The sequence below is a fragment of the Macrosteles quadrilineatus genome, unplaced genomic scaffold, assembly GCF_028750875.1.
Source record: "Macrosteles quadrilineatus isolate MER2022 unplaced genomic scaffold, UCM_ALF_1.0 Scaffold_8__2_contigs__length_117827958, whole genome shotgun sequence".
NCBI classification, from domain to species: domain Eukaryota; kingdom Metazoa; phylum Arthropoda; class Insecta; order Hemiptera; family Cicadellidae; genus Macrosteles; species Macrosteles quadrilineatus.
In genome coordinates, this window is record NW_026542601.1 from 8,139,544 (window position 1) to 8,203,209 (window position 63,666).

General features: G+C 34.3%; 2 protein-coding genes across 7 annotated transcripts; both read right to left on the bottom strand.

Moving 5' to 3' along the window:
* Nucleotides 1-2,056: 2,056 nt before the first annotated feature.
* Nucleotides 2,057-48,421, bottom strand: LOC128999640 (epsin-1-like). Of its 6 annotated transcripts, XM_054426245.1 has the most exons (14): nt 48,272-48,421; nt 28,943-29,032; nt 24,105-24,194; nt 22,898-23,107; nt 21,990-22,214; nt 18,870-18,905; nt 17,066-17,114; nt 16,445-16,625; nt 15,693-15,840; nt 14,167-14,199; nt 9,134-9,230; nt 8,378-8,614; nt 5,261-5,449; nt 2,057-4,854 (listed from the first exon to the last, which is right to left on the bottom strand). In XM_054426245.1, exons 2-14 carry the CDS (start codon nt 29,000-29,002, stop codon nt 4,736-4,738), a joined length of 1,674 nt encoding a protein of 557 aa, XP_054282220.1. In that variant the 5' UTR covers nt 29,003-29,032; nt 48,272-48,421; the 3' UTR covers nt 2,057-4,735. The 6 variants fall into 6 exon arrangements, with proteins under 6 accessions (XP_054282220.1, XP_054282225.1, XP_054282223.1 ...); XM_054426250.1 differs by lacking the exon at nt 28,943-29,032; XM_054426248.1 differs by lacking the exon at nt 18,870-18,905.
* Nucleotides 46,706-48,139, bottom strand: LOC128999641 (GPN-loop GTPase 3-like). The gene has a single exon (XM_054426252.1). It carries the CDS (start codon nt 47,693-47,695, stop codon nt 46,856-46,858), a length of 840 nt encoding a protein of 279 aa, XP_054282227.1. The 5' UTR covers nt 47,696-48,139; the 3' UTR covers nt 46,706-46,855.
* Nucleotides 48,422-63,666: the final 15,245 nt, after the last annotated feature.

The window sequence follows — 63,666 nt, forward strand, 5'->3', positions numbered from 1 at the left end:
ATAAAACTAATTTTCCTTATTTTTGTTTTGTTATACAAGTATACATAAAATAAACACAATGGAACACTTCATACTGTCAAAATAATTTTTTACTCGTTTTTAACTATATGCATCCGCTACCCGTCCGTGGATGAGCAGAAAAGCAGCGGATATATCCGCCACCCGTCTTTGAAGATATTACCATGACGTTAGGCAATAAATAAAGAACAATATGTTAACAATAAATAAAGATAACGTAGTGTTGAGCGCGAAACATCGAGAGGGGAGCGTAGGAGAGGTGGGGGGTGCGCGGGAGAAGGGGAGGCGGGGGAGAGAGAAGGGAGTGCGCAGCCATGGAGAGAGCAGGAAAGTGGCTCCTTGGTACCGCGAAACATCTGGTTACTGCTCAAGCACCTGCGAGTCTGTCTGAAGAGAAGGCAATTATATCCGCTATCCTACATATCCGCTTCCCGTCCGGAACATCAAAAACCATAAGCGGATATATCCATAACCCGTCCGGGAAGGGTTGAAAGGCAAAGGGATATTTGGAAAATGTAAGAACTTACAAGTGAATAATCTCAAATATCAACACAGGTTTTTGTAGTACACCATTGAAAATGTCTTTGAAAAACAAACATGTATACAATGAAAGTTTGGTGGAAAACTTTCGGTGAGAAAAATATAAATTAGTTGTTAGTTTTTCTTTTCATTCCAAAGATTTTTACTAGGATCATCAGTTCTTTCACCATTAAAATAAATGTATAACAAGGCAGAAGACAGTGAGTAGTTTTGAGTTCGCAAAGCTCCTTCAATATTTATGTGGCAGGAGAACGAGTGGACTATTTGCGTCAGCGATACCTGTTTTGCATATTATGGGACTTGGCTACAATGAAATTCTCTAATATTATTATACGTTATTTCTTCTTGGACACTTTGGAGTTGTTGATGGCCATTACAACACTCCTTGATTTAATTTGAACACCAGGATATTAGAAAATCAACCGCCTGGTTGTGAGTCGGTAGCGCCATATACTCTGGGCCCATGGCAGCGATGTCGTGGTTCAGGTCCTGGTCAATGCCGCTACATTTTATCAGTACAAATTACCCTTGTACTGTACCAGTTTACCCCTTGCTTTACTGGATTCATTCCACACATAGCCTCCAGGAACCATAGCCTATGTGGACGGGCAAATGCAAAGGAAAAGGAAAAAGGAAAGAAAGGAAGGAAAGGAAGGGGTGGAATGCAAATGGAAGGTTAAAATAGGACGTCAACCTCTTTTTAATAATACAAAAAAATTAGAATGCACTTATTACAGATACTATCATTTTGTTTTAGGGCTTAGAGAGTTGCGGAGCTAATGTGGTGTCCCATACTACTTTGAAGCTTAGATACATCGTTCACCAATTTGAAAAACAATCTTTTCATTGTTAGAATTTGTTATCTAAAAAAATGATATTGTTATTAAACAGGCATCAGTTTTTTGTTGATGCAGGGTAGTTTTAAGAAGTAAAACATTTTTTTATTCTTTATAGTTTAAATTACTTTCCTTATCTTTAAATATAATGGAATTCAACCAAGGAATTCAGGCTAGTCTAGTGATTAAATTACAGGACTCTGTTTCATATTCAAATCTCAATCATAAAGGCTTTAAGCTACGAGTTAATGTCAAGACTCAGAGGAGAATATGCCTCAAGCTGTAATTTTCCCGATGTAGAAGACTTGAAGACACAAGAATAGGTGAGTCTGATGAAGAGAAACTTTTCTGTATTGGACAATTCCATGATGTAAAGCCATAGGAGGAATTCAATTCTCTTAAGGTTTCAGTGGACATGGAGGTAAGGTAAAATTTTTACAAAGATGTGAAAACAAGCTGGAAAGTTTCAATTAGTTGGGAGTCACACAATATTTGTAGTTCACTCGTAGCCAAAAATTAAAGAGAGCGCCCGAGTGTTGCAATAGACGGAATTGTTTGATATAGAAGTCTGCACCAATAACATTAAATACTGCCTCCATTTAACCCTCACTAAAAACATATAATTTACCATACTTTTAAAAGGAGTAAGGAAGAATCATATCTAGAATAAACCACAGAGTTTAATAACACACAAAGACTTTTCACAGATAAAAATCAGTATCGGTCCTCAAAATAGTAAAATAAACAATATGTTCTGTGTTAACAATGAGTGTGCTATCTTACAAAATGTAAAATAAGATTAGTATTCTCGCCTTTATATGCATCCCCACCATCTTTAAGCGGTGGAAAACAAACTTTAACAGGACCAGCCAAGTAACATAGAACTATTAATAGGAAATCAGACTAAAATAATAACACTAAACATAATATAGATAATGACTGATTTTATCATTGAGGAAAAGTACTTAATACTGGTTGAAATTGATCAAAGAATAAACTATTACTTGTTACTTGTTAGTACTCAGTAATAAAGCTGCCCAAGACATCTCACTTTATTCCTTAACTTATATTTGATTTAAAATACACACCTATAAGTGGTGTCCTAATCTCAATTGATAATATAAACCAGTACCAATATTTTATTAATTTATTCAAGTAGTTTAGTTGATTTAGGAAAGAAAATTTCATTTTACAGATTACCATTATTAAGTACTTTGACTCAATGGGTTTTTACATTAAATAACGAATTACAATTTGTTAGCATAATCGACTAATTTATTAATAAATACGGAATGAGTCGGTTTTAAGTTAACATAAAAAAATACAATTTTTATCAGGAACTTTATCTACAAACCTCTTTCATATGTTTCACAACCATTCTCTAAACTCAATAGCTTTTTAACAATAAATCTTTTGGATTTTTAATCCATTCAGAATTTTGAAGGTTATTTGTATTGTCTATCACTTTACAAATAATTCTGAGTTACAAAGTTAAAAACCGATTACATTTCTTCAAGATCAAATTCAAAGGAACGATCCTTCTGTTAAAAAATTAATGATATAAAATGTGTGAACTCATACTGTACTTTATTTTTAGGAAGTACTTAAACACACATAGAAATAATTTAAATCTTTAACCATAGCAAGGACATTCATATAGTTAATAGTTATTTGTGCAACTAGTGAGAAAAGTGAGCAATTGACTCACTTGAGAGAAATCCTTACTCACGAGCCATAGGCGAGTGAGGAATGGTTTCTCGAGTGAGGCAATTGTACTTTGAACTCGAGTTGCACATTATACTTTTCCTACAGTTACCATAAAACAAATAAATTGGTGAAGAAACATAACCAATTTTTACACAGAAGTGAACTTTTAATATAACATTTAATGTGAAGTGACAAATACAACAGTACAACAGCTGACCAGCTGATTTACAGCCAGTGCTGCCAACGTATTTCGTGCGCATACGACATTGCCTGCATGTTACGCGCCCACTATTTTCACGTTGCTAATCTGGAGTGAGACAAAGTAATTAGAGTGAGACAATGTTAACATTGTTTCACTGATGAGCGAATTGGCCACTTTGCTTTCTCAAATCAGTGAGAACATTCGTTGTAAGAACATGTGAGAACATGGTACATTGTTAGGTAACTGTAGGAAAAATAATATAAATTATTGATTTTTGTAAAATCACTAAACATGTTTCTTCATCAACTGGTTTTAGAGTCCTTTTAAAAAAGCGACATAGATTTCATTACGGTAGTAGACTTTTTTTGTTATATTCATACAATTATTGTTCGACTTGTCCAACTTATTCATATACATCATAAAAAGCTGGGGCCCCTGACATAGCATTCCCTCGACTAAATAAACTGTTAAAAGTAATCAGATAGTGGTAAAAACCTAATTTTACTTTATACACACCCTATATTCATATTCACTTTACAATATACGACCTAGCGCTCCAATAACTTATTAGGGATTGTTATTCATAAAAAAGTTTCTCCAAAATAATAAATAAATATAAAAGTTGGTGAACGATTTCAACACCCACTCAAAACCGACTCATAGTTTACTGATAATAAGGTATAAAATAAAACAATCATGATAAATACTCTAAATAAAATCAACCGCGGCTTATTGCTACTGCCCTTCCCCTTCTTACGCTAGTCTTTATATACACTTAAATTACATATAATACGTGATTGTAGAATAATGTATTGGTGTCGTGAATAAAGTGAACTTTCATACACCAAGGCCTTCCGTTACGTTAAATCCGTGTGGCTTTTTAAAAAACTTTGGATCAATATCAATGTGCAGTTGATGGATCTGATATTTCGCTTGAAACTCAAAACTCATCATGAAACATTCCATTTACTTATTTTAAATTATTTTAGTAGTATAAGAAAAAGTCAGTATTTAATCAAACAATTTTGAGAAGTGTGTTCATTAAGTAGTCTATTTGTGAAATGTTGTAAAACTCAGACCTCACTAATATTATCTCCTGTAATATATATTTACTTATTACAAAAAGTGTATACATCAAACTGCACAAAGATACACAATGGACTCATTCGTTAAAGCACGGACAATAAGTCTCTATGTACACCCGGAAATCATTTTGTTTAGCACCTTACATTGTAGACATTTAAAAGGCAAAAGTGACACTATAATAAATGCATAAAACAATTTGATCTGAAACAATTTATCACATCCGCTCTCCCCACATTGTACAACTTTTTCAAACGTTTACAAATAAAAATACTGAAACAGAATAAAAGTTGGAAAGCAACATTGGAACTGTATAAAAGGTAACAGCCACAATCGGAGTTGGAAAGAGTTACGATAGAAAGGGGTTTGGCTGCGGTAGAAGGGGTGCCTGGACGGCCGGGGGGTACGGAGGCGTCCTGATCGGGGGGCGTACCATCGTGGGGCTGTTGGAAAACGGGTTGGCTAGAGCTGAAACAGACAAGATAATTTTCAAACATAATTAAAAGTACCCCACCGAGGCAAACCTGTAGGCTAATTGAATTTCCATTAGCCTGATTGGAGTGTTTTTAGCCAATGGGGACATCGAAATCATAAAGTAAATCAGACCTGGGTATAGGTCTTATGCGTGCTGGTAAAAGCTACTTCCCTATAGGGAAATTCCCTAAAAACAATTACTAAGGGAGTTAAAGGAGTAAAATCAAGTATAAAACTATTGCATGGAAGAAGGAAAAACTCAATCAAATTTAAAAAAAATTGAAAAAATAAATAGTGAGAAAAAGAAAAAAAGCAATAAAAGGAGAGCAAAAATCTTAAAATCAAGAAATTAAAAACAAATAAAATGTGATACGAATAGGGAAAATAAAAGACGACCAACCTGGAGGAGTAGGCACAGCGGGTGCGGACGTGAGCGAAGTTTTTGTTACTAAATTTTCCAGGTTCACCAGAGCAGAGTTCTCGCCTAGGAAGCTTTGAGGCGTTTTCTTGGGCGGTGGAACGTTAGACGGGGACGGCGTCAGTGAGTTAGTTAGGCCTGTCAGGTCAAAGGGATCTGGGCTGATGGTGCCTACAACACAAATGTGGAAGGTTTGTAGTAGGTTAAATCAAAGAGCCTTTCAAAGTTGTGGAAGCTTGATGCAGTATACCTACTTTAACTCTAACAACTACAGTATTATTAAAAAATCAACACCGGTCCATTATAGAGAGCATTTTTTTTTTTAATTGATACAAGACGTAAAAATGGTATGTTAGTTCTCAAAGAAAAGAAATAATTATGATTATCACATAGCAATTAAAAAGATAATACAAATATGTAATCAGATAATATGTAGGATAACTTTAAAATAATGAAGAGCAGTCTTTACAGTGGTTCGAGTATTCTCCATAGATATCACATAGCTAGAAGACTCTCCCATTGTGCATGTAAGCCAGCCATTCCTATCCCAAACAACATCTAACTTATTCCGCTCTAGAGTTTTTCACCCAGAAAACCTTTTAAAATAAACAAAATCTAGAAAAGATTAGATATTTTGAAAACCACCTCACTGTAATTTATCCTTTCGAAGATTAATTTGTTTGGAATAGTAACAATCGACATAAAAAGGTTTTTAGGGGGATTAAGTTCAGCCAATTTATCTGTGAAGATTGGAACCAAAGGGCTTAATTACTTTCTAAGCCAGCTAAACTCCGCATCCCCTCCAAACCTTCTAAATCACCCCCATAGCTTAAAGAAATATAAAACAAAACCTGTATAATTTATGTTGGTAATGTTTGTTTGAAGCGATTAATTATCAAGTAAATTCACCCATTCCAATAAATTGCTCAATTACCATTCATTATGGATATAATATCAGCTGGCATGAATAAATGTGCAGCAAGACCAAAAAGACCTCCATAAATGAGAGTACGTAGAAATAAATCAATGATGACACACTTAAGACAGGCCATTACACTAAAAACACAGTTACACAACACATGAACACTAAATACACTTTTTGAATCGCTTCTTACTGTAGCATTTCCAATGCTTCTTGCAAACCTATGCGTTATCAGTACCTGATAACATACTATAAACAGAAAAAATGGCCTTCTTCAATAAAAGAAACTGCTGAATAGAATACGACTAGTTTTGTGAAATATTATTTCATCAAAAGAACAAAAAAACTTTTTTAAATTTATATTTATTATTTTTATATTCGTACAAATAAGGTTTGTATTGAGGAGTAGTAACTTAAATTATAGAGTTAAGTAGCTTCCAGAAATCTGAATCTCCCAAAAGTATTTGCTAGCATAATAATTTTGAATTATGCTATACCTGAATATTTTCTACAATAATTAAACCACAATATTGCTAACAAGTAACAAATGATAACAATAACACTTTGACAAATTAAAATTTGACTCTCTGTGCTATCTGACCCCATTGGCAAGTATTCTTTGGTTACCACATTGAATGCAATGTTGTCTTCTATCATAAGGATCAAATTATAATTTCCCAAAATAAATAATGGGACATTAACTCATGTTCTTTTTGTCCGTTTACTGCACGAAAACAAATAATTCTGAAAAACAACAGGCAACAGAAGAACATTCACAATGTGCACATTTTGCCCTAAATTACCATTTTCCAAAATTTATTTTTATTTCTTTTTACCAAAATAGGCATCCCAAAATATGAACCTAAACATTACAAAACTTCCTCTACATTGTAAGCTTTGACTTGATAGAACTACAGTAGACTCCCTCTTATCCGGACATTGGTTTAACCAGACCACACTCGGCAGAAATTACATCTATTTAAGACAATTTTTATAAGCACATCGGTTTAACTGGACTAGATCGGCAGGAAGTCGGTGGTACTGAAACGACTGTTTTCAAGGGAAAGCTTTGAGGCCAGTGATCTTGTGTCTAAATACAATGCTCTCTCAAATTTAAGTCAACTACTGTATACAGTATGCATTTAAATGGTCCGTTTTAACGAGTCTTTGGGGACGTCGGTTTAACTGGAAAACCCGTTATCTGGACTGGCCTCGGTCCCGAGTCTGGATAAAAGGGAGTCTATTGTATAAGACTTTCCATTTGTACATAAAACTTGTATCCAGTTGAGCCAGTGACTGTGTTGTAAATTGCAGATTTCTATGAAATACAACAACTATAACTAACCAAGCCAAAATGAAAGGAAAAAATCATTGTAAATACAGCATCTTTTATAAACTAACACAGTAAAAAAAACTAAGAGGAAAATAGAACTGTAGACAGTAGCACTCTTTGAGGGTATTTACTCAGGGGAGGTATAGAAGAGGCTACGATGACAGCTGTGGGCTTCTTATTAGCTGAGGGAACGCCATTACCGTAACAAAACGGTCAATAGCCATCGGCCTCGGTGGTCTAATGGTTAGCGTGCCGGGCTGATATACTGTAGGTCCCGGGTTCGAATCCTGCTGGTAGTATTAACTTTTTGTCCAAGATTTTTTTATAATCAGCAAGTTTGGTTGGTTTGGTTCGGTTATTACAGTTTAATTTTATTATTAAGTCATTACAAAATTTTAATTGAGCAAATTCTAGTTTTATTTAATAAACAGAATTATTTTTCCGATTACTAAACTTTTGTTATATTATTTCTTTATCAGCAAGTTTGGTTAGTTCGGTTAGGTTATCATGGTTTAATTTTATAATTAAAAAATAATAAAATTGAATTTGAGACATTTATAATTTTATTTTATGAACAGAACTATTTTTGCGGTTAGCAAACCTTCATTACCAAAGTGCTCTCTACTACAGCGCTGTTCACGGAGGAATTTTGAACTAAATGCCTCATTCGTACCTCCCCTAAGTCAGACCCCTCTTTGAGTATCCCATTCAACTATGTATTTTTCTTTGGGTACACCTGGTATTTACAGATGGAATGTTTTATATTTAGAGATTACAATGTTTGATTAAATGAAGTAATACTTCAGATATCCTAAATTAGAGTCATCAACCGACAAAAACTCACCAGTAATATTGTTGTTCACACTGTTGATATTTCTATCTCTGTTTAATATTTGATCGAACTCGTCTAGATCACTGAGTGGAGTGCTTGCTATGTTGGTAGCACTGTTGTAGGTGAGGTTGGTGCCATTGCTTTGCGGGGGTGGGCTAACACTGAGCGCAGGGCTGGCGGGGGACCAGGGGTCGTTCATGGGGGGCTTGGGGGGCACTGGTGTAGGGGGGTCGACTGCCCGCCATGGATCTGTACAGGAAATACCATCTTAACCCATTGAAAAGAATGTTACTTATTCTAATTGGGAGGTGCATAATTGTTTTCACACTTAAAAATATTTAAAAAATTTTTGAACTTTTTCTTAAAAGGATACATTATTTTACAGGGTACAATTTGCCTTTTAAAACTGTATATTGAATAGCTTCATGCAGAGCCCAGAGCCTATTGATGTACTAGTTACTCAAATTATGCCTTTTGTGACAAAGTGCCATATGAGAGTAACCAGTAATTTAGCGCGCTCTAGCTGATTTTGCCGATCACTTTCTGTAAGCGTAAGCTACAACTTTCTAGTCTACAAAGAGTAGAGAAACTAGTTGCTTACTGTGCAGTGTGACATAAATAATTAAGCCACGGACAGATTGGCAAACGCTGCCTCAGCGGCAACAATGGTTGGTCCACAACCCTTCTGTGGTATATCACAAAAAAGCTTATAGATAAGATAAGAAGGCGTAAAAAATTAAACAATTTTAAGAGCTCGGCCACACTCACCAGGTTTGGGAGGCAGAGGTTGAGACGACGTAGACGCTGGTGTCCAGGGATCGTTGACACTAGGAGTGCTGTTTGTCGTCACGCTCCACGGATCAGTCTGTGCAAGGTTAAGTTAGAACCCTGATATTGTGGATAAAGGAATCGGACCTAAAGGTCTAATTAACTACCACCAATTGAAGTTTTAGGCTATGTTTCGGTTCTTACCTAACTTAACTCTTAACTTAACCAACAACCCAAAACAGGATTTGTAGATATAAAACTAATTCAATATGAAAAAATAAAAAAAATACAGAGTGATAGTGAATCAATGGAAAAGAACCAAGGAATCTTCCAGCTTTCTTGCTTCATCCAGATTACAAATATTGAGACGTTATACATTCCTTTTACTGAGACAAGACAGCTTAGCTGGGAAGAAATTGAATAATAAATTAACTCATAAAGTGCGCAAGAGCATAGAAAATATATTAACATTCTCAGACAATGAGCTAATCCTAAAATTAGTATAAAATATCACATAAAGTGTAAAGAAACATGGTTATCACAAAAATTATTAGTTTATGTACCGACTAAAAAAACGTGAGTATATAAATATTTTTAGAGTTTGATAACTTGGGAAGTAAAAATTCATTGGAATGCAGGCTGTATCCTGTTTTTGGGATGAAACAACCTAACAAACTAAAATTGTAATCCAATTTAATCATAAATACTATTTTGTCAATATCATCTGAAGAGTTATTATCTTTTTCTATTCACATCTTTGGTTATTAAGGAACGCGGCAGCGTTCCGCCCCGCCAAGTCCCCCAGCGGTACACAGCTGCTGCAGTGTATATATACATGACGTGACAAAGTGGCTTTTTTACTCGTCTATAGCTCTGAAGAAACAAAAGCTATTAAAATAATTGTTCATCTACTGGATAGGGGCAATCATTCTCAACAAAATAAAAAAAAGAATTTAAAAAACGGTTGTGTTTGAGCAAAGAAAAACTAGTTTGAAAATTCACAAATTTTCCGTGTTCTCCTTCTTCTCCTTAAATGTTGACGGACCTACAGCCCAAACCACTGGCTCAATTTTAATGTTCTTTATGTTGTGTGAAAGCCCTTAGCGTGTAGATGTGCCTTTTGAGGGTCTCAAGTCGGTACGTTGACCCATAAACCCTTGGCAAGCCCTCAAAGTACGATTTTGGCCCATTTAAATAACATGGGATTAAAATCAAAACAAATCAAAATAAAAAGAAGGACCAGCTGCGATTAAATATCAATAAATTTAAATGTTAGAGAAATTTATAGGAACAGCTGATGATTATTTTAAAACTTTTATAAAGTATTTTTTTCAGGTATACCGAATGATTTGAACTACTTACTATATAAAATTACTTAGAGAAGAGATATTCCCCCCCGTGACGGTTCCAAGGGGGGGGGGCTACAGGGGCTAAAGCCCCCCCTCCTTGGACCCTGGAAAAATAAATTTAAACGTACATTTCGTCCTTAAAACACGCAATGTCTTAAACACACATCAATGTAGATTTTATTAAACTTAATAAGCGATAGCAGGAGTAGTATTAAGTTTCACATAGATCAACTTTGTGGACAATAGCACAGCAAATAAAACAATATTACGCAATTGAAAGTTAGTTAGTTGGACACAATTATATACATTAATATGGCTTTAGAAAGTCAGTAAACAGCTTTTAGGACAATATTGCCGTAGCCTACAATATGTTTTGAGATTTTATGAATGCAATCGTCATAGTTAGTATTAAAATGTCTACTTATTCATGACAAATAAAAATGGGGAAATGGGAGGTTTTGCACACAGTTCTAGACGTTGAAACTGGCTGTAGAAAGTCACCCAAGGGCTCAATTTACACTAGTCTTTAGATATACGGGTTTAATTATCAGAACACTTATGTAACACCAACGCATTGCCAGTAATGTTGGAATTCACTTTAATATTAGGTTGAATTCTATTTAAGTTGGTAAAAGCTTTAAAAACGTTAAAACAGAGGGCTATTACTTTCAACACCTTTATTTACAATTGAACTCACAACAATAAGCATTTAAATCATAATTAAATCTTAGCAATGAAATATAAAGTACAAAGAATAAAATATATTCATCTGCCCGAATTTTAAGTCAACTATAAATTGGTGCTAAGTAGGCCACCAGATGCAATCACATTTTATACATATGTTTCTATATAATTATATACTAGGATACTAGCTAAATTATTTAACTAAGTCTTTTAACATTGTATTAATAATTTTAACAGCTGTAAATAAAACGTGTTTGTTGTCTTTTTCATGTTTACAAAAAGAGCAGCATTGTTTATGTGTAGTGAAGAGATCTAGTTTAAGAACATTGAGAACATTTCTTAGGACCATTTGGTAAGATACCATGGCTATGTTTTAATTGCATTTTAATAGCTCTTGGACTAAAAAATGTCTTCAAGCCTCTACATCAATATCAGCTCCCACAGGACTAAGTGCTTACAACATCAATGGTTCTACGATCTACAAAGTGTTTCAGCTGCCAGTTGAGCATGGAAAAACTCCAAAGTACAAAGCTCTTACTGATGATGTTTTAAAAATGTTGAGATCCAACCTGAAAGATGTGGTGCTCTTCATAATAGACGAAGTGTCCATGGTCTCCAATCTAACATTGATGTACATAAATCTCAGATTGTGTGAAATATTCAACACCTCAGACCAAAGTAACGGCTGGTTTGGTAAAAAACATATACTGCTCTTTGGAGACCTTTTACAACTTCCACCAGTACACGAAGACTCCCCATTCATTGAACTTGACAGTAGCAAACTTAGTTCTTTTGTTGGCTCTCTGTCTTGTGTTAACATCTGGTCTGAACAGTTCTCTTATGATGAACTTACTACAAACATGCGACAAGCTCAAGATTCTAAGTTTGCTGATGTGTTAAGCAAAGTCAGAGTAGGCAATATGACCGTTGAGGACATCCGTCTAATTGAAAGCAAGAAAATACATCTTAATGGAAAAACTGCTTGTGAAAACCTTTCTCTATTAGGAGATTACTTGTCTGCTTTTCCCAACAATTCTGTGTGTCTTTGTTCAACTGGTTACCAATGCTCCATAATAAATGATGAAATGGTCAATAGAATAAGTGGTCCTGTCGTTAACTTGGTTGCAAAAGACTCAGTTGACTGTCTACCTCGTCAACAAAACAAAGTTAAAAAGATACTGTCCTCTTACAACTCTGACTGCAGCAGAACGGCTGGTATGGAGAAAATTATTCCTATTAAGGTTGGTGCTAAAGTTATGTTGCTTAGAAACATTGACGTCACTGTGGGGCTAGTTAACTAGTTAACCATCGTTAGGTTGAGGTTTAATACAGACAATTCTGATGACGTAGACTCAGTGACAATTAACTTTGATTGTGGCATTACCCATCACCTACAGCGAGTAAACGTCAAGTTTCAAGTGATGGATAACGCATTTGTGTATCGAGAGCAATTCCCGATATCGATGTCCTACGCGGTTACAATTCACAAATGCCAGGGCCTCAGCTTAAATAGCATAATAATTGATATTGGGGAGTCCATATTTACATGTGGCCAATCATATGTTGCCTTGTCACGAGTGACTTCATTAGAAGGGCTTCATCTTATTAACTTTAACCCAAGAGATGTGAAGCCTCAGAAATCCGCCATTCTCGAATACAACAGACTAAGGCAGAAGTACAGGTCTGACCTTCCACTTTACAACACAAGTTGTGACTCCTCTTCGGCTCCTTATGTGAGGGACAGGAAGTGGTGCCAGACCAAAAATGTCGAAAAAGTGCAGGATGAGAGTACAAAACCGGTACCCTCTGCAAAGACTACCGGAAGATCGAGAGTTCAGTCAACTTTAGCATTAAAATTTATTTATTTTTTTCAGAGAAAAGAGTATTTTTATTTGAACGGTTAATTTTCTACAAAAATAAATAAAATCTAACAAAAAACCACTAAGTGGTAACACTTTCCCCGCCAAGTCAGCAATCCAAAAAAGATAATAAATCATTACTTTTTCCGCCAAGAAAAACAATGTAATGTATGTAAGTTTGGCAACTTGGCGGCAGACTTTTGCTTGGTTTTTTTTCATTTAAGTTACGTTCGTGGATAATTTCACAAATCAACTTCTCTAATTAATTAGTCCCACTAAGTATAATAATTTCGAGGTAATCAGTAAATATAAAACCATCACTATTATGATTTTATGAAATGTGGCACAAATAAGGTCAAGTTTTGTAAAATAAGCTCTCACCTAGCAATGTACTAATGGGAGAGATACTTGCTCAATGAAACTAGTTTTATGGTATTTTTAAAGTGATCGAGCAAAAGCCTGCCGCCAAGTTACCAAACTTACATACATTACATTGTTTTTCTTGGCGGAAAAAGTAATGATTTATTATCTTTTTTGGATTGCTGACTTGGCGGGGAAAGTGTTACCACTTAGTGGTTTTTTGTTAGATTTTAAATAGAAGGTTACAGCATGATTTTAGTACTTCTTAATATCGCTAGTTTGTACAGAGTTATTATATATAAAACTCAAACGTGTCACACAAATTAAAAGACTCAGTTTTTTTCCAGTTTTGGTTATTTATTTTAAGAGGGAAGTATTTTAAAATTTGTTAAAGCAATTTATTTACACTATGAAAGGGGTACAAGTTATAATAGGTGATCAAATTCCCTACTTTTACTCTCTTAAGTTACACACAAAACAATTTGTTAATAGCACATCAATTATTCTTAAAAAATAACAATACTACTAGCTAACAAAATAATCAAAAATCTTTAACAATAAACATGAAACTGAATAACGTTAGAAAAAATAGGTGAAATTATAACTGAAAATAATTATAAAGGAATAAAAATAACAACTCGTATCAAAATTCAAAAAATAATACTGCTAAATGAACAACATAAGTTAGCTAACATTACGGAGTTATAAAGCAGTTATAACTATCATGGATATTTTAATATTTTTACAAGGAAGTAAGCAGGACATCACACAATTATCTTACCAAGTCCCAGTTTGTGTACATGATGTCAAGAGTCTGAACAAAAAAAATAAAAAACTATAGATTGTTTTTAGCGAATTTCCCATACGAATAAGCTTTCTTAGGTTTGAGTTTTATTTCTATTGAAAAAAATCAATTCATTATATTTACTAGAACAGAGTAAATATATACTCATACATTACTGTACTTTAAGAAATCAGAACTAAATTTTAAAATATATTGTATGTAATATCAATAAAACATCCAAACCAGAAACAGTTTTTAAGCTTCTAAGGTGTTCAGAATAATAAGATCACGGCTTCATCACATGAAAATCCACCACTGGTGATTAAATCCCAGAGTTACCCTATGCACACCCTTTCTGGTAATAATAGTACACCCTCTCAGAACCAACCTAGATCGGATAACCTAAAAGATCAACTATGAATATGTGAAATACTGATGAAATTAATGTTTTACTGTTATTACATAAAAAAATACTTGGGTTTCTTACAAATTATACTGTAGCCTACTTATGTCTATTGATACAACTAGACATTCCATCCGGATGAATTGTCACCAGTTTAAAAAAAAATCCTCGTAGCGTCGTAGCTGATGTGAACCACCGACAGATTGTGCTGATTCTAATTACTAATTTCTGTCAAATTCACCAAATTTTTACTTTTTACCAAGTTAAACTAATGAAATGCCTCATTGTGAGCTATAACAACTTTATAACCAATCAAGTTGGCCAGTAAGAAAATTTATGGCAGAAAATGGAATTATAGACACTATTGGTGACTGGCTCAAACAACTATATTCTTTTTCACCACTCTATGATGTTTTTAGCTGTTTTACATATGTTAATTGGTGGCTGAAAGTTACGTTTTGCTGGCCATGCCAGCTGTCATCATCATTTGGGGACCGAGCAGGTTTTTACCTGCACATAGGGCCCCAAAATCAGCTTTTCCTTATGTCAACATAATATAAAATTGTACATTTTTAGAAAGGTCTTGCTTAAAGAAATATTCTGTTGAAAACAAATTTTCAATCAGAACTGTAAAACTTTTAGCGGGTTCGAAATACAGGGTATTACGTCAATACACAAAAAATTCAAAACGTGGCCGCAATTTTTAAACAAATTGAGATGATTGATGAATTGATAGTTTTGTTCACACAAAAATGTTTCTCCAATCATAACCTTTCTAAAATGTACAATGTGATATAGTTGACATAAGGAAACTTCGAGATTCAAACTCGTGACCTTCATTTCTGGAACACCCTGTGTTTAGATCATGTTCTAAGTATTTTAAATGGATTCTTCGTACACGATTTAGGGGGGAATAATTCTATTTCGCGCTTCAAGGTGAAAATGTAATCACGTAAAATGTGCACGGGTGGTCTGCTTCACCCTGTATATAATTCTCCACAAAGTTTACTTGATAGTAGTAATTTTTGTCTGCATTTAATTTACTCGTATGGTTGATCCAGGGTTGGTTAAGAGAAGGTCAATTGTACCAACTTGTATTTCTTTAACTGTAAGACTCTACCTGTGGTCGTGGTGGTGGGGGTTGCGAGGACGGCATACCCCAAGGATCCAGTGGTGCGGGGGGTGGACTAGCAGCGCCCAAATTTACGTCTAACAAATCCAACATGTGGCTCGAGGGCATGTCCAGATCTTTCGACGGCACTTTATGTCTGCAAAATACATTTCACAGGTTTAACTTCAACAAATCTCAAAGTAAAGAAAAAATATGGTTTTTACTTAAAGCATGGGTGGATTATAATCATGATTATTAAACAGCAGAACAAAATATAAACATTCAGAAGGAAATCTATTTAGACCAAAGACCAGCTGGATAGCCAAGGTATGATAGTGAGATCAGATCATGAGAAGCAACAGGACGATGGCTGCAAATTACCGAGCCTTCTAGAGAAGATGTGATTTTGAGACCCAGTACAGGGAATGCTAGTCCACTCTCAAGATTAATAGAGGAGGAAATGTAGTGAATTAGCTGGTGTTTCTATATCAGATTTGACTAATAATTGGTGTAGTTTATTAGTTTGTTTGTTTGTAACAACAATACAGATCTTAAAATTACAATTTTATTTAATTAATTTAAAAAAGTAAAATCCAACAATAGACTTAAAAAAAAAAAAATACTTGTGGTAATGTTTTATACTTTTGGTATTTAGTTTATTGCAGGAAACTCATTACAGCGGTGGTTTTTGAAGGTAATAATAAGAAGAATACACCTTTTAGCATAATGTTAAGCAACCTAAACACGCACAGGCTACCTACTTAAATTCATTCTCGCTCTGTGATAGAGCCAGTTGCAATCGTACGTCGTCGCTCCGTCTCTTCTGCTCCTCCTGTTGCGCCTCCTCACGTGACATTGCCAACGCCAGCTGTAGTTGTAGTTCTTCTTCTCCAACGGTCTGTGGCCGAGCACACTCAAGTTCCGGGGCTTCCACGGCTGCAACTAACAAACGGGACTAATCGTTGGGACTGAGGCAACAAACATGTCTCTTCTACTAGTTACAATGATTATTTTAACTGGTTATATTAAAAACCTGATGCTAAATCATTATCTGCATCTAGTGCACAACCTTAAAAATATAGCTACTCTTCAGGACAAACCATACAACTTTCTGTACAAACTTTCTGAAAAAAATTTGTCTTGAATGTAGGAGAGAAAGGAGTTGATATAGAAAATTTTTGTAGACACCGTTAAGCCTTTAATTAATTGGTAAATGAATCAAATCATGACAAAATTAAATCTATTTTATGAATTAATTAAATCTCACCTTAACAGAAAGCAGTAATGAAAGTAATGATTTATAAATGTGTATAAATGTGTGAATACTTAATGTGTTCAAGAATATTTCTTTGTACTATAAATATTTATTCTGTTTATCTCACCTCTACTGGTTGGTGTGGATTCTTCGCCGGATCCCCACGCATCTCTGTACTGTGAACAAACAACAATCAATTAACTTTCAGTACTAAATTAGCCCCAGTCTTAACCAACACTGAATCAACCACTGCTTGGATTTAACACCTCTGCCCAAGCTAAAATATAGGTCAAACTCAAAACTGGTTTGTTTATTCAACATTTTATGAATCTAGAGACTCATTCCCTAGAACTGTGTACTGTGTTTATGATAAAATTCTTCTGCATTATACAGGGTGTCCCGGAACTCTCTACCAATATTTTAGGGCATTGATCCTGGGTAAGAAACGTACCAAAATATCATATTTAAATTGTCCGGAAGTCCTTAGTTACTCACACAGCCGCCATTTTGTTTTTTTCAGTTATTAATTTTTTTCTAAAGAATGGTTAAACATACGAAATGGAAACTTTGCACAAACATTTATGACAACTAGACAAAGCTGGAAAAAAATTATGAAGATTTTTCAAACTCATAAAACAAAATGGCGGCCATTTAAAATTTTCTTTCTTAAATAACTCAAAAACCAATGATTTTACACAAATTTTAAGTGGCCGTCATTTTGTTTTATGAATTTTGAAAAATCGTGATAATTTTTTTCCAGCTTTGTCTAGTTGTCATAAATGTTTGTGCAAAGTTTCCACTTCGTATGTTTAACCATTCTTTAGAAAAAAATTAATAACTGAAAAAACAAAATGGCGGCTGTGTGAGTAACTAAGGACTTCCGGACAGTTTAAATATGATATTTAGTTATGTTTCTTACCCAGGAGCAATGCCCTAAAATATTGGTAGAGAGTTCCGGGACACCCTGTATATTATATTTGGTTCAATTAAATGTTTATTTTGAGTTGTTTTAAAAGTAAAATAATTAATTTTTTACGATTAAGCTTAAATTTATTTTCCTCTAGAAAGTTTCCAATGTTTGCCAACTAAACAAAGCTTAAGATTTCAACTTGTTGCATTGACTATGCCGATACTTTGAGATTTGTATTGTCTGCATAAAACCAAAGATCGTTCTGAGGTAAACATTAAAGTGCACCACCAGCATCATTAATATAACATAAAAACAACAGGGGACCAAGGATTGACCCATGGGGTACCCCACGTTTAACTTTTTCAGTTTCAGAAGAAAATATTGTAATTCTAATATCATTATTATACGCGATTTCTACAAACTGACTAAAGTGGTTTTGATATGATTCAATTTTATTGAATTTTTTGAAACCCCTAATATGAGTAATTTATCTATCAATTGGGAGTGGTTGACACTATCAAATGCCTTAGTTAGGTCCATGAAAATTCCAATTGTGAACTCCCTTTTATCAACCGATTCAATGAATGACACTGCTGCTGTAATTACAGATTTTCTAGGTCTGAACCCATGCTGAGAATAATAGTTCTACTTACTTAAAAGTTTTACCACGCACCACCACAGTCGCCTCTGAGCTATATTACGTACACTGAATCATTTCATTTCTCATAATTTTTATCAAACATGTATTTCCATTTATTGGATTCTAAATTTTATCATATCAATTTGAGTTTTGACAGGTTGGAAAAAGGTGAATACTTCGGACTAATATAAATGCACAATCAAAAAATTCAGTTCAGTTAAAAAAGTAGTATTTGATCAAGAAGTTTCAAACATTTCATAAATACTGAAAACTAAGTTTTATGCTTATAAATAACAAAACACTGATACGGTTTAACAGATTCGGAACGGGTAATATTTCATGCACACATTTTAGGGTGATTTTTAATTATGAGGTACTTACTGATGGAAATCCTGGACTTGAAGGGGAAACAGAGTCCTAAAAAAGATTATAAAAATCACACTCAAACAAATTATAACTTTAAGAAGCAACAACAGTTATTATGTTAGGTATTAAAAAAACAATTAGTCAGAAGTCAGATTAATTAGAATGAATAATTAAGTTGTTAATAGGAAGGTAAGTTCAGTTTTAAAAACAATAAAGTACGGTACTAAAATATAACAGCTTATAAATTATTATATCACCTTTGATAAATTTAACCCAGCAGAGTTTGCACTGAATTTAAAATGTGCACACAATATTTCTGACTGCACAGAGGACTTAAAAATTCATAATTCAGTATAATTATATTTTAATATTATTTTTTCTGATAGCCCCTGGACTACGAATAATGACTTATATAGGCTTACCTCCGTCAGTAGTCCAAAATTGTGTCTTTTTCAACTAATGTTGTTCAAAGCTTACATGTTTCGTTGCACTGCAACATCGTCAGAGCTTTTTGTCAAAAACATCAAATGATTTATACATAAAACAAAACACGGAACACGAAACATTTAAACACGTAATAACACGATAGCGCTATCGACACGGCACGGCAGCGGTTGTAGGTAGACTGGACACGGGTTAAGTAACTTCGTCCCGTCCTTCTCTGTTATCAGCTCGGTGGTCAGCTGTTCTAGATGAGATAACGGTGTTGAAGAGGGAGTGGGACTTGAATTGTAGTTTATCATTGAGGATGTATTCCTTGTGTTCTTCGTTTACGTTCATTTTATATATCTCATACTCCTCAAGTGTGTCCAACTTATTACCTTTCCCGCAAAAATGTAGAACTTCCAAGCCGTTCTTAATATCACTCATTGAGTGATTACAATCTACAAGATGTTGAGCAAACGCGGATTTTTGTTTATGGTGTTTAGGATCTGGTCGGTGTTCTTTATATCGTGTTTGAAAGGCACGACCTTAATAGCACTCAAATAGCACCAAAATTAGAATTCACACTTGAAACAGAAGAATCGAACTGCATACATTTTTTAGATTTAACCATAAGGAAGAATGTTGACAGTTTCGATTATAGCATCTACAGGAAACCAACTACTTCTGCACAAACTATCCACAATACCTCATACCACCCATATTCTCAAAAAATGTCAGCATTTAATTCATTGATCCATAGGATGTTAACAGTTCCGTTAAATGCAGTAAATTATGAGATTGAATACAAAATTATAAAACATATAGCTACAGTCAATGGTTATAAAAGCGATTTGGTAGATAGGCTCATCAAAAAACATAAAAACAAACAAGGTGTGAAGATTGACAGCTCAGAGAAGAAAAAATATGTCTGCGTGGAATATAGTCACACTATCCAACACGCATTAAAGAAAGAACTCGCTAAACAAGGCATTGAACTAGCCTTCAGAACCACAAACCGTACCAGGAACGTGTTGGCAAATAAAGTTGAGATAGGTGACAAAGTAGATAAGACCGGCGTGTATAGGATATCTTGTCCGGATTGTCCTAGCAAATACATAGGGCAAACAGGTCGTGCCTTTCAAACACGATATAAAGAACACCGACCAGATCCTAAACACCATAAACAAAAATCCGCGTTTGCTCAACATCTTGTAGATTGTAATCACTCAATGAGTGATATTAAGAACGGCTTGGAAGTTCTACATTTTTGCGGGAAAGGTAATAAGTTGGACACACTTGAGGAGTATGAGATATATAAAATGAACGTAAACGAAGAACACAAGGAATACATCCTCAATGATAAACTACAATTCAAGTCCCACTCCCTCTTCAACACCGTTATCTCATCTAGAACAGCTGACCACCGAGCTGATAACAGAGAAGGACGGGACGAAGTTACTTAACCCGTGTCCAGTCTACCTACAACCGCTGCCGTGCCGTGTCGATAGCGCTATCGTGTTATTACGTGTTTAAATGTTTCGTGTTCCGTGTTTTGTTTTATGTATAAATCATTTGATGTTTTTGACAAAAAGCTCTGACGATGTTGCAGTGCAACGAAACATGTAAGCTTTGAACAACATTAGTTGAAAAAGACACAATTTTGGACTACTGACGGAGGTAAGCCTATATAAGTTATATTTTAATATCGTAAAATCTTAAATTAGTAGAAAAAATTTAATATATGAGCTTTTAAATATGCTTAAGATAATAAAACATACAATAAACAGTTGTAATAAAACTTTACACTACAAAGTGTTAATTTTGTTTGTATGGAGTGTTTCTCATATAAATATAAACGAAAATTGCATAAGAAATTATAAAAAAAGCATAGGCCTAGTTCAGTTATAAATCCAGAGTTCCAAGAGAGTCCTCACGGGTAAAACTCAAATTCCTTTATAGTCCCCTCTCTCAGTAAATGGATCATTGAAAAGTTGGATTAGAAAATATTGTGCAAGCCTTACTAAGCATTTAACTCTATGTAGCTCTACCAGTATATATAAAACAGCTGTTGCTAGACTATAATGAGAGGGTGAAGGATGGCGAAAAGTAGGTCATGATGTTTCCTGAACATGGTGTGTTTTTACCCATAAGTACCAACACAGTCATTTAGACAGCTTTTGCGGGTTAAGAAGAAAAGTTTTTTTGTTAGTAAAAATATAAAACTGAGATGCCAAATGCTTTTAAACAACCAGAAACGAGAACTCACAGATAAGTAAATTTTGATTAGTAAATGTTGTAGATCAATTGTTGTAAAATGTTAGATGCACTCAAATTTTTACAAAACCGAAACTAAAACTGGTACTTGTCGGAAGGATACATACATGTACTTTTTATTTAGTATTTCACTTGCAAGTCCTTTTATCGCTTTACAGCAAACTGAAGAACTTACGGGCCCCTCGCCCACTATACGATTCCGGTCGTACGACAGAGTGTCGGACCGACCTCATTCCATTAGTGAACCATTGCATCTTATGAGCGCTCGCCCACTGTACGACAGTCCCATAAATGGCAACTGGTCATTTATCCGATGTGTCGCAAAGTGGGCGAGGACTACACATACGATAAAAATATCGTACAACACAGTGTCGTCCGAAATCGTATAGAGGGCGAGGGGCCATAGGCATTAGACTGAAACCTTTTTCAACTCACCAGTCCAGTGTCGCTTCCAAAGCCTGACGCTGTTTGGGCAAATCGTTCTTTTGCCTTTAACGCTCTCGCTCGCTCGTTTCTTAGTCGTTCTTCGTCCTTCAGCAGCAAGACCAGCTGTTTGGCCTTCTCTCTCACATTGATACCTTGGTCCTTTCCTTCTTCTACGTACTGGAAGTCTCGCAGGGTTTGAATAGCAAAGATGTTTTCTTTGCATTGTTGAGCAACCTGGAAAAATTATAGCAATTAGAATTGATCATGGGAAACCTTGGTAAGTTAATTTGATCTTATCAGATGGTATGATGGAATAAATTATTGAACAGGTCAACTGATCAACACTATTTTAGTATTTAGGGTAAGATCGGGCGGGTTGCATAATTTTCGATGACTTCCGTGACACCCTGGTAAAATCAGTGACTTCTGTGACCAGTGTAAACACTCTGTTAAATAGGTAAAGCCGCGTTTACATGAGACCAGCAGGCAGTCCAGCTGACTGGCGCCAGCTGAGTGTGTAAACTTATCTACAAATAACTGTTATCGTGGTATTAGGTTACTGCTAGAACCCTGTTATTTAAAAAAACTGTTTCATTAAAAGCTGCTTCCTGATAACACAATTTGTTGAACAAAAACTATAACTGTGTTATAATTCTTAGGGTGAAATGGAAAATGTACGTTTTATAACGAAATCATTAGAATAACAGTCAACACGATAACATGCAGGGAAATAACAGACAGTTCAGTAACGGCGGAGAAATAACAGTTTAGCTTGGCCACGGTAAATTGTCATTTCATTCCAGACTGACAGATACTGTCCTGGAGTTAGGTTATTAAAATAAATGGTTACGATAACCTGTTATCACTCAATAACATATAAGTGACCGAAATATAACGATAATTTCCATATATAATACCTTCTCAGAGCCAGTTTTGATGAGGTAGTCCAGCAGCACCAACGCCTTATAAACATGTCTCCAGTTGCGACCGTGGTCATTTAGTCGCTTCCAAACCATCTGCATGATCTCCGTGAAGGCGACCACGTTGTACGTCAGGTCTGCAATCTCTGACATCAGCGTGGAGCTCGGGCCCCAAGGGTCATTGCTGGTCGCCTCACGCACTTTTACCTACAGTGGCAATTTGAAATTACACTTGGCACTTGATTATTTAAAAGATTACATTTTTACGTAAATATGTTTCCTAATACAATTTAATTTGATCTGTCTTAGAGTATCTATTTGAAAATAATATGCATACAACATTAAGAATATTATTTTATACCAACTTTCATTCACATGTTTTTTTTAGATAAAATATGAGTTTAAGCTAAATTTTTCTAGTAAACTTGTTTTTTCAAGAGATCCTTTGTACACTACTAAGTTTCAGACTTGTGAAGTCCATCGTCAAGGGTGACAAAACATCAGGTCTTTTTAAAGTGGTTAGATCTGCCGGTGAAGTTGTAGAACACACACGACACAAACACAAGACAAAAATATGATAAACAAATATAAATCTGAAAAATTCGCCAGTGTTATCACGGGAGACATGTTCGGTGACGCAAAAGATGAATCAAGACTCATGTTATAGCCCGTAGATGATGTTATGTCTCTCCTGACCTTCCTTAACCTAGGCTTCTGTTGGGGTCTCTATTATCTCCGTCAGCTGATAGCTCCATAGTTTTATTGTAAATGTTGGTCTAGAACAATAACTTGTCATTTAACAAACACTAGGGATTTGTTTTACACAATTTATATATTTTATACTTTCAGTTGTGTTCATGTAATCACCTTTATTGCATTGGTGGAGAGTTTCTTAATATGTATTTAAATGTATGGTTTATGGTTTAAATAAATTAAACGGTTTGCATAGGGAGATGTGATACGTTGGTAAATGTTCTTTGAAATGTCCTGAAAAGGATCGTGAGTTTTGGCAAATGTATGGACGGATCTGACCAAATCGGATAGATGGCCTGATGTTTTTTTTCATACCTGATGATGGAGGTCTGAAACTATAGTGTGCATAAAGGATCACTCAACAAAGAAAGGTATGTTAAGCCATTTAGTGATCCAGAGGCCTAGGAGAGGTCCTAGGGGCCTAAGAGGGCTATTTAGTGGAGATGTATACCTGGGCTCCAGAGTAGTTGTGAGCCAGGTTCATGATGTTCCGTCGTAAACCTGCGACGTTGACCTGCATCCCTTCTCTTTGTCTTTTCATCTGAAAACAAAATTCACATCTTCAAAGTTAAGAACATCCAAAGCCTAGAAGAAACACACGGTCACATTAATAACACTTGTAGTCATCCCCAACATGACTTGGCCTGGTTGCTGTTGGCTATCTTCAGGGCTTATACTACTAAACATGAGGGACAAGGTGCGACTTTAGACTATATATATAAGGGGGCCAAGTTGTACACCATAGTAGTATAATTAATTAAACACATGATAGAGTTCATTTTGGTTTTGCTGAAGTTTGATGTTGTCTGTTTATTTCTCATTATTCAAGTTACATAAAAAAGAACGGTCTATTTTTTTAAATTTCTCGGCCTCTGGAATAACTAATAGCTAAGGAGGGGGGGGGGGTCAAATTCACCCTAAAATAGAAACAGCATAAATTTTTTTTACATTACGTCAGGCTAGATTACATTGCAGCATTATCATCACTTGCATAAAATCCATTGGTGATTTGAATTCAGGGTCTCAGGGACCGAGATCTTGCGCTCTACCACTAGACCAGCCAACTCACCCCTACAGTTGACATTAATACACACAAGTGTTACCAAACATGAAACACTAATCATGAGCTGCAGATTTTATAATAGGATGTGATGCCTACATGTGAGGATAGTCACATAACATTTACTACAGTAATCTTTAGAACCTAATTAATTCAGAGTCAAATTATAATATTGCTAATTACTTACATACAACTAGGTAGAACTTTGGAATACGATTCACGCCTTTACAGTTGGAAATATTAACAGTGATAACAAATACAGTTAAGGTCACACTATCTAATGAATGAATTGTGGCTAGGAAACAATGACTAATAATCAATTACAAGGAAATGTTTCATAGTTTATTTTATAACAATGAACTAGTAGTGCTTCATATGAACTGATTTTTTAAAAACCTCAAAAATCTTTACTGTCGTAAGCAAAAGATTTTTTGATTACAAACTAACTTAATTATTTTATAAGTTATTATGAGATAAATAAAAGATAATTTTTAAATTCTTTGAGCCGCTTATTTATCTCATCTTTATTACTAAAATTTCAAAATTAATATCTAGGAGGTTTTGTTAAACACATAAGTTACACAAGGGTGAGTAAAAACTAGCAAAATGACTAAATAATTAAGAATCATGTCACAAATAACCCACCAATCAGTCAGCTTTCATAATTATAGTTGCTGGTTCAATCATAAAATACCCCCGCCGCAGCAAACCTGCAGACTAGGCGAATTTCCATTTGCCTGATTGAATTTACACTAAAATGTCTCCTTAAAAATTTACATTTAATCCATATTTAAATAGTTTAACAAGTACTTGGGTTTGCTGCAACAGGGAGGGTAAAGAAATGTTTTTTTTTGTAAAATGTTAATAGTTTAATCTTCTATACTTATAAAAGGCAAAGCCCTCACTGACTCACTGACACACTTATCACTAATTCTCCCACTTCCCATTTACCTAGGAGGCTGAAATTTGGTACATTGATTCTTTAGGCATTAAATAGGAAAACTAAGTTGTTTTTATTCTGATCGGACTCTCGGGCTCCGCCCCAGTGGCTCTGGAGTTTCCCATGTTAGCCTTATGATTTTTCATATTTAAAAGGAATTAATGAATCTTAACAGCTGTTTCAATTAAACAAGTTGGTTCTGTTCTATGATGTTCAATTGCATTAAAGTTACAATGATTACCAACAGGGTGCAGCACTATTATTTATTTTAATTTATGACAACAGCTAATTTGCAACCAAAAGGTGAGTGAGCGTAGCGAACGAACTTCAACCTGGAGACGAGTTAGCGTAGCGAACGAGCTAACCTGAAGGCAAGTGAGCGCAGCGAACGAGCTCCAACCTAAAGGTGAGTGAGCGTAGCGAACGAACTTCAACCAGGACGTGATTGAGCCATGCGAACGAGATCATCTTGAAAATTAAGAAGTTAAACGGGGCAAAGCCCGCGGGTACAGCTAGTATGAAATAAATGCATTTTCCAAATTAGATCAAAATATGTTCATAAACAAGCAAACTACAACAGTTTACTTTTCTCCGTAAGAATAACATAGGAATTTTTAATTTATAATATTTTGGAATTTTCTCGCTAACCATTAGGCGCATAGTAACACTTAGTACTAAGTTATTTGTTTTTTAAGCTCTACAATATGGTTTGGTAAGAATTTGCAGATTTTTTTTTGTTTTTAGGGTCAAAAATGGGAAAAACCAATTTTTACCCCATAAAATCCCCCATAAACACCCGTTCCTGTAGTCCAATCATGCTGGTTCGAATAAATGTAGGTTTACATGTTTATACCTAATTTCATCAAAATCGGATAATTTTTGCTTGAGTTATTGTGCTAACGGACACATATAACGGGTGGACCGATGCTTCTAGGTGTCGAGATTGCTTCGGCAAAAACCTCAAACAAACAAACCCAACAAGCAAAAAAAAAATATATATAAATATATCTATATAAATAAAATTAGAGTTTTGTCTGTACATTGCATGGAATCAAAAATGTTTCGGTTATTTTTCCATTTCATACAATAGGAAAGCCGAAACGCATGTTATCTTAATTTCTGTCTGACTGTCCGTCTGTAACACTCAAAATGGCATTTTACACTCTCTTCTCTGGGAAAATGAATGAGATTAAAGAGCCTTTTGAGTTGTACACAAAACCTTAACATATTGGGTACAGCTCTTATCGGTTTGTGGAGTCGTAAGTGACGTGTTTATGTTGCTCTAGAAGGCCGATAACCAGCTGTGGGGCTGAAAGATTTAACTCATATAACAATCGCTAATGCAAGCTATAAAAGCTTTAAAATTCACATCCACAGGGCTGCAAAATAAATAATACATCATTTAAACATATATAAACTACTTTTGCAAAATAAAATTCAAACCACAACAAAACATTGAGAAACTGTTACCATTTGATATCAGGGAAAAAAGAGGGGTCAGGGGAATTATAAATATTAGATCAACAGTAGAGTAAAGCTGGGTTTTCCTAGGCGCGGAAGTGGAGCGCGGAGGAACACGGAGAGCGGACTCCACTTGTCTTAGGTAAATTAATGTTACTGTTTTCCTAGAAGCGGATCGGAATCCCATGTCAATCGTTTTTCTGCTCTCCGCCCTCCTCTTCCGCGTCTAGGAAAACCCGGCTTAAGAAGTCAAAGCCAAAATGTATGTGTGAAAGAAAAATAATTCCCTAAGCACAGAGAAGTCATTGTAAAGCTGGTAAAAGAGAAAAAGTTTTACAAATATAATTTGAGGATTTATCAGTTAAATGTTTATGTAACGGTAAATTTGATTTGCTACAACTTTCATACTTTTCAAAAAGTCACTTGCATAATAGAGAGAGATTTTAATGAAATTCCTATTATGAGAAATAATTCTGGGATAATCTTTTACTAGTTATTTTTCACTACTGGAGAAGTAAACTACAACAACGTAGAACAGTGCTTGATAAACCCGATTTCTTTTTAAACTTGGGAATCATAGAACACTTTAAGCTACCTATAGTTTTGATAACAATTCAACATCTATTTTTGTTGTTGTTATTTTTTAGGAAAGTACCAAAACAATGACTTAAGCACAAAAAAAGTCTGCATAGTTTAGATGTTTTTAGTGTTGAAAAAGCTATTTTTGAAGAGGTAGACTTGAAAAGTGAATGTATAAGGTATTGGTATAAGGTTTTTTGATAAATATAAATTTGAATATAAATGTTCTATGTATATAATTTAAGTTAATAGACTTTAAAGCTTTTTCTTAATCAATGTAAGTACATTATCAGCTAGGTTACTGTTAAAGAAAAATCTTAAGATGAGAAATTAAAATTTCTTTATAAAAAAAAAAAAAAACTATGTTAATCTATATTACATTGAAAACCAAACTGTTGCCAAATCAAAGAATATACTTTTTAAATTTAATTGGAACTTTTAAGTATTGCTAACTGTCAAAAAACTGTGTGTTTTTGTGGAGTTTAAATAATATTGATTTGCATGTGTTCTGTAGACACTTGAAAATCAATTGTGTTACTATCAAATGGTTAATTAATAAAGCACACGTAAAAAAGAAGATTGATTGACACAACACATCGTGCAGACCAGCCTGGCAAAAGGCACAACTGTAAAAAAACATATTTTTTTATTATTTAAAATATTTATTTCTACTTTTCTCATTTTTTTTATAAATTGTTGGATTATTATCTAACCAGGTTCCATTTAAATTTTAGAAAATACTAGTTATTTAGAAATAATATTAAGTCCTGTCTGATAACAAAGACTTTATGGACCAATTTCATATCCATAAATCAAAAGTGTTAATTTTGGCTTTGGTTTTGAACTGTATATACTTGTAGCTTCAAGTGAAATTAGTTACACTTTAAAATATGTATTGAATAAATTATTAAATGTTTTTGATATTGTTTAGTATTAATAATATAATATAATATTGTTTATGTTTAATAGACCTCAAACCTTTCAGCTATGGACGATGTTCTTTAAGCGTCATCAATATTTTTGTACATACCAAATTTAAGATTTTATAGTACTTATAGAAATTGATTTGACCTTAATGGAGTAAAATTGGATCTTATAAGAACATCAACTTCCAGCTTAATAAATTAAAATGTTGTCTGTGGACCTAGAATAACAATATTATAAAACAGATCTTTAGTTGGAAAAAATTAGTTAGAAAACAGTGTTGTGCCTCCTGCAGTTATTTGTGTTTAAATCAATGTTTTGATACCTTTGGTTTGGCTTTGGCTGTTCTTGGTATGGAAGAAGCAAGGGCAAAATTGAGATTCATTTGCACTCTGGCATCACCTTAAGGGTAGGTCTGAAACAGAAATCACGCTTTGTGGTCAAATTTCAGATTTTAAATAAGAAAACTTTCGTGTTTTGTGCCAATAAATACATTATTTTGCAACGCATGTCTTGTCAGAACCATAATACTGTGCTATGATTAAATCCTGATTGATAAGTATATCAAAATTAAAATAACATTCAGTTATGTAAGTAATATTCAGTAAGAAAGTTGGAGAAAAAGAAATCTAAGTAGGAATAAGAGAGGAAAGGAAGTGGTTAATTTATACTGATAAGTTAAAATCAGCAACTGATATGATAGACTACATCTCTGTGATGACATCTTTAATTACTGTGCTTTAAAGCGTATATAGAGCTAAAGTATTATTTACTATGTCGACCGAAACTTCGTAAACTTTAGAAGCTCGTTATATATTAAACAGATATTTTGATCTCCTTTGAGGACAAATTTATTGTTATATGTCGTTTCCTTAAATTACTTTCAATGCCTAATTCATTGCTTTTGCCTTTGCGTGTTTTAAATATCAATTCAATAGGTATAGTCAGTACATTGCATCAGGGCTACACTACACATTACATACTAACACAATCCTAACAGAAATTACAGTAGTGCAAAAATATGTCTTTTATAACCTAGTCAGTTAATGATGCTGTACGACAAAAAAAAAATAGTTCAGCACACAGGCTTAAAGCATTTTTTGACCCCTTACCAACAGAATCACGATGAAAATTAAATTTACAATCCTGACGTTTTAAACATTTTACAAATACTCAACCCAACTTGACATCAAAATAAATGTACAATTGAGAGCTACAATAAAAAAACTACTAAAACCAAACCATCAAGTTTCGAAAATGAAATACCGTAACCATACCTTTTCAGAGCCGCTAAACTGTTTTAGGTACAACACTTTCTTGTAGGGGACCACCAGGTTGCGGCCGATACGAACAACAATAAGTGTCGCACAACGTGAAAGCGCACAGGTACGGCTTCAACAATCCGTTTACAAGAAGCCTTTGCCTTGCTAACCAAATACACAGACCATGGGTGATCGATAAAGGTCGTCATCTGTCCTCTATCACAATTTACGTCAATGGGAATATTTTTAGCAAAAATGTTTACAAAACAATTTATCAAACAAGAGAATACTTTAATTATTGGTATTTTGGTGCCACACACAAAATGACAGACAGAAATAGAGATAAAGACTCATTTTGACTTTCTTAGGCTATGAAACGAAAAAATAACAAAAACTTCATAATTATACGCAACATACAGACAAAACTGTAATTTTATTTATACTAGAGGTTGTCCGATAGTCAAAAATTCAACCGATAATATGTAATGTACAGACTTCTCTATTTTCACCCTATCTGTAAATAAAACATAAACATGTGATTGGAATTTCTTGCATTTGTTTTGATTTTCTGTTTTTATTGCGTTGTTATTTCGTCACCAGCATGGCAACCCATGTTAATTATTTTTAATTTATTTTTTTGGGTTTATTTTTTAGCTTATTTTAATTTATGAAGGGTTCTGCACATCTACAGGAAAATATCTTTCCAACAGTATGCGTAGATTTTCTCTGCACACAAGTTTAGAAAAATTGTTTTAAAGAGACATGCTTGCTTATTAATTTTTAGATAGATAGACAAATTGGAAAATTAATTTGTATTATTGTTTAAAAAGGTTTAAATGTAATATAGTTTGTGTAAAAAAAGATTTCTCTTCATTTAATGAGATATTCTATGAAGCATTTAGATAAAACATATCAAAAACTTAAATCTCTTGGAAATTAACCCATATTCATAACTTAACGTAAAAAACACCTAAGTTTAGACTTCTATTTAATTAGCAGTAATTAAAAAAAAAAACTTACAGCACTAACTACAGAAACCACCTTGCTAGATAGAAAAGTTTCCGTCATGTTTATAGATTCCAGTCTAATTACAAAGTTATAAACAAACCGATCACCAAGAATAACACTTTTTAGATAAAATAATATACTGATAAACTATTTAAACTTAATCACACAGTTTTTGTGCAATTTGAAACAAATTAAACTCTAACGGAATACCAGAGATGCAAGCTTATCTTAATGGACACAACCAAAGCTGTGACAGTCTTGTCTAAAGACCTTGACAAAAATCAGCTGATAACAAGGCCATTCAGTCTTTCATTCGTAACATGTGCCTTAGAAAACAGATGAACAGTTTTGGTTCTACCAGTTCTACTAAAGTTGTTTTTGCTGTTACTAGCTCTTGCTTTAATTATGAGCATAACTAAAAGTTTATAATTAAATTTATAAGTTGAAATTATAAATATTCCCATTTTTTAGATTTTCTGCCATTACCAGCTCAGGCTTTATAATGTTTGTTAAAATCATGAGCTTGGATTTTATAGTTTTACAAATTCCAAGTTTTAGAGCTTTTCTTCTGTTACTAGCTCATGCTTTAGTAAGTTTGTTAAAATTATAAAAGAGCACAGATTTATACGAGTATTTTAATGAATTCCTGGTTTTAGAGCTTTTCATCTGTCATGCTTCAATATATTTGTTAAAATTATAAATGGGCATGGATTTACATTCTTTACAAATTCCTGATTTTAGAGTTTTTCTTCTTTTACCAGATCATGTTGTTAAAATTACTACCAAAGATTTATATTTTTACAAATTACTAGTTTTAGAGCTTACACAATGGATACTCAGTGTTAGTAAATTACTTTAAAATAGATATAAAATAGTTTTGGAACTTTCACAGTAAGAAACAATCAATATAATTTATATTTGTATAGAACTGAACTGCAAAATCAATACTATGCACAGCAGAGCGATGACATAGGCAATATGGAATGTATGAATCATTGAATGAACAATGCAAGGTAACAAGCAATAAAACTGAATGCATCTTCTTATATAGTATTTTAATTGGTTAAATCAAGATGTTTTAATATTTAGAATAGATCTGTACAAGAATACAGTACCTTCGTAGAGCATACTTCAGCCTACAATTTAAAGTTGCTTATTTAATTTTTTTTTTTTTTTATAAAAGAGGTTCATAGTTTAAAAAATCAAAACTTAAATCCAGGATTATTATAAAAACAAAGGCTCGACTACAACTAATGTTTGCTGTTTTTCCAACATTTTAAACCCTAGCAAGCATTTCCATAAACAAACAATCCATTTCATTTATGTTATTATCTAATGTTGTTTTAATGCACATCAAAAATTCTTTTTGGAGTTTGGGTTAAACAAAGATGACAATAGTATATTTTGTACCTAGGGCCGAAAATGAGGTTTTGCCGGCTCGAGACAGCTTTTAAAAGATCGAGAGCTGCAAAACCATTTCGGTCTGTGGTAGGAACGCTATTTTTCACCACACTATACCCTATTACCATTATTCTCCACAATAATAATGCACATTGATAGTCAACACAACTACAACTTTAAGGTTATGGTGTGAAGAAATAATTTGAGGAATCAGCAAAAATATTAATAAATAGTAGCTAGGCAGCGGTGACCATAAAACTATTCTATTGCAATGCTATGGATTGTGTATTTAATATGCATTCATGTTTTAAGAAAGTAAGCAGGCAGCTGATTTTGCGGCCCTAGGGATGTAAAGACCTGCTCGGTCCCCAAATGACAATGACAGCTGGCATGGCCAGCAAAACGTAGCTTTCAGCCACCAATTAACGTATGTAAAACGGCTAAAAACATCATAGTGTAGTGAAAACACACTTTTTTTTTGTAACATCTAATCATTCTTTGCTTTATTTTATTACATGATGAAAACTACAACTTGCTCTGTTAATGGTATCATAGTATCCATATTAATTAAACGATATCTCGCTAATTTTTTATTGGAAATAAAAATACCAAAATTGTTGAATGAATGTTGACATAGAAGGTCCAAAAGTTTATTCCTCTCACAGTACAGTAGTATAAAAACAGAAGAATAGTTCTCATAAGCTTAACAAGGTACAGTAACTTTGAAACCCCAGAAAATGGAGCCCTAAGGAATTTGTCGATGAGCTTCCTCGGCATATAGAACAGTTACCAAAAGTTTTATGGAGATCATATAGATAGCTTAGAAAAACCTACTAACATACATCTGACTTTGCAAATATTAGAAAATGAAAAACGTTTTGCAATAAAAAATACAAAAAAATGGATTTTCTAACAGAGGTAAAAATCAATCAGGAAATAACATCTGACTTTATTACAGTCAATAACAAGTGAATGTTCTTGTGTCAGTGCTCCACTCTTATCAAAGATGTTATCAACAAACATGAGTTGCTTATATCACCAAGTCTATACCTGCTATTGATCTTGCTACTTATTGATTACAACCATCATTCATGATCATATCAACAAAAAAACTTAAGCAGCTAAAGTCTTGATTTGTTGAAGTTGTTTTACAAGAAGAATAGAAGTATACATAGTACGAATCCATTTTCCTTAAAAGCTTTACAGTCAAACTCAGACTATCCAAATTGGAAATCAGGCCGATTTGGATACACACATTTGGATAGGCTGGTATATGTATGTACCTGGTGAATTAAGCAAAAAATATCAACATACAAAAAATATGAATGTAGTGAACAGAAAATCAGGTTTAACTGTTAAGAAAAATTTGTCATAAAATTTAATTATAAGAGTTAAATTAAATACTGAAACTACATGCAAACAGTTAGAGACTTTGACCGCCTAAAGATAAGTACATCTATAAGTGACATTAAGGAAGTCTTGAACTTAAAAGAATTTAGTATTCTTGGATATTTCCTATTGCTACAAAAAGTGTTAGAAGTATAAGTTGGTCGCATTAAGAATACGGAAACTAAAAGAAGTTTATGGTCAAGTAATTTAAAACTTTAATGACACAACTTTTTTTTAAGGTTAGAGTATCAAATAATTTCTTGATCAGCATTACAATTATAAATTTTAAATGGTTTAAGTTGACGGATTAAACAAAACTGTTTAATAACCTAACAGTTCAATAGAGAACTGATCTATTTGCAGAGGTTAAGCGCATCAATTTAGTTGAGTAGATTGCCACAATAAGATACTTCAATTGATCCCTACAAAGTTTACAGCAAACACAATCCACAAAATAAAACATCAATAATGTACATTGAGGTAGGAAGAAGAGTAGCCAAACAAATCAGATACAAAGTGTTGTCCCAAATGAACATTTTATGGTTCAAAATCAGGAAAGATGCCAAACAAATTTTGAACAAAATATACAAGTGACAATAACATAAGCCAGAGCTGTAAAACTACATGTGCCACTGATGGTTTAAATGTAATAGTTACAACAACAACAATAATATCAGATGAATATTAATGATTACCATTAATTATTGTTTTGTCAAAGAAATTTAATGTCTGTCAATTTTGGCATGATAAAATAATTTTATGACTAAATTTTCAGCATTACAACAAAACTAAATAACAATTCTGTGATTTTAGCCAGTCAACACATTGGTTAGCTGCAAAACTTTTAACATTTCCACCGGAAATCATGTTATAAATTCTTGATACAGGAAGCCTTGTTTTATAGTAAACAGCTGATTAGTTGATTTGGTACAGATTATTGTATTCCCTTGAATAACAATGGTAATATTCTACAGGGCAGTAGATACCATAATATCCTACTATATATATATATATATATATATATATATATATAAATGAGAAAGTTTAGATGTATGGATGTATGGATGTATGTTTGTGACAAGTGAACGCGAAAAATACTGGTCGGATTGAGCTGAAATTTGGCATGATGATAGCTCACATTCCCGATTAACATATAGGCATATTCTTATTTCAAAAATCCTTTCGGGCTCCGCCCCAGTGGCTCTAGAGTTTCCCATGTTAACCTTATGAGAAATGGAATTATTGAATCTTAACAGCTGTTTCAATTAAACAAGTTGTTTCTGTTCTATGATGTTCAATAGCATTAAAGTTACAAGGATTACCAACAGGGTGCAGCACTATTATTTCTTTTACATTTATGACAACAGCTAATTTGCAACCAAAAGGTGAGTGAGCGTAGCGAACGAACTTCAACCTGGAGGCGAGTTAGCGTAGCGAACGAGCTAACCTGAAGGCAAGTGAGCGCAGCGAACGAGCTCCAACCTAAAGGTGAGTGAGCGTAGCGAACAAACTTCAACCAGGACGTGATTGAGCCATGCGAACGAGATAATCTTGAAAATTAAGAAGTTAAACGGGGCAAAGCCCGCGGGTTGTGCTAGTATATACATACATTTTGATCAAATGTGTATAAAGCTGTGTCCACACTTCGGTGAACGTTAGTGACAAATATGATCGTTTGTACGCCAAACTAAAAAAAAGTTTGTTAAAAATTATTTAAGCTGTTGGACGGGCAAAATATGGTGTTCACTCTAAACTCAGTATTTAGGTTTTTCAAGTGAAGATAAGTGCGTAGGCGTTGGCATTTACTTGCTTGCACTGTTGTTTCTGTGGCATAATATACATTGTTAGCTATCAAGATTCATCGTCTCTGGTGGCACAGACAGTTATTAAGAAGACAATATGAATAATAGTGGGCAGCAGAGCAGACTTGTAAGCTATAGTTCGGGCGCTTAGAAAACGACCTGAGCGCTAATGCTAAACCAATGCTGGAGGAGGTTGCTTTAAGCGGCCGAACGATAGCTGCCTTTTCTCCAACTTTACTTGGATGTCGAAATCTGATTTTGAATTGCTGATTGAATGTTTTTTCGTGAACCAATTAGTGTGATGGATTGGCAGCTACCTTGAGGGTTTTGGCGAGTGGGGACTCTTATCATTCTCTAATGTAGCCTATTTGTTTAAAATATCCAGGCAAAACATATGAAACATTGTTCTTGAAGTATGTACAGCATTAGTTTGTGCATTATCTGAAGTCGACTGTTGACTGTCGAGTTACTGGGTGTCAAGTTTAAGGCTTTACTGTACTACAATATCAGATATAAGGGTGGTTATAGTATTATTTTTTAGATAAAATTTCAATGCTGAAAAAAGTTACCTCTTGGAACCAACATAGAAAATAAAGTTTTAGGGAAAATGAGTACCTATGAAGAAACATGTTTTGAAGAGATGAAGTAGCAGAAGGGAATCTCACAAGATACGAAACAGGAAGTAGGGAAGACTTCAATGTCACTAGAGTTGTAGTTGACAGGAATGTCAATATAAGATCAATACTCTGAAGACGCCAGTTTGTTGTCAAGTTGTCTCTTCTACTTTTGTATCATCGCTGTGTTTTATTGGTGAAAATAGTTCCAGAGGTATTGATACGTTTGTTTGGCAATTTAATCAATAGTTAAAATTTCAAACTGAAAGTCTACCAAGATTTATGGGAAAACTATTTAAAAATTAATAAAACCATAAAAATTGTATTTTAAAATAATATACAAACTAGAAGACACATGCTGCTCCGGAGTGTTGAAATAAATATCATACCCGAGAAATAATCAAAGATTTATGATTTTTGATTAAGTAGGTTATATAGTTTCTTGAAGTTAACTAATTAAAACGATCGACAGCTCAAATTAAAACCTACTGATTATTTTAAGTCCAAAACATAAACAATACTGATGCTATTGATTTTAATAATTATAGAAAACCCGTGTAAAAAAAATATATTTTTTAAGCTGAGTGGGACTGTAACTTAGATAGTATTTAAAGTCGATAGGCCTATTTGATGTGAAATCTGTGGGTCATAGGCCCTACTTTTAATTTGTGTAGAAGAGCCAAACAAACTCGGAAAAGAAAAACCAAATTTTTAAAATAATATAGGCCTAAGATACAAATTTAGTAAAAAATTACAAAAGAGTCCTATACCTCATCCGCTGCAGCTAACCTGCAGCCTGAGCGAATTTCCAGCTGTCCGATTAGATTTTAACTGAAATATTTGATTAAACATGTCCAATTCATTTCCTATTTAAATAACATTAGGTTTGACGGGTTCAAAGGTTTGCTGCATAGATTTCCCTTTTTCATAAGGGAAAGTAATAGAATGTGATTTAGTCAAATGTTAAATAGGTTTGGAGTATAGAGATTTTCCGAATTCGACCAAAATGTATCCATAAACAATTTTTTCCCTTGACCATTAAGTGTAGGCCTACCGTTACAACAATGCTTCAAATTATTTTTTTCAAAGTGTGTGTAGAGGTGTGGGAAATTGTGGTATTTTACAAACTGGCTTGACCCTATATTTTAAGGGACAAAAATTAAAACCACAATTGTTACCTCATAAAACATTCAACTGCAGTTTGATCAATGATCACGCTGGTTTGTGAACCCGTTATATATGTAGGTTTAAACACATTTGTAGCAAATTTTATTAAAATCAGAAAATTTATAGTCTTAATCAAGTTATTGAACTAAGGGAAACATGCACAAATCTATTTATAAATCATCATATAAGTTAAAATAAATACCCCCGTCGTAGCAAACCTGCATACTAAGCGAATTTCTATTTACCCGGCTTGATTTCTACTAAAATATTCCCTATAAATTTTCAGATTTATTTTCTATTTAAATAACATTGATTTTAGTGAGTAGTTATGTTTGCTGCTACGGGGAAGATATTGAGGTGTGTGTTTTTTTTTTTTTATTGAAATATTGATAGCTTAGTATGAAATAAACCAAATTGCCAAATTTGATTAAAATATATCCATAAACAAGCAAACTACAACAGTTTATTTATTCTCCATAAGAATAACATGGGAATTTTAAATTTACATTTTTTTTTATTTTCTCCGTAGTCAATGAACATTCAAAAACACTTCAATATACTAAATTATTTGTTTTTTTAAGCTCTTCAAAATGGTCTAGAGATAAATTTAGAAATTTAAAGTTTTTAGAGTCAAAAATGGGAAAAATCAATTTTTACCCCATAAAAACCCCCCATAAACCCCTGTTGCCATTGTCCGATTATGCTGGTTCGCGAACTCGTTCGAATAAACGTAGATTTACTCAATTATACCAAATTTCATCAAAATTTGATCATTTTTACTTGAGTTATCGCGCTAACGGACACATATACAAATATATATATACACTATATGTATATATGAATTTGAACGGATGGTGTTCTTGACCTATGAGGACCTCAAAATGAAAAAGTAAATCGGTCCCGGGTCTAGGTCTTACCATGAGACCTACGGTAATAGCTTATTCCCTATAGGCTATGGGAAATTCGCTAAAACAACTTAAAGGCATTAAAAAGTGAATAAATTAAATTACACATTAGAACTGTACTAAACGAACTGCATTAAACTATTCAATTCAATGCATCACAATGGTAACATAGGCTACACTCAAGAAAATGATCCTGTACTCACCAACATACCAATAGATGTGTACAGGTACTGATTTACGCTATGTAATACTTTGTTATCGTTTTTGATGATGATAAGATACAGACCAAGGTGATGAGCAGTCATTCATCCATCATGTGAACTCATGGATAAGTAACGACAGTTGACAAAGTAGCGTTATGCCAGCATACAGATAGTGAATAAAAACTTATTAATGGTATTTAAATATTGAAATTAAAGAAATAATTTTACACTGACAAATAACCTTGACATCACCCACACAACTTTTTTTAACAAGTATGCAATCAAGAGGTTTAGGGAAATAACATTTTCTTTATAAAAAAATGTGAATGTCCTTAAAGACAATTTACCAAAGCTATACAAGCATTTAAAAGTAAACTGATTGGGCTTAATGTGTAGGCTTGAGCTTGAGAAAAGCAGCTGAGAAAGTCTGTAGGCTAGACAAAATGTACTACCAAACATTAATTAAAAACACCGAGAATACTTAAAATACTAGAGTTTTTGAGGTGGAGTAAGTTTTTAGGACTCAAGTCATAGCTTTTCCTGAAACCATTAAATAAAAGCTGAGGCAGATTAGGTTAATGGTTATTTATAAACTGAAACTGAAACTACAGTCGTTATCAGTCAGCCGACCAGGACGGACCTCTTATCGGAGATCGTCTGAGCCAGGCCAATACCTGCTCAGTCACGGACTTAATTCATAACCTCAATTCTTGTAACCTATAATTTTTTATTTATATACTGTGGTTCATTAGTCTTCCCAGTTTATTATAGTTGTGACTATGGCGGAAAAGTGCGGTAAATGCAAAATAGACCTGTCAAGTGACGAAATACCCGTAAAGTGTGTGGCTTGTTCGAGTGTGTTTCATCCTGCGTGTACAAGATTCGGCACTACGCAGAACCTAACCAAAAATAAAATTAAATCCTGGAAGTGTGATCAGTGCGATCCGAGTGTTGTGCGACCGGAAGAAAGTGTAGCAGTATCAAACAAGGTATTCTTCGATGCTATTAACTCTCTAAAAACTGATATTAATACTAATACTGATACCAAAATATCTGATGTTATGGAGTGTATCAATTCACTCAAAGTGGACCTACAAAAGTTTGAGGGTAGACTGACCTCTCTAGAGGCTAATTTCACAGAGCTAGACCAGAGATGCTGCACGTCGGAGCAGGCCAGCGCGGAGATAAGCGACCAAGTGAACAAGATGCGTCAGCAGTTGCGTGAGACTGAGCAACACTCTCGCTGTGCCAATATAGAGATTGTTGGACTACCTCTTACCAAAGATGAAAATATCTACACAGTTCTACAGAAGATTGCCAGCGTCATCGGGGTCGACTACCAAAGGGGTGACATTTCAATAGCACACCGTCTTCGCAAGTACTCGGAGAAGCTGTCACATCCACCGATTATTGTGCAGTTTGTCTCCCGCACCTTCAAAGAGTTGTGGCTCAGCGCTGCCAGACGCAGAAAGGGCTTCAAGGCATCTGATCTGGCACGTTCACTACCATCCACGGATGTCTACATCAATGAGCAGTTGACACCCCACAACAAGCAGCTGCTGGGCACTGCGAGAAGACTGCAACGAGAGGGGAGGCTGCATTTCGCGGGATATTTTAACGGGAAGGTGCTAATCAAACCCACGGAGAAGGACTCAGCCATCCGCGTGATGGAAATCAAGGACTTGGACATATACAAAAAACCTACTACACACGAGGAAAACGTGTCATCCTAAAGTAGGTAAACTTCTTCTCCACTATACAAGTAGTAAACATTATTTTTTTTACTACTGTATCATTACTATAAGCTTTTCTTTCTTGTGATTAAAACTGATGGTTATTAACATTTTTATTTAATTAGACTTTTGTGCTTTCATTTAGTATAACTAGATAAACTTTCTTTATATTTCTTCCCATCAAAAGTCTAGTGTTATGTTTATCATTGTTTATTAAAAAAATACATGCAATATCTAATAATATATTTTTAAATGCAATTAATAATTGATAGTAACAAGTATTTAAAATTTCCATGATTGTTGTTAGTTCCCAGTTATAGGTATTTTATGACTCGTACCACATGTTCAGGGTTAAAGACATTTTAGTTTTTCATTAATGTTACAATTATTTGTTATTTAAGGTTAGTATAGCTTTGGACTCTAAAGCTCAATTTTAATATGTTAAATATCGTAACTTTTACAACTCTGTTACAATTATTACTTGATTTTTTATTATATTTAGTTTTTTCCTACTCTAAATTCAGGGTCCTTGACTGGGTGGGAGGCTGTGCAGAGGTCATGTTGGGTGAAGTGGATGACGATATACTTTCATTTAATTCCTGTGTAGCATTAGACACAGAGACGGATTATTTTAATTTTTTTAATACGAAACTTAATGATAGCACGTTAAAATTATTTCACATTAATATTCGTAGTATCCAGAAAAATTTTGACGAGTTGTTAGTCTTATTACATCCGTTTATTCATAATCTTGATTTCATTGTTCTTTCTGAATGTTGGTTGAGGGGTGGGGTGGGGGGAGAGGTTATATAGGGCTTTGACCTTGTGACTACAGATAACTATCGCAATCAGAATGACGGTGTACTAGTTTATGTTAATAATCGTCTGGCTTTCACTTATGTACAGATTACTATTGGAGACGTTTTTGGTTTACGCTTGAACTTTACTTTACACAGTGAGCAATACATTCTCACTACACTGTACAGAACTCATGACAGCAACGTTGACTTATTTTTATCAGAACTCGAAGAATTCTTTAACTATTTGCCTTTGAATGTAAAGATGATTTTTGTGGGTGATATAAATATTGACTTGCTCAAAGGTAATCACATTTCTGACAGATATTTAAATTGTTTGATAGGCAATGGCTTAGTTCAGTGCATTGATAAACCCACACGTGTCTCTTATAACTCTATGTCTTGTTTGGATCATATATTTGTCCGTATTGCAGATTTAAAATATATAGATACAGCTATTTTTGAGACAGGTATCACCGATCACTATGGAACTGCACTGAATTTGACTGTAACCACGAACAATTTATCCAATAACCAGTCCGACAAGACACGTCACACTTACATTGACCGCACACTACTTGCCGACAATCTTACTCACGCAGATTGGGGAACCGTTCTGAACTGTTTCGATACCAATGTATGTTCTGAGCGTTTTAACGAAATTATATCAGTGTCTAATGAAAGCTCAAGAAAATTATCAAATAACAATATAAGATTTAAAAAGATTAAACCTTGGATAACGCTGGATCTTGTTCAACAAATTCGTGAGAGGGACAAGCTTAGTAAAACTCTAAAAAAACAACCTTTTAATGAAAACCTAAGGATTCGCTTTATCATAGTTAGAAGCAATTTAAGTCGATCGTTAAAAAATGCAAAGAGAGATTATTACAGAAGCAAAATTAATCAGGGGAATAAAGATCCCAAAGTGCTTTGGGGTGTTATCAATGAGCTGTCTGGGAGAGTCAAATCTCGAGATGCGTTTCCTGTACAGAAGTTTTTACCTCAATCACATGTTTTTAACGATGAAACATTAAAGCGAATTGCTAGTGATTTCAATACTTTTTTCTCTCTTGTTGGTCAAAATCTGGCCAATAATATTGACTCTGGAGGAACCCCAATACTGAACGACGCTGACTACAGATATGACTCGCAGCTCACGCTACATACAGTCACTGAACATGACGTCACACGTTACGTTAACTCACTTAGGGGAGGGTCTGCACCTGGCTTTGACAATATATCTGCTGATTTTCTAAAACAACAAATACATATTTTTCTCCTACCGCTAACTCATTTGATCAATCTAAGTTTAACATCAGGCACTTTTCCAACCCCCTTTAAGACAGCCAAAGTATATCCTCTTTACAAATCCAACGATTTTTCAGACGTCAATAACTTCCGCCCCATATCTATGCTGAGTGTTTTCTCAAAAATTTTAGAACGCATTGTGAAAGATCAGCTTGTTAATTACCTTGAAACAAACGAAATTTTAAGCAAAGAACAGTACGGTTTTGTAAAAGAAAAAAATATATCTGACGCTCTATTCGAAGTAAGTAAAAACATAAATGATAATATCTCTCACAACAGACGGAGTATGCTAGTATTCCTAGATTTAAAAAAGGCATTTGATTCTGTTGATCGAACAAAGCTATTAGTTAAACTAGAAAACATTGGCATTCGTGGCACCGCTCATCAGTGGTTTCAAAGCTATTTATCCGACAGAAAGCAAAGTGTGGTGATTAACGGAATTTCCAGTGACGTAAAACCCATAAACTATGGGGTAATTCAAGGAAGCACTCTTGGGCCTGTCCTGTTCTTAATTTATATAAATAATATCACAAAACTTTCAATTAAAGGCAAACTGTTTTTATTTGCCGATGATACCGTCATTCTTGAAAACGGGACAAGTTGGGAAAACGTCCGTGATGATGCTAATCATGATCTTCTTTTAATACAAAAATGGTTTGACCAAAATGTTCTATCCTTAAATGTTTCAAAAACCAAATTCTTACCAATTTCACTAAGAGATACTACTGATTATAACTTGGAAAATATTTCAATTCACTCTTGTGGCAACTTTTTAAATAGATTTTGCTCTTGTGAGCAAATTGAGAAAGTAAATTCCTATAAATATTTAGGTGTGATTTTTGACAATCGTATGAAGTGGTCTGACCACATACATTTTTTAACCTCTAAATTACGTAAATATATATTTGCATTTAGGAAACTGCGTGACATATTAACAACACAGGAAATGAAGCTAGCATATTACGCCTATGTCCAGTCGTTACTTTCATTTGGCATCATCGTATGGGGCGGAGCTTTTCCCACTTTTTTAGAACCTCTCTTTGTCCTTCAGAAGTTGTTACTCAAAGTTTGTTTCAATAAGCCAATTCGATACCCCACTAACACATTATTTCGTGAACTATCCTTACTCAGTGTCAGACAGTTATTTATCAAATTTCTTTCAATTCATATTTTCAAGAACTTCGATTCTATTTTTAACCAAACATCACATTCTTATAATACCCGATATGCACAGAATGTTGGAATAACTACCTCCCATTTAGCCAAGTCTTACTCATTAACAAATTCCTCTTACATTTCTGAAGTTTTATATCGTAATGTTATCTCCCGTTGTAATTCTTATCATTTGTTCCATTCTCCATCGATTACTATTTTCAAAAAATGCATCACTGGCTGTCTGATAGAGTGGGGTGTAGATGAATCAGAACTCCTAATCAAAGCAGAGTACAGGCAGACTTGACTCTACTTTATTCTCCCGTAATCTTTACTGAATAACTGAATTACTAACATCGAACATTCTTAACTACATATATTTATATGTATGTGCCCTCCGCCTTGCCTCATTCCTTAAATTGCTCATTCACCAATTTAGAATCAGAATAGTTTTACAATTATATTAAATCATTTGTTTTTAAGATTCTCTGAATATCTATGAATATAAATATTATTTATATTCATATTATTTTCCATTTTATTTATTTTTCCAACAAATACGTCAGTCACTGATAGCGACTGAGCCTACGCACAGGCTTCCAGCCCATGTAGGCTTATTTCCTTATGTTTAACATAGCTTCTCTGAGACCTTACATCCTTTGTTGTTATTATTAAGTTTATTTGTATTTTTATATTTAATTAGGTACCTATTTTTATCTATGCAATAGCAAGTAGGGTGTCTGTCCACTGGAAGTTATGTTATAATTTATATTCTGTATTATTATTTGGAAATAAAGTATGTTTGATTTGATTTATGTTTGATTTTATCTTTATTGAAATGAAATTAAATGTCTTTATTTGCTTTTAACATGAAAAACCTGCATTGCAATCGTCAATGTTATTATAATTTCATTTCTTATTATAATTTCAAAAAATGTTACACTGTACTATATTTCTTAGTCCTATTAAAAAAAATACATAATATATAACTAGGCATACCGGTACCTAGATCATCTTAACCTAACATGTCCACCCAAATTGCCTTTTGACGGATTTGGGAGCAGCTAAGGGATCATGGTGGTTTAAAACTTTAATGGTTTAAAGTTGACAAAATGTATCAATTGAGTACCAGTAAGTTAGGCCTATAAAATTTTCTATCACGGTACTTTCTTGTTTAAGGGAACATTCATTATTATCGATGGTTTTTTCTCGATCTATCGATACTAACAAATTGAAACATATCAGCTGACAACTACGATAAATATTGTTCAGTATCAACAAACAATAATGAAATGAAACTGTTTTAAAAAAATGACCTAACATAACTAACCAAACTTGCTGTAACATTTATAAATTACGTGTTTAACTTGTCTTTTCTGTTATCAAACGGAATTTTTAAATGGTACAGTAAGTTTGATTGGTTATGTTAGATTAGCTCAGAACGGTTTCATTTCTTAATCCATATAATACTGTAGACTATTTTAGCCTAAACAAAATCAGTTGTCAATTTGTACGACTACGATAAATATTGTTCAGTATCAACAAACAATATTGAAATGAAACTGTTCTAAAAAAATAACCTAAAATAACTAATCAAACTTGCTGTAACATTTATAAATTATGTGTTTCACTTGTCTTTTCTGTTATCAAACGGAATTTTTAAATGGTACAGTAAGTTTGATTGGTTATGTTAGATTAGCTCAGAACGGTTTAATTTCTTAATCCATATAATACTGTAGACTATTTTAGCCTAAACAAAATCAGTTGTCAATTTGTAATGGATTGGAAAACAAAAATACTGTAGGTATAGATATATCAAAAAAATCATCGATAATAATGAATGTTCCCTTTAACAGGAAAGTGCCTGATTAAGTTATGTACCAGTACCTTATCTCATCAAGGTTATTAGAAAGATAAAATCTTGCAATAGGTAGTTTACCGTAGGCTAAAACCTACTTAATATTTTTAATATCACACCACAAAGTATTCTAATAAACACTCAAGGACTTTTGAAAGTAGCCTACTTGGTAGGCCAGGAAACAATGTGAAATTGTACTGTGGTTAAGGTTTTCTTGATGGGGAGGGAGCTGGTGTAGTGGTTAGAGCACAGGACTCCGGTCCCTGGTTCAAATCCCGCCAAATCACCAATGGATTTTATCCAAGTGATAATGCCGCAACCCATAGGTCTTGCCTAGCGTCTTATTACAAAAAAAGGTTTTCTTAATAATGTTCTTTCATAAAAGTCTCTAATTTGTCATGAAAGTTATCATTAAGACTCAAATTTATATTGACATGGGATTAAAATAGGCTCAAGTTAAAATGGATCAAAAATGGATTAAAAATAAAACACCCTAATTTAGAGTGACTTAAGTTAATCCTTAACCCTCCGAGTGTCCCTTGTTTTGGCCTTAATGTCTGCCTATTTTTTGCTCATTTGCAAGGTTTTATTAAAACGGATCTGAGAAACTTGAAAACAATGTTAATTATACTGTTCTATATACCATTTTGTTTGGAAAATCATGGGCTTCAATATTATACATAAAACATAAGGAACATTTGTTTCAAAAAAAAATTTTAGGTAAAAAAAAAATTTGGAAAATTTAAAAAAAAAAATAAGTTCGCACTCAATGAAGTTGTATAAATTATAGGCCTATAAATATTTGAAAATAGCCACTTTGTTCTAAATTGTATGAGGATTACAAATATATAATAATATAAGGAAGTAGATTTGCAAATAAATAAGTTATGGGCAAAAAACAGATTTCGGTACATAGTGTTTAGCTAAGAATGCATAGCCTAACCATAGCTAGGAATCTGGCTGATAATTTACATCAATATCACTACCTACTTCTTCAGGATCATCAACCAGCCCTTCAAAATCACTTAAATCTTCTTATAATGCACCACGTTTATCACTACTTTTGATTTTTAACACTAAAACAATGATAAACGTAATAAAACATTAGTGCGAGGTTAACCAAAGCGGTTTACAAATACGCACGTCAGCTGTCTGCTACAATATTTTCAGAACTAAAATGAAAAGCGCTTAGAGACAGACCTCCGGAGAAAGCTCTAAATCTGCAAAATAAAACGATACCTAACTCGATCCAGTTCAATCCGATTTTGTCAGTCATAGAGCCTTCGCCGTAAACAGTGTTTGTGAGTCGATGCATTGACACAAAACACTACACAAAGTGTGTTATGTGTCGACGCATTGACAAATAACATTCGGAGGGTTAAAATTATTATTAAAAGTCGTCACATTTTCATAATTGATCCCTTTTAAGTTATTTACTCAGGCCCATTACTTTAAACTTTTATAAAGAACAGGAATATAAAATCCAAACTAAGTTAGAAATTGTAAAGATGTGTATTTTATTAAAATTACCTGAAAATGACATAGGGTAGCCTAGGCATAGAATGGTATCCAACAATGTTGATGGTAAATTATCGAAGTTTTTTGTTTTAGTTAGGTTTTTTAGAAGTTTAAAGTCATTTTAGTCACCATCTTCCACATTTTCTTCTTCTGGGTCAGGATACTCAAAGTCTTTAGTTTTAACATCAGCGTCCTCACCATACTGGATAACATTGTTAATTGTCAACAGCAAGTCCGCCAAATTTTCTTCGTCCTTAATATTCAAAGGATGGAAACGAACCAAACTAAAGTCTTCTATTATCTGTCCAAGTGCTTCTGTTAACTTTCGGTATTTTGAATTCCACGTTGATGTTTTTTCGTTGTCTTGCAACAAGGCATTGGGATCTGGATCAAGGTAACTGTCAAGACGATTACGAGCAGATTTGGTAAGAAGATCCATTTTACTCAACACATTGACATGAGGTAATTCTAAATTCACCATGACTGATAGAGCTGCCATGGTTCCTGATAGAAATTTGGGTCCGTCAACCATGAACTGAGCATCAACCAAAAACACTCCACAAACATTGAAATTCCATTGCTGTAATAGCTCAACCAGGTGTTTAATTGTATTCATGTGAGTATACAGTTCTATCTGTCCTGGGCAGTCGAAAATTGTGTAGTCATCATCACCATCTCCTAACTGATCTCTTAACCAATCTACATTTTCTAACAAATACTCCATACAAAAAACCAAGCCTCCGTTTGGTCCAAACTGCATGTCTTCATCTTCCATAGCATCATCTACCTGAATTAGTTCTCGCACATCTACAAATGGTTCGTAATCAAAATACTCAGCTGCTGGATCTAAATTCACCACTTGAATCACTTTATTCTCAGCTTCAGCGTGTTTAGCAATTGCAGAACAATAAGTTGATTTTCCACTGCCAGCAGGCCCCATTACAAGCTGAGCATACCTCATAATGAGATGGTTTTATTTCAAGGACAGATCCTGGGAGTACTAGACCTAGGCTAGAACCAATTTAGGTTAGGGCTACTAAGTTTCAATTGTTAAAAAAGTAAAGTTAGGCTACTTCCATGTAAATTTAGCCTTAGGTTTTAACAGTTGTTGTATATTCTAGGTTAGAATCATATCAGCTAGAGTTACAACACTAATACATGGCAAATGGTAGGAACAAAATATACTTAAAAATATAAATTTAGCTAGCCTACTCATCCAACCCAACAGCTTCGAGTGAATAATTATGTCACTTCATAGTCCATAAAATAAATTTTATTCAGATCGACCAATTGTATAAATTAAGAATCAACTATCGGAACAAGAGTCACTTTGAGCAAAAACGTTGAAACAAAAGTTTATGAGAACAAGAATGCACAATATTTACAACTGGAACTGATCAGACACTGCTTGGTTCGGAACTTTTCAATGAACAAACGACTTCCTGGATGTGGATCTATTTTATTGGGAAGTGAGTTGACAAGGACGAAAGCGTCAAACAGAAAGCTATACCAATAATAACGTTTTACTTGTACTCACCTTTTTCAGGATATCTAACTTGATGGCTACTTTAAAAACAAAATAGAATGACTGGAAACATTAAAATTGGCTTCACTTGTAAACACTGAATTTCGACAAATCATCAAGCACTGCCGTAATTTGACGGGAAATAATTCTTCTGCTAATGGCGTAGTAGTACTACGGTCATGAACTGAACAGCTTGTTGGACATCAAAGGCTTGGGAATGAAGTAGATTATTTAGGTAACTAAGGCTGCAATGTTCATACTATCTGTTGTGTATAACCACAGGTTAAAAAATAGAGTATTATAACATTAAATACAATCCCAATGATATATTCTCATCATCCTTAAATGTCTACCAAAGATAATAAAGATGTGGTCAATTTCAGTAACACTGGGTATGTTCCCACACAGCACAAATCATCCCCAGGATATCTTCTTAGTTTTAGTACCATATGACATTATATTATCAAAGAACTGTGATTATTAGGCTTTCCTAGAGATATCCTACAATTCCCCGGGATATTTGCCATTTCAAAGTAAAAAGTAGGTATTAGCATTGGGACTCTGGATACTCAAGTAGCGAAGTTTGTTGTACCATTGACTATATAACCACAACATTCAATGGTTGCACTGAGCTGTAGGGCTGTAGCGAATATTCTATTAAAATACTACGCCACAGCAAACCTGCAGACTAAGCGAATTTCCATTATCCTGATTGGATTTACACTAAAATGCCTTCATAAAAATATCCCAACGAGTACTTAGGTTTGCTGCAACAGGGTGGGTAAAGGTGTTTTTTTTTAAGTGTATTCGTTTAGTAAGAAATGAAAGTATTTTCCAATTCATAAACAATCAAACTACAACAGTTGACTTATTCTCCATAAGAATAACATGGGAATTTTAAATTAACAATCTTTTGGAATTTTCTCCGTAACCATTAGGCGCACAACAACACTTCAATATACTAAATTATTTGTTTTTTAAGCTCTACAAAATGGTCTGGAAAGAAATTGTAAAATTTTGTGTTTTTAGGGTCAAAAATGGGAAAACCTATTTTTCACCTCAGAACTGTTTAAGCCAAAGCCCACGGTTAGAATCGATGTGTAAATAGTCCTTGGTATGGTAGCTTTATTTTTGTAAAATTTAAGCTAAGCCCAGTTGGCTCATCAGTAGTTTGTGCACCGGGGTAGCGGATTTTTATCCCCCTGGAATTTTACCCCCTGGGCAAACGTGACGTCACAAACCAGGGGGTAAAATTCCGGCCGCGAACTTTTGAGTTTCGCGACATCAGCTCGATGGATTAAACGCGGAATTAAACATATATTTTCACGGTTGTGAATTTAACCAGAACACGTCAAATTATAAAAACCCAGAGTGTACGGCCCGGATTTTTACCCGCCGGAATTTTACCCCCGGAATTTTACCCCCCGGAATTTTACCCCCGGAATTTTACCCCCCGGATTTTTACCCCCGGAATTTTACCCCCTGGCTAGATATAAAAATTAGTGAGAATGATTAATTATCTTCATTCTGTTTTAATTTAATAGTAAACATTTTATTATTAAGTAGCCTATCTTAATTTATTTGTGACATTAACTAATCGAACATGTTTTTAATTTTAATTTTGAGATTCAAGTATTAGGATTCGATCTTTGAAGCCAACTTTTGGTTAATATGACGTATATACAATCAACTGAATGAGATTACAAAATAAATAAATAGAGATAGGCCACTAAATAATGAAATGTTTACAATTAATTAAAAACAGAAATAAGAAAACCAATCATTCAATTTCTAAAATCGGCCAGGGGGTAAAATTCCGGGGGGTAAAAATCCGGGGGTGAAATTCCGGGGGTAAAATTCCGGGGGGTAAAAATCCGGCCCGTACATTTCAGTTGTCTAAACACTAGTTATATGGACAGGGGGTAAAATTCCGGTTTTTATCGCTAATTGAATTAATCACGCTCTAACTATTTTCATTAGACTTCGAAATCCGCGGGGGTAAAATTCCGGCCGCGAACAAACTTTTGGCCACTCAGGTTACTACGTCATAGTGACGTCAGCTTTGCCCAGGGGGTAAAATTCCAGGGGGATAAAATTCCGGCGACCCTGTGCACCTATTAGCTTTGACTAGTAATTACACATACAGACGGACAGACACCGAGACACTAGCTTTAGATTTATACATTATTATTGATTGTTATAAGCCAATCATCGGTCTCCAAGAAAAAGACACGATTCTCGGCTTCTCAAAGAATATATTTGGATCTGCCAAAACAACAACTAATCTCGAAACCACTCTAATCGAGGTAGTCTTATATTTGCCACGCAAAAATCACTGCGAGTGTCAACAGATACAAAGTCTAATTTGTTTAATACCACGGGGTTAATTTGAAAAATGGTGCGTAATTTTCAATGTATTGTGTATTATTATCTTTCTAGCTTCAGCCAATATCGCTCATGATGTGCATACAGTTTTAAATGAATAGAAACATATAAACAACAGTGGATTAAGTATTCAGTGACACCTGGCGGAGACTGAGCGAACTGTTTCGTACCGGTAGTGACACCTAGCTCCGCTAGGCGAGCTGTTGTGGCCCTTGACGATGACAGTAGTGGCACCTAGCGGTGATACACGAAACACACACACTACTGTTGTTAATACATCAAATAAAAAGAGACTTATGAAACTATTGTATAAAAGGGTGATAAATCAACACATCGCATCCAAGACAATCAATCTTCATCATGGTCCAATATATTACCAATCTGGAAAAATTACACTCATAAATTCATTTAATATATTGAAAACCTATCAGATATGGGGATTTGCTTAGTCTACAAGTTTTCTGTGTATAAATGATCGTAATCACAATCTATTTGGGTTATAATATTCCGTTTTTTAAATCATTGCCAACTTTACAGTTCTCCTAAACCAATTTTATCAATAAAGGGTCATTGGAAAGCTGTAGGTTTACTATGAAAGTTTGTTTTTGTTAAGATAAATGGCGAAAATTAAAAGAAATGTGTTTCCTTAAGAAATACATTGGAAACGGGGTGTTTCACATACTGTATTTTGTTTGGTGGCAACTGTTGGCAGTCCATACTGAATATTTTCAAGAAATGCCTAATAGTGTTTTGTAGGAAATTTATTTTCTTTCAGAATATCTCTTTTCCACTTTGGTCAATTTCCCTACTATTTAAAATGTGTTTGCAAAACGCTAAGCAGCCTCCAAATGTATAGTAGTGAGACAATACTGAGTTAGAAATATATTTTTTTAATCTTATTAACTTATTTAAATTTTATAAAATCTTATAATCTCTACATAAACCGCTGCCATAATATTCTAATGTGTCATTGGGGGATTATAGTAGTCGTTGTGGAGTGGGAGGTGAGGGTTTCAAGATAGCTTTTTGACAACCATTTTAATAATTTACTAACAAATATTTTAACAGAGTTTGCAATTTCTGCAAGACGATAATTTTGTCATATTTTCCGACACATTTATCCAATTCCATACTAAACATTTCCCAGTAGATTTTTCCATTAATTAATCGTTGAGGTGGACAGTTGAATTAAGGTTGCGTGAAGAAGGTTATTAGGACGGGAGAATATTCAGAGTCCAGCTTGGGCAAAAATGTTGAATTATTGGTCCGATTATTTTGATTGGCTATGGCTTATTCTTTTTCTTGCATTCTTATCAATTATTCGACGTATCAATGGTAATGTACACTAACATCATCGTAATACACCGAACTAAATAATCACAAATATCTAAACAGCTGGGCTTTAGCAAAGTTTTGAAAACAAGGAAATCATTTTGAGAGGTAATTGTTGATGAATTTTTGTTTTCAGACTTAGTTTATTATGTTGCAATTAGACAAAAGACATGATTAATCACATGGGCTAAAAGCGTCTTTTCAATCCTAGCCAGTTTACAAAACTTGAGCTTGGGCCGAAAAGAGCCAAACGCCTTAGTAAGGAAAATATATTTTCACCACACTATGATGTTTTTAGCTGTTTTACATACGTTAATTGGTGGCTGAAAGTTACGTTTTGCCGACCAAGCCAGCTGTCATCGTCATTTGGGGACCGAGCAGGGTACATCCCTAGGGCCGTAAAATCAGCTGTCCGCATTACTTTCTTCAAACATGAATGCTAAATACACAATCAGTATCACCGTTGCCTAGCAACTATTTATTATTATTTTTGCTGATTCCTCAAGTGATTTCTTCACATAACCTTAAAGTTGTGTTGACTGTTACTGTTAGCATAGATAGAGATACTCCTTGTTTTTTATCTATGCTGTTAGTGTACATTCTTATTGTGGCGAATAGTGGTAATAGGGTATAGTGTGGTGAAAAATAGCGTGTTGTTGATATCAGCTGTTGTTTAAAATATTTACACTAGGTCTAATCATTTTGTCGTGCACTTTGGGTCTAACATGGTTTTCGACCAAATGCTGATTTCAAAAGATAACAGAAAATATTACAGTAACAATATTCTTTGATCTGTTGTGGTTTTCTTGTGGATAACGCACTGAAAACCCGATGACAACGTTGAATATGACCATATACAAAAAGAATTAAATATAGACAGTCAGCCATGCTGCGGTTACCATAGGTTCTGGCGCACACCGCTGGGAGCGCCGTGTAGTTACGTAGCGCGTACGCCGTAACTACACGGCGCTCCAAGCTGCTCCAGCTCAACTGACGTTTAATTCTTTTTGTCTATGATATGACTTATCGTCAAAAAGTAACAACTTTCTTTTGAATATTGTAAACATTGGTAGTAAACATTCTTAATCCGAGTCGTGGCTTTAGGATTTACCAAAGCGGGTTGTGTTTCGATTTTCTTGGAGATGTAAATTTTTGGTTATAACTTAAATGATAGTGTGATATTAGATTTACTTAATTGGTAACACTAGAAATAAATGCTATTGACAAAGCTAGAAATATTTTAACAAAATCTATTGTTGAAGAATTAAAAGTATTTTATTAATTACTTTACCAGTGTAGAGATATTGTAATTGTGGACTATTATTGGGATTTTGGAAGTACGGTACATAATTGATCATTCCTCATTGATCAAACTCTAGGTTTGCGTAGATCCATCCATCGTTACAAATACTTAAGATTACTACAAAGGAGTTATGACGACAAAAATTTAATACAATTCTAGACGCGCAAGGACTCAAGGTGTGACTGGAACCAAACAAGAAAGGAAGTTGAAGGTAAACAAAGTAACATCCTTGAGACCTTACCCACCAGTTCTGCTCACGTTACATCATATTGGAGAAAACTCTTGCCGACTGGTTCAACAACCTTTGTGACCTGGCGATCGGGAAGACAGGAAGTAAAAACCACGTAACATTAACCTCCTCCAGTGAAAGTGCTTTCACTTTTACTCCACAACTCGCCACATCTGTGACAAACTCGAGGTTTGTAGGTTATGTGCGGTGCATTTTGAAGGTTATGTCCATCGTTGTGAGGTTTGATCGAAGTAAATCAGCTGATTAGTGTTGTGACGTCCTGTTGAGGTATCCCCACTTCTTGTTCTTCGCTCCACGCTTTCCTTTGACTTAGCAGTTCATTGCAGGAAGTTCGCGCGGCATCCGTAGTGTCTTACAGTATTCGCTCGACACAATCCAAAGGTACGTATTAATGATTGGAATGTTAAAATTTTATTTGGATAAAATAACAGAATGAAAAGAAAGTTGTTTATAATTTATCCAATTTCAAAAGTGTTAAGAGTTGAAGTTTAGACAATATATTAATCCGTAGTTAAATTTAACGGTAAAATCTAGTTTCATGGCTTCTTTATGGCCCTTCTTAGTTCTTTATGGCTAAATAAGACCTATATATATTTTTATGGTCATTTTATTTTACATCATTAAGGACTAAAATTAGTTTTATTGGAGTTTAATACAAAGTGCTAAGATCAGGACGCTTCTTATCATAAATGCACAATTTATTGATAAGGAGTTAATTTCCATGTATGTGTAGGTAGACACTATATTAAGGATATCATTTTAATTAGGACCTAAATTGAATGATTTTTTGATTTATCAAGTTATTTCTTATACTACAATACACAAAATTCCATAGGATTTTGAAGGCCTCTCCATAGAAATTCAATGTACACATTAAATTTATGCCTTTAAATTTCCTGTTTCTGTTTTGTATATTTATATTGTGTTATAAGAATAATTTAACTTATAATTAATTACCCTGAACTGAACATGACCGTTTTGTTGATCTTCGTGTTCAAAGTCGATTGAATTACTTAAAGATAATGTGCAAATTGGAAAACAATTTAATTTGAAATGAAAGCAACAATGTTATTTCATGGTCATATAAGATTTACAGAATAATCTTGTGAGTAGAATGTATTTTACATATAAGGATAACCGCGAATTTCGATTGCTTGTTATTCCAACTAAGCGCAGATTGAGTAAAAACACACATTTTACCACGCATTTATTAGGATGATATATATGATAGTTACTGATTCTGTTTAGAATCACAATCACAACTTACAAAAAATCACTCTTCGTGGCATTGATCACACTAGTCTGTGTCATATTATACAAAATAAAGCAATACGATACGGAATAAAAAAAACTTTCAAAAACTAAAACACTGTGATAAATATTTTGAGATTAATTATAGCTAAACACATTTGCACTGTTAATAATTTTTTGAACATATTTTCTGTAAGGTGTAAAACAAGATAAGTGTGAATTCGGGAAAAAGAGGAAAACGTGTAAAAAGGTTGAGGTTTTTCTTGTACAACGGTTAACTTTTGAGTGTATGGGTACGCCCACTCGCTCTTGGTACAAGGACGTTATGTTCGCTATGGTCTTATATAATAGGATATACCAATTACCCGTATAGATCATAAAACAAAGCTCCTGTGATTTTCTTCGTATTCAAAGTACAGCAGTTGTTGTCAATGTTATTTTGTTTAGTTTAAGTGGATTAATTTAAAAAAATCACAACAAATTTAGAAACTGTTGACAAAACAATGTTTTTTTATAAATTTTAAACCGCATATTGAACATTCACTCTTATGGATCCTTAATCCTCTTATGGACCTTTCATCCCAATCAATCCTTAAGAATTAGCTGGAGTCAGTTTAAAAGGGGGATTTCTATGGGATATATCTAGAGGAAGATTTTTCTTACTATTTTTTCGTGTTGATAATAATAATAAACATCATCTACCCTACATAAGTCGGCCGGAACAGCTCATCTATGGCGGCACTCATTGAACTGTTGAATTGTGTTTTTACATAGCAAAGCCATTTTACAACTGGTGAATCTAACTTTACAAAAGCTTGCAAACACGATTGTGTGATAAAAGTGCTAACTTAAAAATAACCTTTCTCAAAATCAACAAAATTTCCGCCATTTATTGTTGAGTGAGATTAAATAGTGTTGTACTCGTCAATAGAAATCCCCTTAAGTGAATGTACTTAAGGGCCGTTAATATACAGTGAAACTTCCGCACTCTCTGTTCTAAGAATTTGTTTTGCTGACACCTTCAAAGACAAACATCAAAACACTGTAATAAGGAAATGACACTTAAGTATCTGGCTTGGGGAAAGATCTTTACTGATCAGCTGGCGAGTCTGATAAGATAAGACTTTGCTAAAACCTCGCGATCAAGTCATCATTGAAGATCTTTAACCGATCAGCTGTAGAGTCTGATAAGATAAGACTTTGCTAAAACCTCGCGATCAAGTCATCATTGAAGATCTTTAACCGATCAGCTGTAGAGTCTGATAAGATAAGACTTTGCTAAAACCTCGCGATCAAGTCATCATTGAAGATCTTTAACCGATCAGCTGTAGAGTCTGATAAGATAAGACTTTGCTAAAACCTCGCGATCAAGTCATCATTGAAGATCTTTAACCGATCAGATGGAGAGTCTGATAAGATAAGACTTGCTAAAACCTCGCGATCAAGTCATCATTGAAGATCTTTAACCGATCAGCTGTAGAGTCTGATAAGATAAGACTTTGCTAAAACTTCGCGATCAAGTCATCATTGAAGATCTTTAACCGATCAGCTGTAGAGTCTGATAAGATAAGACTTCGCTAAAACCTCGCGATCAAGTCATCATTGAAGATCTTTAATCGATCAGATGGAGAGTCTGATAAGTTAAGACTTCGCTAAAACCTCGCGATCAAGTCATCATTGAAGATCTTTAATCGATCAGATGGAGAGTCTGATAAGTTAAGACTTCGCTAAAACCTCGCGATCAAGTCATCATTGAAGATCTTTAATCGATCAGATGGAGAGTCTGATAAGTTAAGACTTCGCTAAAACCTCGCGATCAAGTCATCATTGAAGATCTTTAATCGATCAGATGGAGAGTCTGATAAGTTAAGACTTCGCTAAAACCTCGCGATCAAGTCATCATTGAAGATCTTTAATCGATCAGATGGAGAGTCTGATAAGATAAGACTTGCTAAAACCTCGCGATCAAGTCATCATTGAAGATCTTTAATCGATCAGATGGAGAGTCTGATAAGATAAGACTTGCTATATCCTCGCGATCAAGTCATCATTGAAGATCTTTAATCGATCAGATGGAGAGTCTGATAAGATAAGACTTCGCTAAAACCTCGCGATCAAGTCATCATTGAAGATCTTTAATCGATCAGATGGAGAGTCTGATAAGATAAGACTTCGCTAAAACCTCGCGATCAAGTCATCATTGAAGATCTTTAATCGATCAGATGGAGAGTCTGATAAGATAAGACTTCGCTAAAACCTCGCGATCAAGTCATCATTGAAGATCTTTAATCGATCAGATGGAGAGTCTGATAAGTTAAGACTTCGCTGAAACTTCGCGATAAAGTCATCATTGGTTTAATTTAATATTTTATATAAAATAGCAATTCATTACCATCACTGTAGCAGAAATTCTAGGTATTCATTAAATCAAATGTTATTCAAACAGATTCAAGTGAAAATCTAACGAGGTAAATGGAAAAAATCACTTAGGGTACCTAGTCTGAATATTTGCTGCGGCGGGGGTATTATTTCCTGAAATCGGGCATCCATTAGGGACAGAATAAAATAGCCTATTACAAGGAAAACAGCTGAACTTGACCACAGTGAGAAGTAGAAGAAGAACCAGGTCAGAGGATTCGCAAAAACATCATTTAAATGCAAATTGCACTTTAATGGGTCTTGTTTTGACTACATGCTCCTATCACGTCTGTATAGCTGTTGCGTTACATAATCAAACTAATAAAAGGTTTTTAGGATGGTAGAGATGATTTATTGTTGAGATTATTATAGCATTTAGGATTTTATAAAAACTACTTTGGTTAGCAGATTATAGATTAAAGATAAGGCTGCGTGGAAGGAGGCGGATGGTATATAACTTTTATGCTATTGTACATAACTTGTGTAAGAACCAGACAGATTAAATTCAAAACAAAAGAGTCACATAAAGTCAAGATGTGTTTTACATAGTGTAGTGGATAAGGAATCACGATGAAAATGGATTTTACATTGTAAATCTTTATAAATAAAAATTAATCCCTTTTTTATGGCATTCCATAACTCGAGAACAGTGAGTGAGCGTAGCGAACGAACTTCAACCATGACAAACGAACTCATCTTGAAAATGAACGAGAATATTTAACGTAAAACCACATTAGGACAGGACGACGTCTGTCGGGCAAGCTAAACAATAATATTCATCCAGATTATTTTTGTAAACCTAATTTGCATTCATCAGTACAAATTAGACTTAAAAATCATGGATACTTCCTTTGCTTTACCCGTATATCAATAAAACATCAAATGAAATATCGTATACATTTCAATTTACATGTTTTTTGATGGTGCATAGTCAGACTATGCTATCATTGACTATCCAACTTCACCTACTTTTCCCAAATATGCTTTTAAAGGGTGGTCAAAATATCGGATAATCCAGGGTTTTTTACAAATCTTTAAATAAATCTAGCAAAACAAAAAATGGAAGCTTTAACCCAACTCCAAGGAGCTATAGCTATCAAGGAACTTTATATTATTTTGGTATTTCCCACACTTAATTCAATTTTCCGAGAAAGATTGTGAGATAAGATTAGGCGTGCAAGAACATGTTTATCAAATCATTAAACCGGAAGTCGAGACGCGCGTGGAGACGATTATGTTATTCAATAGGCATTTGCAGTCAGTGTATGTAATTACATATCATCGTGCGGTGCAACCAATGGTAATGATTTCCTCTAGATAGATTATTGTTTTAATGGATATTTGTAACATCAATGAGTTTTAAAACTACAAGTAGTTACTGATAGTCAACACAACTTCAACTTTAAGATTATGTGAAAAGATAGTTTGAGGAATCGGCAAAAATAATAAGAAATATTTGCTACGCAGCGGTGACAATAAAACAATTCTATTGCAATGCTATAGACTGAATGTGTATTTAATATGCATTCATGTTTTAAAGTAAGGGGTCAGCTGATTTTGCGGCCCTAGGGATGTAAAACCCTGCTCGGTCCCCAAATGACGATGACAGCTGGCATGGCCAGCAAAACGTCTGTTAAATGTCTGTCAGTATTCCTCTGATAACGCCATGACCATGTGAGGTATCCAAAGACAATGAACTACCTACGTACCCTCAAGTTATTGGCTATGTGGTAATTAGAGTGGAGGGCTTTGAATAAACTAGTTGCTTATGAAAATGCCTCTGTCACTTGTCCATATCCGGCGATGTGTCACTAATAACGCAAGAGTCACACAAACGTAACGTACAGTAATTGACAAGGTCAGTGTCACTATCGATGTCACAGAAAAAAAACTACCTTCGAATGTCAAGGTGAATATAATTTGTTGACTGCATGAATCAGCAGTCAGGAAGTTTAATTGACAAGTTTCAAATTACATATTTTTTTAATGACATGCCATCATTCTACAGGGGTAAAAAAATGAAAAGTGACTAAGCAAAGGTTGGTCCATAGTAATTTTTTGGTACTTGTGAATCTGATTTATAATCACGAGATGTATTGATTTATGAAGTTAAATCTTTAGCTTGAATAAAACTGGATACCACCATAGTCATCATATACCTAGGTCGTAGATGAAAGATTTAGTGAAATGGGCGAAGGTTATAGAATACAGATTGATTCTGGTCCATTTAATGAGACTCAAGTCTTGATACTCACAATCATTGTAAAGTGTTTTTTTTTTTTTTTTTTTTTTTTTAATGAATACTCACCAAGCATAACTGTTCTAAGCCATATGCTAGGTTAAGAGGTCAATTATAATCGATTCAGTTTATAACTATTTAGTTTTTGAATTGTAATTTGGACAAACTACCTTTTTTCAAACATTCTCAGTTGTTACCAACAGGAATTGTCTATATATATATATACAAGAATTGTAGCAGGATATTGTCTACACTTCTGAAGCGAAGAATAAAAACTCAATGAGATTCTTGATTGGACAGGCAATCAGTCATAGTCAGTGTCTGTCATTTGTCTTGGAGTCTTGCGCGGCCATCATACCAATGATACCCGGATCTTCTTGGCTGATGTAAAAGTTTAATTGATAAATCAGTCCGACCTTTGCGTTCGATAAAATCCCATAAAATTGTTCAATAAAATCTCATCCTATCTAAAAAAAATAAATTAACAAGGTTTGAACGGTGCATACTGTGAACTCTTGTGGTAATGGTTGATGTATGAAGCTTCATCTTCTTCAGACTGTGACTGTGGTGTTCTGCTGATGAATGCTATGGCAATCCCAATGCCTGAAACTTTGAATAGGTAAAAATCCGGTTCCCTTTACCTTTACAGGATAAAGGCTGAAATGTTAAACCAACCGGTAAGCTGTCCATTTGTAAATAATTTCAGTATCTCCATGCACGAATTTGACTCCATCTGTAATCTCCTGTTCGAAATTAGGACTCGACTTGACAGTCTTAATCAAAGATTAACCAAAATCAGCTTATGATGTAGACTTTTTTAAACAAAATTTAAAACTTATTCCAAACTAGAAACTTGGCCATCTACAGAATGCCATACAGGTTAGAAACAGAAGCTTTCTACAGGATTAACAGAACTTACTGTTAAAATTAAACTACAGTATAGGCATGACTCTTTAAGGACGCCAATACCTAATTGCTTTAAAGGATTTTTAAAACTTCCATGGAGAAATTCCTTTGAATAATTAGGTCGTCGTCGAACATCTTCGTTCTTCCTCATTCTTCAACACCTTGATTCTAAATAATAGTTTGGAATGGCTATAAAAACTAGAAGTTGATTACTGGTGTTGATTGGCGTAATTTTCTCACCAGTCTCACGTGATCTAATTGCAGATCGTCGAACACGACCTTGAATGTCCTTGATCAAGCCATTACTCATGTCTACGTGTTGTCTGTCACATAACCTCAATCTTTTTGTGAGTTTGCAAGAAGAAATTCTCTTGTGCGTGTTTGCGGAAAACGGTGAACACCAGAGTTGACACCAGTTGCCAGCTGGTGAACACTGGCGACGGAAGAATTATTGTTGCATTAAGCTACACGTATTAGCAAACTTGACTTATCAGGGTATTGCATAAAGAAGCAATAACTGAATGAAATGAATAAATAGGTAAAGATGTTCGTAATTCTAAAATCTAGATCTTCAAAATAACATTGCCAAGAAAATTCTGATAAATTTATTGTCAACCAGGTAACATCTTATTTTATGCCAAGAGAAAATCATCGAATTTCTATCTTCTCTATTATCAATTATGTTATATTCAGAAGGATTTCAGGTAATAAACCCAGTGGAAGGACATTGGCAAGGGGTGGTATTCATGGAATATGATTCTAGGCTCTGAGTACGGCCGTGCATTAATTGCTCCAAAGAGTTCCTTAATTGCGCCAAGACCTCAAAGGGCCCCCCAAAATGCTCCTTAGTTGCGCCCAGCCCAGGCCAGGTAAGGGTGAGTTTCCGGCAGAATGAATGGCATCCAATGTCATTCCTTGTTATGCCATTGATTGTTTATGCGTTATCCTAACCTAACATAAACTAACTTAACCTAACCTTCTAAATTATACAGTCAAAACGGCCGCCACTTGGTACAGTTAATAAATGTATCGGGTGGCTCCCTGAGTAGTTGGCGCAATTAATGCCCGCCCCAGAATACGTACCTACTTGTATTTCACGTTTATGGTTTAACTTAGAACTAGTGTCCCTGTTGCTCGAATTCGAGCAATTGCCAAGAATTACAGGCATTATTGTAAAACGAATAATAGTCATAATTTCTGATGACTTTAAAAGATTCGACTCAAAGATTATGGAAATACTCAAATGTTCATAACAGATGGATATATAATCAAAATTTCTTGTAAATATCTTATCATTTTTCAAAAGCTGATCTTGTTTTTTAGTGTTTTCTACAATTAGGAAATTAAAAAAACAAAAAACATTATTTCTAATTCTTCTCCTTAGTGGTGTTTTATGACTTTCCTATGTTTCCATGATTTGCAAATTGGCTCTTTCAACGATTACTAAAAAATGCAGCACAGTGTTAATGCAGTTTTTTTTTAATATCAATTTATCCAGGCTCTCTCACTTTTTTCCACTGTAATATTTACGCTAACCCAAACTCAAATAGTAAATATTTCATTTCAACGAAGTCAGTAAATATTTGTAGCAAACTGTTAAATTAGCAAAATTATCGACTTTTTACAATTAAAATATATGTTCTTCTTCTCACTTTTAATTTCGTACAACAGCTGGAGTTTCATAACAATTTTTGTTTCCCATGTTAATCTTATGGAGAAATATGAAACTTAAAAGGGCCCCAGTGCCTCACTCTCTAATTATTTCCCTAAAAAGAAAGTTTCCTGCACAACTTCACGTTACGCTCTTTCCAATGACACCAAAAACATGTCAATCGGTTCAGTAGTTTCGGAGGAGTAATTGTCACAAAAAACCTGCTTGCGTATTAAATAAGTATAGATATAGATGAGTATATAATATTCCAATTTCAAAATGGAAAGAAAATGGTCAGCATGTTGTTGACACAGTTATGTGTATGTGCTTTCAAATAAGATTGAACGTCAAACCACTCGTTTTTGGAATTGGATTAAACTTCTCACGACCTTTTTTTGCCTCTGATGAATCTGATGATGATACGTAACTGAATCAAATTAATTTGTTTCAGCAAAAAATATTACGATGAAGAAATGTATGGATCGTGATATTGGGTTATGTTTTAAGTTGGTGAGACTATTTCTCTGCACATTTCATTAAACTCAAAAATGAATATCACATTCGAATCGTTACGTACCTCAACTAAAACCCTGCAATTTTCTGTTGAAATCTAACCTCACTGTTTTTATTGCGACCACATGCGCATAGTTTAGAAAGCGGCGCGGCAGAAACTACTTTAAGTAAACTTCCTGGTACTGCGTCTGCAATTACGCATTGCGTATTCGTATTCTTACAGTTTTCACATTTGACTTACAATTCTCGTTGTTCCCATAGACTGTTTCCACAAAGACGGAAGACGAGATGATTTTTATTTGAATCTGTGTGTGTAAAGAACAAATTAGATTTACAGGGTTTCATTAGATCGTAAAAAAATACCTGAAAGCACGTAAAGAAAAGAATAAGCAAAACATGGAATAAATTACCGAACAAGTTAGGAGAAACTGTTTACATAATTTCATGAAAAACTATTACTGTCCCTTACAGCGCCATATTTTAAGAAATCATACAAAACACAATTAATCCAATTTGGTGCTGTTTTAGCGAATTTCCCATATAGGGAATAAGCTATTACCGTAGTACTCATGGTAAGACCTGGACGCGGGACCGATTTTTTTTTCGTTTTGAGGTCCCTAGAGGCCAAAAACACCATCCGTTCAAATTCATATATATATATATTTATATATTTATATATTTACTAGCTGACCCGGCGAACTTCGTATCGCCTAAGTTATAGGTTTCCCCTAAGACAGACCGATGGAAAACCCGGCAGACGTTGTCTGTTGTCTTGCCTTTGACTATTTTTAATTTAAGTACCGTTACGTTTAATTTTCAAGATGATCTCGTTCGCATCGCTCAACCACGTCCTGGTTGAAGTTCGTTCGCTACGCTCACTCACCTTTGGGTTGGAGCTCGTTCGCTACGCTCACTCACCTTTAGGTTGGAGCTCGTTCGCTGCGCTCACTTGCCTTCAGGTTAGATGTTCGCATCGCTCAATCACGTCCTGGTTGAAGTTCGTTCGCTACGCTCACTCACCTTTGGGTTGGAGCTCGTTCGCTACGCTCACTCACCTTTAGGTTGGAGCTCGTTCGCTGCGCTCACTTGCCTTCAGGTTAGCTCGTTCGCTACGCTAACTCGCTTCCAGGTTGAAGTTCGTTCGCTACGCTCACTCACC

Bases quoted from the DNA above. Each gene is read 5' to 3' on its own strand.
- LOC128999640 (XM_054426245.1), bottom strand. From the start codon at position 29,002: ATGAATCTCAATTTTGCCCTTGCTTCTTCCATACCAAGAACAGCCAAA. The intron at 24,195-28,942 runs GTATCAAAACAT...TTTTGTTTTCAG, and splicing joins CAGCCAAAGCCAAACCAAAG to ATGAAAAGACAAAGAGAAGG. The intron at 18,906-21,989 runs GTGAGTTGAAAA...AATCTTTTTTAG, and splicing joins TTGGAAGCGACACTGGACTG to GACTCTGTTTCCCCTTCAAG.
- LOC128999641 (XM_054426252.1), bottom strand. From the start codon at position 47,695: ATGAGGTATGCTCAGCTTGTAATGGGGCCTGCTGGCAGTGGAAAATCA.